This window comes from Oncorhynchus kisutch, linkage group LG21, assembly GCF_002021735.2.
Source record: "Oncorhynchus kisutch isolate 150728-3 linkage group LG21, Okis_V2, whole genome shotgun sequence".
In the NCBI taxonomy this organism is placed as follows: domain Eukaryota; kingdom Metazoa; phylum Chordata; class Actinopteri; order Salmoniformes; family Salmonidae; genus Oncorhynchus; species Oncorhynchus kisutch.
In genome coordinates this window covers 21628897-21700626 of record NC_034194.2, presented here as the reverse complement: position 1 = coordinate 21700626, position 71730 = coordinate 21628897, and the positions used below count along the sequence as shown (strand labels likewise).

Below are 71730 nucleotides of genomic sequence, written 5' to 3'. Positions count from 1 at the left end.
ACCTGTATATCATAGGATGTCAAATGATAATGTCCTCAAAATAATCTAGCACCCAGAATGAAAATGAATGTCTGAACTCTGTAGTATGGTCACGATGCCCCAAAACTGTCTTCTTGGACAAAAGCTGCATTGACGGAGCAGCCAGTATGGCAGTAGCTATGTTCAGTGAGGGAGCAACTGCTATAACAAATCTGATGAACAAATTGTGTCTTGACAGCACTTTGGTGACACTGGTGCAATCAGAGAGGAGTTGTGAGAGCTGATGCTGCTTCAACAGAGTATGCCAAGCGTAGGCGCAGGTCCCATGACACAGTCAAGAAAGTAAAGCGTCACCAACAACAACTCAGAGGGCCTTACATATGGGCCAGGCATAGCTGATTTAATGTTCTGCACATTTCAACAGCCATACAAAATCCTTGTATGTGACAAATTGAGCAAAGTGATATGAGAATTTGCCCAAAAGAAGGCAGGCAATGGAACAGAGAGCTTTCAGGAAAAACAGCACTGCCGGGTTGGATTTTCCTCAGGTTTTCGCCTGCAATATCAGTTCTGTTATAGTCACAGACAATATTTTGACCGTTTTTGAAACTTTAGAGTTTTTCTATCCTAATCTGACAATTATATGCATATTCTAGATTCTGGGCCTGAGAAATAGGCAGTTTCATTTGGGTATGTTTTTCATCCAAACATCAACATACTGCCCCCTACACTCAACAGGTTAATAGTGTTTAAAAAATATATAATTCCATGAAATTACAATATTTTGATAAACAAATCTGTAAAGTCTGACCATTGAGTGTCTTATCACAACAAAACAAAAATAATTCTGCCTTGAAGAAATGTTTGGATAAACAGATTCTCAAAATATGCAAATTAGCACATATTTAAGGACGGTTTGCCACATTTGCATATTCAATTGTTTTAATAAATTGAACTTGTAAAACAATAATATCTTGTATTTATGCATACTTTTAACTGGTAAAGTTTCAGTCTAATGAGAGTAAAGGAAAAAAAATCCCTGTTAGCCTCTGTCAAGCTCTTGATTTTGTTGAGATTGACGTATTGGTAGTCATGATGCATACAGTAGTTATAATTCCTTCCATATTACTAAAGTCTATAATCAACTTGACCATCAATTAATTTAAGTGAATTTTCATAACCAAAACGAGCTTAGGGTTTTTGGATCCCCTCCAGACCATGATGAATTATGAGAGTGAAGCTGTTGATGTTCAGTAACCTTGGCTGGTCTGGTAACCTTGGCTGGTCTGGAAAGATTTCCTAGAACCTCTCCACAGCAGCCGCTGGCCTACCACGCTAGTGTTGTGTTCTCACACAAGCCATGCATGTTCTGTAGAAGCTGGTGTTTCCTCAACAGGGCCAGATGCTTCCTTCAGGAATCCTCCATCATCTGTCTCCTGATTTGCTGTTGAAACATTTGGCAAAATATCAATCCCAGGAAAGAGCAATGAGTTTACCTTCGCATCCCATTAACTCAAAGTAAACTCTGTTGAAGTGCGCCATGTGATGACACTTCACGAATTTACTGAGAATTTGTATGTTTGTGCATTTGGTTCCTCAGGCCAACTGCAAGGAGAAATCACAAACACTTAATTCATAATGTATCCATAAAGGACACTTCTCTATATAAGGAAATAGGACACTATCTCAGGGTTAAAAGGTGGCCGGTCTCAAGATTTTACTGTCTGGCACAGAGTGGTAGAAGCTGTAACTAACTATACATCGGCCAGGCCTATGTAGTGAAGCTCTCCCACATACATACTGTATCTTAAAGGACCATTGCATGATTCATTGTAGCTACCTCAGTTCCTCCCTCTTTATCTAAAATGTTGGCTAGATGGATGCAGAAAAAAAGTCCCCCAAAACATACAATAGCCTGTCAAAAGGAGACAAATTGACAAGTGGTCTATGAGGTGTTTTAAATCTGGTTAGTTTGAACTTTTCTGTTATGTAATGTGACAGGTTGCTACACTCTTTGGAAAGTCTGTTTGCTTGCCTACCCGTTGTGAGAGCAACATTGCAAGATTATATTACAATGCTGTAATTGCATCAAATGGTTGTTTTCTGCCACATAATAGAGGGTTCTTATAACTCTATTGTGTCTGTGTGAACTGAAAGTGGGCCTCTGGGAGATTTAACATGGACAGGAGATTTACGATATCTTTGGGTGATAACGCATTCCAGAGCACGAGTTAATGTTTCTGTACTGGGGTACAAGGGGGAGATGGCTGGGGGGGGGTTTACAGCAGATACTGTCTGCTGTGAATTATAAGTATATTTCATACAACTCTTGACCTTGTGACCCATTCCATACATCAGTTTTTTTTGTCATGTAGACTGAAGTAGGATGGACTTTGCTATAAAATGCTGTGGCTCAAACCAGCAGGTTGAGTTCTCAGTGATCACCTCCAGGGGTGATTACCGACCAGCTCCATTACTGCACTAATTGAATAATAAAGTTTGATTGTTTTGAAGAAATCTAAAAGTTTCTCATTTTGATTACAATAATTCCACCACACCATCCACATCGCTCTGGCCAAACTGATGTTTCTTCTCCACAATGGGTCTGGATTTGCCTCCCTCCCCTTTTTACGCACATTGGCCAGAAGATCATGGCAGAGGTGTTGCATTTGAGACTGACAAAGTTTGAACACAGATAGTCTGCTCGCCACAAGACTATGTTATCCCACTCCCACACAGAAGTAAAGCTTAAAGTTTCCAGGTCCAGACAAAAGTGACCTATCACATGCGGTTTACTGAACCAAAATGCTAATGTATTCATCATATTCAATATGTTCAACATGTTAATTGAATTGAATGTACTTAATACATCTCTAAAACCTCCACAGTTCTTATTGGTCCTTCATTATGCCATCTCTAGAGTCTAGACAAATACTCAGTATTTGTACAGTACACCTGGATGAAGCTGTATAAACACACAACAAACAAACTACACTTTTGTTTAGCTGTTACCAAGGAGTGTAACGGTTTTCGTCTTCCTCTGACGAGGAGTATGAAGGATCGGACCAATATGCAGCGTGGTACGTGTCCATGTTGATAATTTATTAACATTGAACACCAAAAACAAAATAACAAGGAGAAAGACAGAAACGAAAACGAAACAGTTCTGTATGGTGAAGACACAGAAAACAATCACCCACAACTAAAAAGGGTAAAACAGGCTTCCTAACTATGATTCTCAATCAGAGACAACGAACGACACCTGCCTCTGATTGAGAACCATACCAGGCCAAACACCTAAACACAACATATAAAAAAGAACATAGACTACCCACCCCAACTCACGCCCTGACCAAACTAACACAAATACATAATAAAGGAACTAAGGTCAGAAAGTGACAAGGAGAGTCACCATGGTCAACATTTGTCTTCTGTGACATCCGTAAGTGGATCTTCTTCTCTCAAGAACTGCTGCTCTCAATCCTCAAAATGTAATGTTCTTGTTTTCTTCACATTAGTCACACTACTCCTATCTGCTGGCTTTTAAACATTCCTCCCCCTCTGTGACTCATAAGACTGGGTAACAGTTCAACATTGCTGTCTCACAGCTGTAGTAGTTTTAGTGCACCAAAGAAGACCCATCTTGACAACAAGCCTACATGGCCTCATGTAGAGAGAGGGAGCAAATTCAAACTACATGTACCATCTCCATAACTCAGTACTCAGTTCTCTCTCTCTTTGTCTCTCTCTCTCACCCCAATTATACCTGGTTCTAACATGCGTCCTTTGTCTTGATCTTGTCCACATTCAGAATTTTCATTAAATAGCTTGTTAAATATGCATATATTTGTATATAGCACAACTACTTTGTTCTGAACACTGGATGAAGTCAACAAAATATTTATGCTAAGACCCGCAAGGACTGGATTTGTCCAGATCAGATTGTGGATTAATACTTTTTCATTTTTCTATCTGTAAAATACTAAAGAAGTAGGTCAAATGCAATTTTGGTGATTTTTTTCAAATAGAATATTATCTAGAATACACAATTGACAACATTAACATTTCTCTCTGGGCAAGTCTGTAAATGTATTTAAGGATAACCACACAACAGTTGATGAATGCAGATGCTGTCACACCCTGATCTGTTTCACCTGTCCTTGTGATTGTCTCCACCCACTCCAGGTGTCGCTTAATTTCCCTGGTATTTATCCCTGTGTTTCCTGTCTCTCTGTGCCAGTTCATCTTGTATGTTTTCAAGTCAACCAGCGTGTTTTCCCGTACTCCTTTTCTATTCTCTTTTTTCTAGTCCTCCCGGTTTTGACCCTTGCCTGTTTTCTGGACTCCATTCCCGCCTGCCTGACCATTCTGCCTGCCCTGACCTCGAGCCTGTGTCACGTTCTGACCATAGTTCTGTTATTTTATTATTTGGTACTGGTATGAGGAGGCAGCAATGCAGCGCGGCTGGAAGTCCGAGAGGCAGCCCCAAAAATGTATTGGGGGGGCACACAGGGAGTGTGGCGAAGTCCGGTAGGAGACCTGCACCAACTCCCCGTGCTTACCGTGGAGAGAGAGGGCGTCGTACTGGTCAGGCACTGTGTTATGCGGTGGAGCGCATGGTGTCCCCAGTACGCGTGCTTAGCCCGGTGCGCTACATCCCGGCTCCCCGCATCTGCCGGCTAAGGTGAGGATCCAGCCAGGGCGGATAGTGCCAGCCCTGCTCTCCAGACAGCCAGTGCATCTCCTCGGGCCAGGATATCCTGCGCCGGCGCTGCGCACTGTGTCTCCCATGTGTCTGCACAGCCCAGTGCGTCCTGTGCCTGCACCCCGCACGTGCCGGGCTAGAGTCACCATCCAGCCAGGACTGGTTGTGCAGGCCATTAGTTTGAGACCTCCAGTGTGCCTCCATGGCCCTGTGTATCCGGTGCCTCCTCCACGCACCAGCACTCCGGTGGCAGCCCCCCGCACCAGGCTGTCTCTCTGTCTCCTCCCTACAGGTGCTCCCGCCTGTCCAGCGCTGCCAGAGCCTTCCTCCTGCCCAGTGCTGTCAGAGTCTCCCGTCTGTCCTGAGCCGCCAGAGTCTCCCGTCTGTCCTGAGCCACCAGAGTCTCCCGTCTGTCCTGAGCCGCCAGAGTCTCCCATCTGTCCTGAGCCGCCAGAGTCTCCCGTCTGTCCTGAGCCGCCAGAGTCTCCCGTCTGTCCTGAGCCGCCAGAGTCTCCCGTCTGTCCTGAGCCGCCAGAGTCTCCCGTCTGTCCTGAGCCGCCAGAGTCTCCCGTCTGTCCTGAGCCGCCAGAGTCTCCCGTCTGTCCTGAGCCGCCAGAGTCTCCCGTCTGTCCTGAGCCGCCAGAGTGTCTCTCCCCTATAGGTTCAGGTTTTGCGTCTGGAGTCCGCACCTTTGGGGGGGGGGGGGGTACTGTCACGTTCTGACCATAGTTCTGTTATTTTATTCTTTGTTTTAGTATGGTCAGGGCGTGAGTTGGGGTGGGCAGTCTATGTTTGTTTTTCTATGTTGGTTTTTGTGTTCGGCCTAGTATGGTTCTCAATCAGAGGCAGGTGTCGTTCATTGTCTCTGATTGAGAATCATACTTAGGTAGCCTGGGTTTCACTTTTGGTTTGTGGGTGTTTGTTTTCCGTGTGAGTGTTTGGTTCGTTCGTTCACTTTATTGTTTTGTATTTAAGTGTTCAGTTCGTTTCATTAAATATTACATCATGAACACTTACCACGCTGCGCTTTGGTCCAATCCTTCTTCCACCTCTGAATGCTGTTACAGCCTGTCTACCCTTCGGTTCCTCCTGGACTCTGAACTGGTACACATTTTAAAATACAGAAGACTACAATGTGTGAAGAATTTTTGAGTAACCTGTATTGGCTGGTTGACTTCCCCTGGGCCGGCTCTAGAGGGTGGAAAAGCCGGGCATGGACCTCCCAGATAGAATTTGTGCCACCCAGTTTTGTTTCCCGATAACCATAACAAATGGTATATGAGTTACCCTGCCCCGTTTTGCCAATGTAACGCTGCCTGGCCTGCTAGTAACACAGACAAGGACAAAGGCTATTTGCCAGGTGTGTGTTCATGATCTGAGGAAGGGTGAGGGAGGGGGGATGTAATAATTTAATATTTAGTAGTTAAAATCCAAAAATATATTTTGATTGGGCACCTAGCCATGCAATGACATAAGGTACCGCCTTCATTACCTTGTTTAGGAAGTTCATTGGATTCCTAACTACAGGGGGTTTTCCTCACAGAGAGGGATTTTTTTTCTTCCCTTTTGCAGACAGCTACAGCTAGCAATAGGCTAGCTAGTATCTACTTGCTTCGTTAAGTTTTGGTAGCGACGCGCTGAATAATTATAGTTAGTTGGCTAACTTTGATCAGCATGGATATCCGAAAATGGCTGGCCACTGTCAAGATAAAAAAAAAACTGAGGACCACCATGTCAAGAGCTACCTGCAGCAGGCCTGACCACCGAGGTTGAGGAGCCTAGCATCAAATGTAATACCCGCCCACCCCCCTCACTGCCTGCTGACCAACAAGATGGAAAAGAGCCAGAGCCTAGCATCAGCAGCATGAGGGTAACATCACAACAAGCACCTGCACCTCCGTTACCCCAGCAACTAGCAACTAACGAACTGAACCAGTGGAAGCAGAGTTTATTGTGGCTCGCACATTCTTGCGAAGTGAAGCCAGCAACAACCACAGCCAGCAACAACCAGAGCCAGCAACAACAACAGCCAGCAACAACCACAGCCAGCAACAACCACAGCCAGCAACAACCACAGCCAACAAAGCCAGCGACAACAAAAGAACCCCACTCAGTGTTCATCAAAGATACAACGGGCGTTTGTCAGCAATGCCAACTGTTCTATTGGCACTGAAACATGATTAACATTTTTTGGGCACCTACAGCAATGTGTGAAATTAATTACTTAAAAATCATACAATGTGATTTTCTGGATTTTTGTTTTAGATTCATTCTCTCACAGTTGAAGTGTACCTATGATAAAAATGACAGACCTCTACATGCTTTGTAAGTAGGAAAACCTGCAAAATCGTCAGTGTATCAAATACAGTGCCTTGCGAAAGTATTTGGCCCCCTTGAACTTTGCGACCTTTTGCCACATTTCAGGCTTCAAACATAAAGATATAAAACTGTATTTTTTTGTGAAGAATCAACAACAAGTGGGACACAATCATGAAGTGGAACGACATTTATTGGATATTTCAAACTTTTTTAACAAATCCAAAACAGAAAAATTGGGCGTGCAAAATTATTCAGCCCCTTTACTTTCAGTGCAGCAAACTCTCTCCAGAAGTTCAGTGAGGATCTCTGAATGATCCAATGTTGACCTAAATGACTAATGATGATAAATACAATCCGCCTGTGTGTAATCAAGTCTCCGTATAAATGCACCTGCACTGTGATAGTCTCAGAGGTCCGTTAAAAGCGCAGAGAGCATCATGAAGAACAAGGAACACACCAGGCAGGTCCGAGATACTGTTGTGAAGAAGTTTAAAGCCGGATTTGGATACAAAAAGATTTCCCAAGCTTTAAACATCCCATGGAGCACTGTGCAAGCGATAATATTGAAATGGAAGGAGTATCAGACCACTGCAAATCTACCAAGACCTGGCCGTCCCTCTAAACTTTCAGCTCATACAAGGAGAAGACTGATCAGAGATGCAGCCAAGAGGCCCATGATCACTCTGGATGAACTGCAGAGATCTACAGCTGAGGTGGGAGACTCTGTCCATAGGACAACAATCAGTCATATATTGCACAAATCTGGCCTTTATGGAAGAGTGCAGAGAAGAAAGCCATTTCTTAAAGATATCCATAAAAAGTGTCGTTTAAAGTTTGCCACAAGCCACCTGGGAGACACACCAAACATGTGGAAGAAGGTGCTCTGGTCAGATGAAACCAAAATTGAATTTTTTGGCAGCAATGCAAAACGTTATGTTTGGCATAAAAGCAACACAGCTCATCACCCTGAACACCCCATCCCCACTGTCAAACATAGTGGTGGCAGCATCATGGTTTGGGCCTGCTTTTCTTCAGCAGGGACAGGGAAGATGGTTAAAATTGATGGGAAGATGGATGGAGCCAAATACAGGACCATTCTGGAAGAAAACCTGATGGAGTCTGCAAAAGACCTGAGACTGGGACGGAGATTTGTCTTCCAACAAGACAATGATCCAAAACATAAAGCAAAATCTACAATGGAATGGTTCAAAAATAAACATATCCAGGTGTTAGAATGGCCAAGTCAAAGTCCAGACCTGAATCCAATCGAGAATCTGTGGAAAGAACTGAAAACTGCTGTTCACAAATGCTCTCCATCCAACCTCACTGAGCTCGAGCTGTTTTGCAAGGAGGAATGGGAAAAAATGTCAGTCTCTCGATGTGCAAAACTGATAGAGACATACCCCAAGCGACTTACAGCTGTAATCGCAGCAAAAGGTGGCGCTACAAAGTATTAACTTAAGGGGGCTGAATAATTTTGCACGCCCAATTTTTCCGTTTTTGATTTGTTAAAAAAGTTTGAAATATCCAATAAATGTCGTTCCACTTCATGATTGTGTCCCACTTGTTGTTGATTCTTCACAAAAAAATACAGTTTTATATCTTTATGTTTGAAGCCTGAAATGTGGCAAAAGGTCTCAAAGTTCAAGGGGGCCGAATACTTTCGCACGGCACTGTACTTGTTCTCCCCACTGTAAGTACTACTAGTAGAGAGAAGATCATATATACAGTGCCTTGCGAAAGTATTCGGCCTCCTTGAACTTTGCGACCTTTTGCCATATTTCAGGCTTCAAACAAAGATATAAAACTGATTTTTTTTTGTGAAGAATCAACAACAAGTGGGACACAATCATGAAGTGGAACGACATTTATTGGATTTTTCAAACTTTTTTAACAAATCAAAAACAGAAAAATTGTGCGTGCAAAATTATTCAGCCCCCTTAAGTTAATACTTTGTAGCGCCACCTTTTGCTGCGATTACAGCTGTAAGTTGCTTGGGGTATGTCTCTATCAGTTTTGCACATTGAGAGACTGACATTTTTTCCCATTCCTCCTTGCAAAACAGCTTGAGCTCAGTGAGGTTGGATGGAGAGCATTTGTGAACAGCCGTTTTCAGTTCTTTCCACAGATTCTCGATTGGATTCAGGTCTGGACTTTGACTTGGCCATTCTAACACCTGGATATGTTTATTTTTGAACCATTCCATTGTAGATTTTGCTTTATGTTTTGGATCATTGTCTTGTTGGAAGACAAATCTCCGTCCCAGTCTCAGGTCTTTTGCAGACTCCATCAGGTTTTCTTCCAGAATGGTCCTGTATTTGGCTCCATCCATCTTCCCATCAATTTTAACCATCTTACCTGTCCCTGCTGAAGAAAAGCAGGCCCAAACCATGATGCTGCCACCACCATGTTTGACAGTGGGGATGGTGTGTTCAGGGTGATAAGCTGTGTTGCTTTTACGCCAAACATAACGTTTTGCATTGTTGCCAAAAAGTTCAATTTTGGTTTAATCTGACCAGAGCACCTTCTTCCACATGTTTGGTGTGTCTCCCAGGTGGCTTGAGGCAAACTTTAAACGACACTTTTTATGGATATCTTTAAGAAATGGCTTTCTTCTTGCCACTCTTCCATAAAGGCCAGATTTGTGCAATATACGACTGATTGTTGTCCTATGGACAGAGTCTCCCACCTCAGCTGTAGATCTCTGCAGTTCATCCAGAGTGATCATGGGCCTCTTGGCTGCATCTCTGATCAGTCTTCTCGTATGAGCTGAAAGTTTAGAGGGACGGCCAGGTCTTGGTAGATTTGCAGTGGTCTGATACTCCTTCCATTTCAATATTATCGCTTGCACAGTGCTCCTTGGGATGTTTAAAGCTTGGGAAATCTTTTTGTATCCAAATCCGGCTTTAAACTTCTTCACAACAGTATATCGGACCTGCCTGGTGTGTTCCTTGTTCTTCATGATGCTCTCTGCGCTTTTAACGGACCTCTGAGACTATCACAGAGCAGGTGCATTTATACGGAGACTTGATTACACACAGGTGGATTGTATTTATCATCATTAGTCATTTAGGTCAACATTGGATCATTCAGAGATCCTCACTGAACTTCTGGAGAGAGTTTGCTGCACTGAAAGTAAAGGGGCTGAATAATTTTGCACGCCCAATCTTTCAGTTTTTGATTTGTTAAAAAAGTTTGAAATATCCAATAAATGTCGTTCCACTTCATGATTGTGTCCCACTTGTTGTTGATTCTTCACAAAAAAATACAGTTTTATATCTTTATGTTTGAAGCCTGAAATGTGGCAAAAGGTCGCAAAGTTCAAGGGGGCCGAATACTTTCGCAAGGCACTGTATATATGAATATTGCTAATCTGTTTGACTTGTTTCAGTCCATGCATATCTGGAAACAAAAGAAAGACAGAAACATTTTGGGATAAAAGGCCTTCATTTGTTACCTTCAAATTGGGGTTTGGTTCAACTAAAAACAAAATGATCAAGAGAGCCTTTATACACAATAAAATGATTAATGGTCATTAAGTATGACCTGTTTCATCTCTTGTCCGCACATTAGCAGAATGTGGCATTAATATAGGCATACAAGTGTTAAGATGTATTTGGTTTGGAAAGACTAGCATAAAGAATTCTGGTGCCTCTGAGGATATCATGACACAAGGCGACACCCAGATGCAGACACGGGGCAGATGGTTGGAGTCTAAGATGTTTAATAATACAAAAAGGAGTAGGCAAGAGAATGGTCATGGACAGGCAAAAGGTCAAAACCAGTTCAGAGTCCAGGAGGTACAAAGTGGCAGACAGGCTTGAGTTCAAGGCAGGAGGGTACAGAGTCCAGAAACAGGCAAGGGTCAAAACCGTGAGGACTAGAAAAAGGAGAATAGCAAAGGCAGGAGAATGGGAAAAAATGTTGCTTGACTTGAAACATACAAAACGAACTGGGACAGAGAGACAGGAAACACAGGGATGAATACACTGGGGAAATCAAGCGACACCTGAAGGGGGTGGAGACAATAACAGGTGAAACAGATCAGGATGTGACAGAGGAAAAAAATGCATTTGCAATTTGGCCCCAGAGTCAATGAAACGATTGCTTCATACCCATGTAAATAGAGCTACAGGATTACATAATTGGGAGAAAAAAATCCAACATAGGTTTTCTCTTGATTAATGCTATGTTTACTTGCTTTGGGAGTTAGGAGGTGAAATCACATTTTTTTGGGCAGAAGGAAGTCGTGCATGATTGTGGTGATTGTTCGATGTGTTTTCTCAAAAAGCCACGGGATAGAACTGCCTTTTGAACAATGAAAACAGTTAAGCTGTTTCCAAAACAAAAACTCAGAGAGAGGTAGAGAGAGAGAGATGGAGAGGTAGAGAGAGAGAGACGTGGAGAGACAGAGTTTCCAGCTTGTTCATATTTACAATGTGTAGCCAAACTGCAAGTCACTTATCTGAACCCCCTTACTACAAGTGCTTGCAGAATTTGGCTTGAAGGAAAGCCATAAACCATCCATCATCATTTGTTTGAATGTATTTTAAGCAAGCACATGATTAACAGATTACACAAATTATTTTTACAGTAGCAGTAGAAACTAAACTAAAACAAATCAAATGTTATAATATGTGAAGCCTATAACATGCCTAAGTAGAAATATATGAATGACCTTAATCCCCAATCTGCTTTAAAGCACAGCCATGTTCTTCATTGATTAGTTCCACCTTCCTCCTGTTAATAGTCAGGGGACATTGTGTACTTATACATTTAGATGTTTTTTTTATGTAATGTCTTCCTGCTGCGTATATATACGGATATCCAATCTGATGTGAGAGGTTATTGTCCTTGCACCTATTGTACCAAGAAAAACATGACATGTATCATGCTTGATTGGTTATTTGTTTCAGTTCCTTATTTCATAATCGACATAATCCCAATCATTACACACAAAGCTTACTGTCTATGAGATACATTTGCTACCTTTTCACCACTCTCCAAATTTTTTATTTCACCTTTATTTAACCAGGTAAGCTAGTTGAGAAGAAGTTCTCATTTACAACTGCGACCTGGCCAAGATAAAGCAAAGCAGTGCGACAGAAACAACAACACAGAGTTACATGGAATAAACAAGCGTACAGTCACTAACACAATAGAAAAAATAAAGTCTATATACAGTGTGTGCAAATGGCATGAGGAGGTAAGGCAATAAACAGGCCATAGTAGGCCAATTATAGGCCAATTTAGCCAATAGCCAATAGGCCAATAGGCCAATTTAGCGGATTAACACTGGAGTGATAGATGAGCAGATGATGGTGTGTAAAGTAGTGATACTGGTATGCAAAAGAGCAGCAAAGTAAATAAAAACAATATGGGGATGAGGTAGGTAGATTGGGTGGGCTATTTACAGATGGACTATGTACAGCTGCAGCGATCGGTTAGCTGCTCAGATAGGTGAAGTTTAAAGTTAGTGAGGGAAATGTAAGTCTCCATTTTCAGCAATTTTTGCTATTAGTTCCAGTCACTGGCAGCAGAGAACTTGAACGAAAGGCGGCTAAAGGAGATGTTGGCTTTGGGGATGACCAGTGAGATATACCTGCTGGAGGGCGTGCGACGGGTGGGTGTTGTTATTGTGACCAGTGAGCTGAGATAAGGTGGAGCTTAGACTTGTAGATGACCTGGAGCCAGTGGGTCTGGCGACGAATATGTCGAGGGCCAGCCGACCAGAGAATACAGGTCGCAGTGGTGGGTGGTATAAGGCGCTTTGGTAACAAACGGATGGCACTGTGATAGACTGCATCCAATTAGCTGAGTAGAGTATTGGAAGCTATTTTGTAGATGACATCGCAGAAGTCGAGGATCAGTAGGATAGTCAGTTTTTACTAGGGTAAGTTTGGAGGCGTGAGTGAAGGAGGCTTTGTTGCGAAATAGAAAGCCGATTCTAGATTTGATTTTGGATTGGAGATGTTTGATATGAGTCTGGAAGGAGAGTTTACAGTCTAGCCAGACACCTAGGTATTTGTAGTTGTCCACGTATTCTAGGTCAGAACCGTCCAGAGTTGTGAGGCTAGTCAGGCGGGCGGGTGTGGGCAGCGAACGGTTGAAAAGCATGCATTTGGTTTTGCTAGCGTTTAAGAGCAGTTGGAGGCCACGGAAGGAGTGTTGCATGGCATTGAAGCTTGTTTGGAGATTAGTTAACACAGTGTCCAAAGAAGGGCCAGATGTATACAGAATGGTGTCGTCTGCTAGAAGTCGATCCCCAATGAATCACCTGCAGCAAGAGCGACATCGTTGATATGTACAGAGAAAAGAGTCGGCCTGATAATTGAACCCTGTGGTACCCCCATAGAGACAGCCAGAGATCCATACAACAAGGCCCCCCGATTTGACACACTGAACTCTGTCTGCGAAGTAGTTGGTGAACCAGGCGAGGCAGTCATTTGAGAAACCAAGGCTATTGAGTCTGCCAATAAGAATACGGTGATTGACAGAGTCGAAAGCCTTGGCCAGGTCGATGAAGACGGCTGCACAGTACTGTCTTTTATCAATGGCGGTTATCATATCGTTTAGTAGCTTGAGCACCTTTCCAATCTTTAGGGATCTCGGACGAAATGAAAGAGAGGTTGAACAGACTGGTAATAAGGGTTGCAACAATGGTGGTGGATCATTTTAGAAAGAGAGGGTCCAGATTGTCTAGCCCAACTGATTTGTACGGGTCCAGGTTTTGCAGCTCTTTCAGAACATCTGCAATCTGGATTTGGGTGAAGGAGAAGCTGGGGATGCAAGTAGCTGCGAGGGGTGCGGTGCTGTTGGCCGGGGTTGTGGTAGCCAGGAGGAAAGCATGGCCAGCCGCAGAGAAATGCTTATTGAAATGTTTGATTATCATGGATTTATCGGTGGTGACCGTGTCGCCTAGCCTCAGTGTAGTGGGCAGCTGGGAGGAGGTGCTCTTGTTCTCCATGGACTTTACAGTGTCCCAAAACTTTTTGGAGTTAGAGCTACAAGATGCAAATTTCTGTTTGAAAAAGCTAGCCTTTGCTTTCCTGACTGACTGTGTATATTGGTTCCTGACTTCCCTGAACAGTTGCATATCACGGGGACTATTTGATGCTATTGCAGTCCGCCACAGGATGTTTTTGTGCTGGTCAACGGCAGTCAGGTCTGGAGTGAACCAAGGCTATATCTGTTCTTAGTTCTACATGTTTTGAAAGGGGCATGCTTATTTAAGATTGTGAGGAAATTACTTTTAAAGAACGACCAGGTTAGATGATTAGAAAGGCCTCCTCGCAGAAGTCTTTTAAGGAGCGTTTGACAGTGATGAGGGGCGGTCTTTCTGACCATGGACCCATACCGGATGCAGGCAATGAGGCAGTGATCGCTGAGATCCTGATTGAAAACAGCAGAGGTGTATTTGAAGGGCAAGTTGGTCAGGATAATATCTACGAGGATGCCCATGTTTACGGTTTAGGGTTGTACCTGGTGGTTTCCTTGATCATTTGTGTGAGATTGAGGGCATCTAGCTTAGCTTGTAGGACTGCTGGGGTGTTAAGCATATCCCAGTTTAGGTCACCTAACAGAACGAATTCTGAAGATAGATGGGGTGCAATCAATTCACATATGGTGTCCAGGGCACAGCAGGGAAATCTCAGAATTTTTGGTGGCCTTCCTAAGCCAGGATTCAGACACGGCAAGGACATCGGGGTTTGCGGAGTGTGCTAAAGCAGTGAGTAAAACAAACTTAGGGAGGAGGCTTCTGATGTTAACATGCATGAAACCAAGGCTTTTTCAATTACAGAAGTCAACAAATGAGAGTGCCTGGGGACACGCAGGGCCTGGGTTAACCTCCACATCACCCGAGGAACAGAGGAGGAGTAGGATGAGGGTACGGCTAAAGGCTAGCAAAACTGGTCGTCTGGTGCGTTGGGGACAGAGAATAAAAGGAGCAGATTTCTGGGCGTGGTAGAATAGATTCAGGGCATAATGTGCAGACAGGGTGGGGTGCGGGTACAGTGGAGGTAAGCCCAGGCACTGAGTGATGATAAGAGAGGTTGCATCTCTGGACCTGCTGGTTATACTGGGTAAGGTCACCGCATGTGTGGGAGGTGGTAAAAAGGAGGTATCTAAGGCATGTACAGTGGGACTGGGGGCTCCCCAGTAAACTAAAACAATGATTATTATCCTAAACAACAGTATACAAGGCATGTTGACATTTGAGAGAGACATAAAGCGATGCATAAACCAATCACAGGTGTTGATTGGGAGAGCCAGCTAAGTCAACAACGAGTAAGACAACAACATCTAATCAGCTAAGTCAACAGCAAGGTAAAATGGCGATTAATGGGCAGATGAAGCAATAGATGAAACAGGGAAGAAGCTAGGTAGTCGTTACTAGGCTAGCACGCGGGAGACATGGCGTTTAACGTTAGCAGTCCGGGGTAAGTAGAAGTGTCTGCTCCGTCGTCCGGAAAAAGCCGGTTGAAGGCACAGCTGATGGAATTATATCTGCGGACCAGTCGTGGTGGTACAGCGGGGCTCAGGGCTAGCTTCTGGGCTGGGTCACTCAGTTGAAGATAGCTAGCTGTGATGATCAATGGTCGGCAGGAATCTGGCGTTGTAGTGGAGAAAAAAAGTCAGAAGCTGGCAGGCATTATAAAGGCTAAAAAAACGGCTGGTGCCTGAGCAGAGGGTAAAGGCTGCTAGCAGTGGCTAACAATGACTAAATGGCTAGTAACTTAGATAATTAGCTGGCTACCTTCTGATGAAAGTTATGGCTATAAGGTCTAAAAAAATAGCGGCTCCGTGTCACATTGAGTGAGGCGGGTTACTGGAAGGTATATTTAATTTAAAAATTAAATTGGAATATATACAAAAAAGACGAAAAATATAAAAAGTAAACGAGAGGACAACAAACCACGTCTGCACTGCTACTCCATCTTGGATGTTTTTTTAAATAAAGACTATAAGTAGGTTCCTTGAAACATGATGCACATATTTGGTAAAACAAACATAAAACTACAACATTGTGAGATGTTGTGTCTGATCCCATGCTGTGTGTAGCTCCGAGAATGTATGTGATCATCCAACTTTTCAGTGACTGAGACCACAAATTAGCCTGAAACACTGGTCCAACCTTTAGATTAAAAACACCAGCATCATGTCTCATATGGTTAAAGTTACAGGCACAGAGGAATTGTGAGCTTGTTTCATGTGAAGTACACACAATACCCCTAATAACAAAGCAAAAACAGGTTTTTAGAAATGTTTGCAAAATCCCCCCGGAAATATAACATTTACATAAGTATTCAGACAAAGGGTACTTTGGCAGCGATTACAGCTTTAAGTCTTCTTGGGTATGACGCTACAAGCTTGGCACACCTGTATTTGGGGAGTTTCTCCGATTCTTCTCTGCAGATCCTCTCAAGCTCTGTCAGGTTGGAGGGGGATCGTTGCTGCACAGCTATTTTCAGGTCTCTCCAGAGATGTTCAAACGGGTTCAGGTCTGGGCTCTGGCTGGTCCACTCAAGGACATTCAGAGACTTTTCCAGAAGCCACTGTTGCATTGTCTTGGCTGTGTGCTTAGGGTCATTGTGATGTTGGAAGGTAAACTTGAACCCCGTCGAGGTCCTGAGGGCTCTGGAGCAGGTCTTCATCAAGGATCACTCTGTACTTTGCTCTGTTGATCTTTCCCTCGATCTTGACTAGTCTCCCAGTCACTGCCGTTGAAAAACATCCCAACAGCATGATGCTGCCACCACAATGTTTCACCGTAGGGATGGTGCCAGGTTTCCCCCAGATGTGGGGGTTTCCCCCCCGTGCTTCTACACCTGCATTGCTTGCTGTTTGGGGTTTTAGGCTGGGTTTCTGTACAGCACTTTGAGATATCAGCTGATGTACGAAGGGCTATATAAATACATTTGATTTGATTTTGATTTTGATTTTTGATTTGATTTGATGTGACGCTTGGAATTCATGCCAAAGAGTTCAATCTTGGTTTCTCATCGGACACGAGAATCTTGTTTTTAATGGTCTGAGTCCTTTAGGTGCCTTTTGGCAAACTCCAAGCGGGCTGTCATGTGCCTTTTACTGAGGAGTGGCTTCTGTCTGGTCACTCTACTATAAAGGCCTGATTGGCAGAGATGGTTGTCCTTCTGGAAGGCTCTCCCATCTCCACAGAGGAACTCTGGAGTTCTTTCAGAGTGACCATCAGGTTCTTGGTCACCTCCCTGAACAAGGCCCTTCTCCCCCGATTTCTCAGTTTGGCGGGCGGCCAGCTGTAAGAAGAGTCTTGGTGTTTTCAAACTTGAAGGTCACTGTGTTCTTGTCAACCTTCAATGCTGCAGACATTTCTTGGTACCCTTCCCTAGATCTGTGCTTCGACACAATCCTGTCTCGGCGCTCTAGGGACAATTCCTTCGACCTCATTGTTTGGTTTTTGCCCTGACATGCACTGTCAACTGTGGGACCTTATATAGACAGGTGTGTGCCTTTCCAAATCATGTCCAATCAATTGAATGTACCACAGCTGGACTCCAATTATCTCAAGGATGATAAAGGGAAACAGGATGCAACTGAGCTCAATTTCGAGTTTCATAGCAAAGGGTCTGAATACTTATGTAAGTAAGGTATTTCTGTTTTTAATTTTTAATACATTTGCAAAAATGTCAAAAAACCTGTCTTCGCTTTGTCATTATAGGATATTGTGTGTAGATTAAGGCTGTAACGTAACAAAAGTCAAGGGGTCTGAAAACTTTCTGACTGTATTGTATGTCAAATCATTACATTTTTATTGCAGAGTCAATTCCTTACTGCTGTTTAACCAGCTAGGTTATAACCATTTGTTTCTGTTGGCTATGATAACCAACGCAGTTGATTCATGCACATGAATTAATGCTTATAATGAGATCAATAAGTCATAGTACAGAACACAAGGAGCTGGATCCCTGGTTAGAAACAAAAAGTAGAGTAATGGGGGAAGTGGATAACAAAATGTGATACAGCAGTGCATAACGGGTCTAGGTACTGTATTTGTTGTCTACTGTTGCCATCTACAGGTGAAAGTTATGAACAACTTTACTTAGCAACTTGTGATTCATGTAAATGTTTTAGGCTTTTATCTGACCCAGAAAGTTGGTTATATGGGCGAGGACTGGTACCTCTGGTGTGTGACCATGCTGATTTGGTCTGGGTGGGGGAAAGAGACAAATGACAGTGGTGCCAGGTGGGGTTAGGCGTTAACAGATCCATCCCAGATCCCCTTTCTGTTATGGGACCCAAAACAAAACTCCATGTAAATGTTTGTGTGGTTATTATCATATGGATATGGGTGTTTCTCTGCCCTCTGGAATGTCATCAAACTGTGGAGAGAATTTCACAGCCTCCTGGTGGAATACCCTATGTAATAGACTATGTAATAGACTATTGTGTAAGGCTACAAGGGCACAACAGCATACATATACCATGACATAGTTGAACGTTGGATTGAATAGTTAAAGGCGATTCTAGTTTGACGAGAGAAGCGTTTGTCTTTGGAACATTTCGTGACAGCTTAAACAGTTGTGTTTTCATTTTGGAACCCTAACAAGTATGTTTCGGCACCTAACTACTGTAATCAACAACCCCTAACACATACATTCCATGTGAGTGTGGCACGTCTCATTCATACCAGCCAGGCAGCTTTAACCAGTCCAACCTGATTGAAGAGATCCTTGCACAAGCCATAGCCTGGACCAGTGGCGACCTGTCATTTAGAGCATCACATATAAAAAAGAGGTGGGGAAGAGCCTGTTTTGAGCCCCACCTCTTTGGTTTGTTGTTGCCTATTTTGCATATTGTTTTGGCATTAATATGTGTCACATATCAGTTTGCAAACAATGTAATATATATATATCATTGAGTTAATAAAGCTGCATACAAACATGGTCTCTTATTCGTTTTCTTGAGTAAGTAAGCTCCACAATGCTGGTGTTTCAGCCATGTTCAGTGCTTTCTTTGGTGGTGCCAGAAGAAAATACGGAGCATTGCGCTGTGATTGTCTCAGTGTTCTGTCACTCATGGGGACACTATGTCACCGCCTAAGGGTAGACCTTTAAAAGATTCTAGCCCCTTGGGGGCTGCCATAGAGTTACAGTAGAAGTGTCCATCCAAGAAGGCTCAAGGTCATTGGCCACAGATAAATCATCTAATCACGTTATATCTACAGTAGCTTTGATTGGACTGATCATGTCAACATCATACTTTCAAAATCTTAGCTATCAGTCATCATCATGAATCAAGTCGACAATCTACTGGCAAATCCTTTTTAATCCTTGTCATATGAAGAGGAATAATCAAGAGAAATTATAGATAAACCGTATCATCGGCCATTCAACATAAACATTACACAACAAGTTGGAAATCGCAAATTCAACAATGAGTGGTTTGGAAGGAATCAGTGGCTAACTGCAAGCATAGCAAAGCAATCATTAGCCTGCTATTCAGTGGAGTGGCTGTGTGGTCCAAAATCTAAGATTAAGGGTCTCTTTTCCTAGTTTAAAATTCAAGTTTAACATTCAAGATTGACCATGCTGTCAATGAAGCATGATTTGTGCCGTGCTCAAAACAACTGTTAACACAGAACTGAAAAATCAAATTTTTGTGAGTTCAAGACAACTGAGAACTAGGGAAAAGTGAGCTATGACTGGGAAAATAAGTTTTGAACTCGGAATTGTAAATTGGGAACTCGGGCCTCTTTCTAGAGCTAGAGCTACGACCTGAAGATCACTGACGTCATCATGATTCAACCTTCTGTTTTTCGAGTTCCCAATTGTCTTGAAAGCACCAGAGAGCATCCAGAGAATGCCAGACTTCGATGACAATGTTTGATGACAAAATATACCCACAAATGACTGCCTTCCTGTTCAAGTGGCAACAGCACAACAAGGTCTTGTATGTCCAAAAATGTCTTGTATTGTAACGATCGTTGTCCTCCTTGGATGAGGAATAGGAAGGATCAGACCAAAACGCAGCATGGTAAGTGTCCATGTTGATTTTAATAAATAAACTAAACACTGCAATAACCAAAAAAACAACAGCAAAAGAGTGAACGAAACAGTTCTGTAAGGTGAAGACACACAAAACAGAAAACAACTACCCATCACCCATAGTGGGAAAACAGGCTGCCTAAGTTTGGTTCTCAATCAGAGACAATGATTGACAGCTGCCTCTGATTGGGAACCATACCAGGCCAAACACATAGAAATCTAACACACAGAACAAAACATAGAATGCCCACCCCAACTCACGCCCTGACCAAACTAAAATAGAGAAATAAAAAAGGAAATAAGGGCAGGACGTGACATGTATGCTGCTGCATAAATTATGTAATATGCCAGAGAGAGATGTATATGGTAGCTAAGAAAGTAAAACTAGGTGTATATTGTGTAGTAAGTTGTTAGTAGTCCATGTGCCTCACCCTAATCATTTGGTCTATTTTCTCCTCTTAATTTCCCTTCATGTTCTGACATTTTGAGAAATGTAATCATCGGATATTGTAAGAGCTTTCATTGTCTGCTTATATGCCCCTTTTATTTATCCTACGGTTCTGACTTGGTGTACAGTGAGAACACTATAGGAACAGCCCGTGTTCTGAATTGTGTCGATGTACATTTCAAAAGTGCTGAACAAATAGTTATATTGACTATGTCCGTCCTAACTTGCTCATGAAGGATTTAATCGAAATGACGGATTGATTGTCTCTTATCCGCTTGTCGTCCCCTTATGCCATAGTTTGTACATCTCAATTGTCAGTAGAAACCATATTTGTTTAAGCAAGTCAGCCATATCAGCTATGTTTTTTTTAAAGGCAATAAATTAGGCTGAATGAACTGTTTTGCTGCCAGACAAGGCTCCGCTGATAGCCAAGTGTAGCAGTGGGATAGTGCAATTCATGTATTGTTTAGTGTTGTGTTGTGGCTTTGCTGGCATGGATCCCACATATTTTTGGGGGGGACCCCACCAAGATGTACATGCTAAAATCGCCAGTGGCCTGGACATAAGAAAGAACATGCCCGAATTATACAAAATGTAATATTCTGATTACTGGAAACTCATTCTTAATTGAATTAATATAACACTGAATAGCATAAACTATACCATTACTCTCAACAGATCTTCTCAAAAGTCATGGATGTAGCCTATAGTTTAGGTCCCGGAATACATAAGCATAGATAGGCCACTGATTCGTTCACCAAGAATTCTGCCTGTTCCTGTTGGCTGAATAGGACACGTCAGCACTCAATTCTGTTACACGTTCATTATATCGCAGTCCAAAGACCTAAAACACTCTTCCGGATAGCCTTGTAGTGATACATGACACCTCGCTCTTGGTAAGTCAACTCAACCACTGTAAATTAACTTAATGAATGGAAACACATCTAAAATGTCTGACATAGAGAATACTACATTCTTTCATAATCTTGTTACTTTTCACAGGCGATACACCCGATCGCTAAACTTCTAAACAGCAATAGCAACAGATGATATCGATCAACCGAACTGACAGATCCGTGTCAGCAAAAAGAGTCATCATCCACGAACGATTTCTTCGCGTACCAGTTTGTAACGTTCTGTGGAAACTGCTGCATTTGGGTTCCATCGAAAATGGCAAATGCAAACAAGATGAGGACGCTTTCAATAGTCAGGTGATTCAAACCATCATTATTTTATCCAACGTCTGCCTTTAACTTTACGAAAATGAGGTTACGATTTCTCAAAAAGAACCTGCTCATTATCCTTGGTGTTTCTTTTATTATTGCCACTGTCATGATCACAACACGTGTATTCATTTCTGATGAAGTCACGGGTGTTGTCGCTCAGGAAAACATGTTGCTTGATGACAAGGCAAAGTTTCATTACAGTTCTGTTCCAGAATTGATAAAGTCTATTTACAATGCCAATTACAAGCAATACGTTCAGAATGCGAACAAGTATCCCGGGGAGACTAAATTGGTCCTGGTTATTCAGGTTCACAACAGACCAGACTACCTCAAAATACTCATCAAGTCATTGGAAAATGCAGCTGAGGTCCACAACTTACTGCTGATTTTCAGCCACGACTATTTTTCAGAGGAAATCAATTACATAGTGCAAGGGATAACTTTCTGCAAGGTCTTGCAAATATACTTCCCCTACAGCACACAGCTCTATCCCAGTGAGTTTCCTGGGCAGGATTCACGGGACTGTCCACGAGACATATCCAAGGACGATGCTTTAAAAACAGGATGCCTCAACGCTGAGCATCCAGATTCATATGGCCACTATAGGGACGCCTCCATCACACAGACCAAACACCACTGGTGGTGGAAACTTCACTTTGTGTGGGAGCGAGTGCAAGCTCTGCAAGGTTACAGTGGCTTTGTTGTCTTCCTCGAGGAGGATAACTTCATCTTGCCCGACCTCTACCACCTCTTCAAGGAGATGGTTAAATACAGGAAGAGCAGCTGCCCTGACTGTGACATGTTGGCACTAGGCAACTACAACGGCCTGGCAGAATTTGATAAGCTCAGCAACAAGGTGCAGACTGCCGGGTGGATGTCTACTAAGCACAACATTGGCATGGGCATTTCCAGAGAGGTGTACTACAAGCTAATGGGGTGCAACAATGACTTCTGCTCCTACGATGACTACAACTGGGACTGGACCCTCCAGCACCTGTCAGGGACTTGCATCTCCAAGCCACTCAAAGTGCTGGTGGCCCAGGGGTCCAGGGTTTTCCATACTGGTAACTGTGGGCTGCACCAGAACAAGGAGGCCTGTCGCCCTGAGCTGGCCCTAAAGAAAGCACAGGTGTCCCTTAAGCTTGCCAAAGCTTCCCTCTTCCCTCAGTCCCTGGCCCTAACAAATGCAGATTCAGTGGAGCACAAGGCTCATATGAAAAACGGCGGGTGGGGTGATATCCGTGACCATGTCCTTTGTAATAACTATGCCAAACGTCTATGAACAATGGACTTCTCATTCTCATCTTTTTGATGTACTGAGAGGGTTGAGGAAATAAGTGCCATTTAAAATGTTCAGGGTTCCAAAGGCTGCAGTGTGTTATTTAAAAAAATATTTTTTAATGAGGTCTTCCAAGGGGTTAGCAAAACATTTTGGGGGTTTGTTATGGTGTGTATGCAGCAGTGTGATTTATAGCATGGTTGTTATTACTCTTATTACCAAAAGTAACATGATCGCCAAATATATTTCTTTATTTTTCAAAACAGATTATAAACAAGCTGATTTATTTTTGTTTTCTCTTTTTATGTAACTGGGTTTTCTTTTTATTTCTTAAAAATGAAGACACTTTTTATTTAAAGTAAAGCATTACGATGTTATACTTCATTAAAAAAAGGCAATGTTTCAGCACCAGCAGCTAATTATTATGGTGCACATAAATTACTTTACATAGAAAATAAAACTGAATCAGCGTTATACATCCTTGACTTCTATTACATGTTAGATCGTTGCCATTTGTATACATTCTTCAGAACAGATAAGAGAGTTGAGCCGTTTGCCCAAATGGGGTGACGCTTGTCCAGCTTCAGAATCCCTTACCCATCCACAGTTATAATCATTGTGCTTTAAATGATATGTGGTGCATACAGTATAAATAGAAAAACAACAGCAAAAGTCATTGTTTGATATCTAATGCACACAGCTATAGGTTATATTGTATATAGAAAGTGACAATCATGAAATGTCTTGTTATATATATGCCACTAAACCAATGATCACTTTGTAGCTGACAATTGGTTTTACTGGGGAATTACTTACTGTACATAAACTACAGTATGACATTTGTTTGACTGAAATGTGTGGTTTAAATAAAAAAAATCAATAAAAATTACATTGGAACAACAGGAATTGACTGATATTGGTGTGTTTTAATTTCTGATCATTATGACCTTACAAGGATTACCTATTTTTGCTTTAGCAAATATTTTCATAGCCTTGCACGATATTCCTCTTCCCTCCCCCACACACAATTTGCCTAAAAGGGAAATCTGTTTATTTCCTTCTCCTATGCCTTTGCATTTGACGATTTGCACCGATTTTCTTTTTTAAACCAGCTGACATCCTTGGATCTGTTTTAAAATACAGGTATAAATGTAACCTATTGAAGAGTTTCCCTTCAGTAGTGAAAATGTATAGGATGCAGTTGCTGCTTTTATTTTTAACATTTTTATTAATCAGTGCCTTGTAGACATTCCCCTTTCTGCTGGTTATACCATGTGTAGTTTAAGATTTCATATGCAATATACACTGAGTATACCAAACATTAGGAACAACTTCTTAATATTGAGTTGCCCCTCTACCCCCCCACTCCCCCTTTGGCCTCAGAACACCCTCAGTTTGTTGGGGCATGGACTCCACAAGGTGTCGAAAGTATTTCACAGGGAGGCTGGCCCATGTTGACTCCAATGCTTCCCACAGATGTGTCAAGTTGGCTGAATGTCCTTTGGGTGGTGGGCCATTCTTGATACACCCGGCAAACTGTTGTGTGAAACCCAGCAGCGTTGCAGTTCTTGACAACTTCTGCACCAGGCACCTACTACCATACCCCTTTCAACGGCACTTCAATCTTTTGTCTTGCCCATTCTCCCTCTGAATGGCACATACACAATCCATGTCTCAATTGTCTAAGGCTTAAAAATACTTCTTTAACCTGTCTATTCTCCTTGATGTGGATTTAACAAGTGACATCAATAAGTGATCATAGCTTTCTCCTGGATTCATCTGGTCAGTCTATGGAAAGAGCATGTGTTGTTGATGTTTTGTATACTCATTGTATATTTATATGACAAATGAATGCTGAATATCATTGAATGGTTACTCCAATGGTTATTCCAATCTGGATTTCAATTGCCATGTACTCTTATAGTCCAGCTGGCACAGCCAGAAGAGGACTGGCCACCCGTCAGAGCCTGGTTCCTATCTAGGTTTCATACATGGTTCCTGCCTTTCTAGGGAGTGTTTCCTAGCTACCGTGCTTCTACATCTGCATTGTTTGGGGTTTTAGGCTGTGGTTCTGTATAGCATTGTGTGACATCTGCTGATGTAAAAATAGCTTCATAAATACATTAGATTGATACTCCCCCACCTTTTATTCTAAACCACAATCTTTTGCAGGTATTTTTGTTAAAACTGTTTCATGTTCGTTAACTGATCCAAATGACGCATCACAACATGGAACTAGGAAACTCTGAAATGTCCGAATTGCTAACTGATTGAACGTGGCACCCGTATAACTACAACCAGGTAGCAAGTTGGCCATTTCTGAGTTTCCTAGTTCCGACTTGCACGTGAACGTGGCAATATTCCTATTGGGAAATGTTCATTTGATTTGTGAAATTATGTTCAGACAAAAGCTTGAAATAGTGTTTCTGCCCATGTTTTACTTTCAATTACAATAGCCATACATAAGCATTTGGATAGCATATCTGTCTATTTGCTCTAGCGTTGGTTTTTATTCTCCAAAGAAATTGAACTACAGTATGAGATGGTAAGGCCAAATGTAGGCTGTGATGCCAATCTTCAGAAGTGATGGTTTGTAAATGGGATGGTTATGAATGTGAAATGTTCATGTGAGGAAATTAAATGCCCAAAGCTCTCCAATCAGTGGGTTTATTTGGTACAGTCAATAGTTTTAACTGGTCTGTGATCAGTTATACAATTTTAATTCAAATGTATTAACATTACAGTTAAAGCAGAAAAGCGGATCCTAGACCTGTCCCAACAAGCAGCAAGTGGTCACATGAGTCAATACGCTTTTTCCACTGGTCAAGATCCATTCTGTGCCTTTATTTCCGGAAGTGCATCTTCAGATTGTCAGATCCAAGGTTCGTAAATATAATTTCCATAATATTGTACAAACTAGACTTGTGTTTATAGATTTTCTTATTTGTCCATTAGGTAATTCGAAAGCTAGGTCACTAACGTTAGCTACAGTACATTAGCTAGCTAGTTGGGTGTTGCTGCTGTCACATTTGGGTGGGTATTCATTAGTCGTATTCCGTTGCAAAACGTCTTTGCAAACGGAACCGTTTACTCCAAACGTGGAACGTTTGCAACGAAAACGAGAGTTTCTATGGGACATTTTCAGTAAAGACTGTCCTCGTCTCGTTCTGTTTGATTCCTAGAGTAAACCAACGGAATCCGACTAACCCCATCCGACTAGCTATCTAGTAACATTATACGAACAATGTAGTGTGGAAGAGGTTTTACAATACGTCTTCTAGCAATATGCCCACCCGTCTAGCCTACATAGTGAGAAGCTTAGCCAAGCAGTTGTGCTAGCTGCTAGGCTATCAGTGTGTACACGTCAAGGCAAGACCGTCATTGATTGTTGTCATCAAGCCACAGCCAACAAGTAAGATACGTTTACTATCATATCACCAGTCTTTTATTTGTAGATAATCAGGCCAATTTATATGCAATTATGTATGTTTGAATATTGTTAATTGATGTCCCTTTCCCCTTGCTTCATCTATCAGACATCCAGCTTTTACCATCCAAGCCACAGAATGACTCATTGGTTCCACCGAAACCCATTGAAAGCAACTGCACCTGTTTCCTTCAACTTCTATGGAGTTGCTGGTAGCCCATCAGCAAATAAGATATGCAAGTATGTACATGTGTACACTTTGCAATTGATATCCATTCTATGACAATTGACCCTTCGCTATGCCCTGCCCCCCTCGGTTACTCTTACAACATTTTCCCCAGGAAGCCCAATAGAGCTTGCCAGCTTCCAGGAAATTAGTTGCCTCAGGTTCGTTCAGCCTATCCTAAGGTGGACTCGGGTTTTGGGATAAATGCAGAAAATAAGTGAGGTTAACACGGGCTTAGGAGATCTTATACGTTTTGTCCTATGAGATAATATCAATCAGTTAACCTGGCCTTTATGAATTATGAAGCCTTTATGTGCTTTTTTTTTTATTACTTAAATTCTTAGCTGATTTAGATTATCTCATGGAACATCACGTATAAGATCTCCTAAGCCTGTGTTTAGCACAGACCTTATTTTCTGCGTTTATCCAAAAGTCCCTAAAAAAATGGCATTAATTTCCAAATAGGCTTTGTCCAACGAGCCATGGCGGAGATTAGTGCCCACAAAAAGATGCCATTACTATTTCTCTCTATTCCTGAGTCAACCGCTGGCGAAATCCCCTGACAATGATCTCAAACTGTATTTCTAATACACAATGAAATTGAACTCGGACTACCCCTTACTAATCAGGAAACATTTGGGTATGTTGTGTTGGACTGGTATTACAAGTGGTTCACGGAACCTGGTAAAATTGTTTGTTTTATACAACAGGTGGGTCTAATCCTCAATGCTGATTTGGTTAAAAACGCATTCCAGCAGGTGTCTATTCCACAAGTTACCACCGGCTAATTTTTTTACTTTAAATTGCCTATTTACTCTGTTCCATTTGACACTGCAATCCACTCTCTCATCAGCCCAGCCAGGCAATTTATAAACTTGATCTCCACTATAAAAAGCCTCTAGACATTATCTTACATTTATTTTAGACTAACATTTAGTTTTCAACAGCGGAGGTTTGTACAAACCTCCGCTGAAAGAAACATACAGGAACTCAAATCCTTCTGTTCACCTGATTTAGAATTCCTCACAATCAAATGTAGACCGCATTATCTACCAAGAGAATTCTCTTCGATTATAATCACAGCCGTATATATCCCCCCCCAAGCAGACACATCGATGGCTCTGAACGAACTTTATTTAACTCTCTGCAAACTGGAAACGATTTATCCGGAGGCTGCATTCATTGTAGCTGGGGATTTTAACAAGGCTAATCTGAAAACAAGACTCCCTCAATTTTATCAGCATATCGATTGCGCAACCAGGGGTGGAAAGACCTTGGATCATTGTTACTCTAACTTCCGCGACGCATATAAGGCCCTGCCCCGCCCCCCTTTCGGAAAAGCTGACCACGACTCCATTTTGTTGATCCCTGCCTACAGACAGAAACTAAAACAAGAGGCTCCCACGCTGAGGTCTGTCCAACGCTGGTCCGACCAAGCTGACTCCACACTCCAAGACTGCTTCCATCACGTGGACTGGGACATGTTTCGTATTGCGTCAGATAACAATATTGACGAATACGCTGATTCGGTGTGCGAGTTCATTAGAACGTGCGTTGAAGATGTCGTTCCCATAGCAACGATTAAAACATTCCCTAATCAGAAACCGTGGATTGATGGCAGCATTCGTGTGGAACTGAAGGCGCGAACCACTGCTTTTAATCAGGGCAAGGTGTCTGGTAACATGACCGAATACAAACAGTGCAGCTATTCCCTCCGCAAGACTATCAAACAAGCTAAGCGGCAGTACAGAGACAAAGTAGAATCTCAATTCAACGGCTCAGACACAAGAGGCATGTGGCAGGGTCTACAGTCAATCACGGACTACAGGAAGAAATCCAGCCCAGTCATGGACCAGGATGTCTTGCTCCCAGGCAGACTAAATAACTTTTTTGCCCGCTTTGAGGACAATACAGTGGCACTGACACGGCCTGCAACGAAAACATGCGGTCTCTCCTTCACTGCAGCCGAGCTGAGTAAAACATTTAAACGTGTTAACCCTCGCAAGGCTGCAGGCCCAGACGGCATCCCCAGCCGCGCCCTCAGAGCATGCGCAGACCAGCTGGCCGGTGTGTTTACGGACATATTCAATCAATCCCTATACCAGTCTGCTGTTCCCACATGCTTCAAGAGGGCCACCATTGTTCCTGTTCCCAAGAAAGCTAAGGTAACTGAGCTAAACGACTACCGCCCCGTAGCACTCACATCCGTCATCATGAAGTGCTTTGAGAGACTAGTCAAGGACCATATCACCTCCACCCTACCTGACACCCTAGACCCACTCCAATTTGCTTACCGCCCAAATAGGTCCACAGACGATGCAATCTCAACCACACTGCACACTGCCCTAACCCATCTGGACAAGAGGAATACCTATGTGAGAATGCTGTTCATCTACTACAGCTCGGCATTCAACACCATAGTACCCTCCAAGCTCGTCACCCCGCCCTGTGCAACTGGGTACTGGACTTCCTGACGGGCCGCCCCCAGGTGGTGAGGGTAGGCAACAACATCTCCTCCCCGCTGATCCTCAACACTGGGGCCCCACAAGGGTGCGTTCTGAGCCCTCTCCTGTACTCCCTGTTCACCCACGACTGCGTGGCCACGCACGCCTCCAACTCAATCATCAAGTTTGCGGACGACACAACAGTGGTAGGCTTGATTACCAACAATGACGAGACGGCCTACAGGGAGGAGGTGAGGGCCCTCGGAGTGAGGTGTCAGGAAAATAACCTCACACTCAACATCAACAAAACTAAGGAGATGATTGTGAACTTCAGGAAACAGCAGAGGGAACACCCCCCTATCCACATCGATGGAACAGTAGTGGAGAGGGTAGCAAGTTTTAAGTTCCTCGGCATACACATCACCTAAACTGAATTGGTCCACTCACACAGACAGCATCGTGAAGAAGGCGCAGCAGCGCCTCTTCAACCTCAGGAGGCTGAAGAAATTCGGCTTGTCACCAAAAGCACTCACAAACTTCTACAGATGCACAATCGAGAGCATCCTGTCGGGCTGTATCACCGCCTGGTACGGCAACTGCTCCGCCCACAACCGTAAGGCTCTCCAGAGGGTAGTGAGGTCTGCACAACGCATCACCGGGGGCAAACTACCTGCCCTCCAGGACACCTACACCACCCGATGTTACAGGAAGGCCATAAAAATCATCAAGGACATCAACCACCCGAGCCACTGCCTGTTCACCCCGCTATCATCCAGAAGGCGAGGTCAGTACAGGTGCATCAAAGCTGGGACCGAGAGACTGAAAAACAGCTTCTATCTCAAGGCCATCAGACTGTTAAACAGCCACCACTAACATTGAGTGGCTGCTGCCAACACACTGACAATGACACTGACTCAACTCCAGCCACTTTAATAATGGGAATTGATAGGAAATGATGTAAATATATCACTAGTCACTTTAAACAATGCTACCTTATATAATGTTACTTACCCTACATTATTCATCTCATATGCATACGTATATACTGTACTCTATATCATCGACTGCATCCTTATGTAATACATGTATCACTAGCCACTGTAACTATGCCACTTTGTTTACATACTCATCTCATATGTATATACTGTACTCGATATCATCTACTGTATCTTGCCTATGCTGCTCTGTACCATCACTCATTCATATATCCTTATGTAGATATTCTTTATCCCCTTACACTGTGTATAAGACAGTCGTTTTGGAATTGTTAGTTAGATTACTTGTTGGTTATTACTGCATTGTCGGAACTAGAAGCACAAGCATTTCGCTACACTCGCATTAACATCTGCTAACCATGTGTATGTGACAAATACAATTTGATTTGATTTGACCTTGCTGTCTGTGTCTCCGACATTTACACGTTTCAATATTCAAATTCGATCTCCAGCTGTCCCGTAAGTAATGAACGTGTCGGGAGGAGACAGACCGACAGACAGGTAGGCAGCGTTAGTCAGCCAGTCGAAACCATGAATCATCATAATTTTATGGGTACATACAAAGAACTATCAATAGAAAACAGGTAAAACGAAACAAAGTGCAGGTAGTTTAAAGTCTTTCCAGCTTTAGTTTGATTGTGTTAGCTGTGTTGTAGGCTAGCTCTCGGTAAATACCCATTAAATTGCTGGGAGATTACACATGGGGTGTGCGACTTTCTTTATTTTGATACTTTATAGTTTATTTGCCGTTAGTCACCACCTCCACACAAACAATTTTCTGGGTGTGTGCCAGCTCATGTTTTGTTTTTTTTGTAGGCTAGCTCTCGAACAAAAGTGTCCGGACGAGAGAGCACATTTTATATGCCGGGAAAATCGTGCATCATTAGCTCATTGTTATGGATGTATCCAAATAAATGTCACTTGGAAACTGCTCATGCAAATGCAGCTACTTTGTTGTTGTTCTGGCTGCACTGTTTGATGTGACTAAGTTAGCCATAGTTGGCTAGCTAGCAAGCAAGGGATAGGAACGTTAGCAGCCAGTATGGCAATGGATAATTTCGAATGAACAACTGGGTCACGTCCATTGATACAGAACAAAAACACTGAACGACTGGGTCACGTCTCTGGAATCGATTGAACAAACTACCAGCCGGCTTGGGTAGCATCCCTAGATTTGTGTCGGGACTACAGTACCAGTTAAAAGTTTGGACACACCTACTCATTCAAGGTTGTTTTTTAAATGTGTACTATTTTCTGTATTGTAGAATAATAGTGAAGACATCAAAACTATGAAATAACACATGGAATCATGTAGTAACCAAAAAACTGTTTTAAACAAATCAAAATATATTTTATATTTGAGATTCTTCAAATATCCACACTTTGCCTTGATGACATCTTTGCACACTCTTGGCATTCTCTCAACCAGCTTCATGAGGTAGTGACCTGGAATGCATGTCAATTAACATGTGTGCCTTGTTGTCTGTCCTTCTTAATGCGTTTGAGCCAATCAGTTGTGTTGTGATAAGGTAGGGGTGGTATACAGACGATGCCCCTTTTCTACAATGTAGAAAATAGTAAAAATAAACAAAAACCCTTGACTGAGTAGGTGTACAAACTTTTGACTGGTACTGTATATCTTGTGGAAGGATTAAATAGTATGAATACATTCATAAAAATAACGTTTTTAATAGAAAATATATCAATCATTATTATTTTGAATAAAAGTGATAATGCCCTCGAAGCCGGTGTTTGGAGGATATATTGGCACGGTTTGTCGGCCCTCAACTTCGCCTCGAGCCTGACAACACCCGTGCCAATATATCCTCCAAGCAATGGCTTCTCTGGCATTATCACTTAAGTGGAGCTAGTAGAGGTCGACCAATTATGATTTTTCAGTACCGATTATTGGAGGACCAAAAAAAGCAGATTTTGTTTTTATTTATTTTAAATGTATTTTTTTATTTTCTTTTCTTTATATATATATAATAATGGAAACTATCATTTCGAAAACAAAATGTTTATTCTTTCATTAAAATATGGAACCATTCCATATTTTATCTAACGGATGGCATCCATAAGTCTAAATATTGCTCTTAATTTGCACAACCTTCAATGTAATGTCATAATTAATTACGTTCTTTGTTTGAAAGAAATGGTCTTCACACAGTTCGCAACGAGCCAGGTGGCACAAACTGCTGCATATACCCTGACTCTGCTTGCACAGAACGAAAGAGAAGTGACACAATTTCCCTAGTTAAAATAAATTCATGTTAGCAGGCAATATTAACTAAATATGCAGGTTTTAAAAAATATACTTGTGTATTGATTTTAAGAAACGCATTGATGTTCATGGTTAGGTACTAGAGGTTGACAGATTTAATCGGAATGGCCGATTTAATTAGGGCCGATTTCAAGTTTTCATAACAATCGGAAATCAGTAATTTTGGATGCCGATTTCAAAAAATATTTGTTATTTATTTATTATTATTTTTTACACCTTTTTATTTCATCTTTATTTAACTAGGCAAGTCAGTTAAGAACACATTCTTATTTTCAATGACGGCCTAGGAACGGTGGGTTAACTGCCTTGTTCAGGGGCAGAACGACAGATTTTTACCTTGTCAGCTCAGGGATTCAATCTTGCAACCTTACGGTTAACTAGTCTAGTTAACTAGTAATGCTCTAACCACCTGCCTCACGAGGAGCCCGCCTGTTAAGCGAATGCAGTAAGAAGCCAAGGTAAGTTGCTAGCTAACATTAAACTTAATTAATCATAATCACTAGTTATTACGACACATGGTTGATGATATTACTAGTTTATCTAGCGTGTCCTGCGTTGAATATAATCGATGCAGTGCGCATTCGCGAAAAAGGACTCGTTGCTCCAACGTGTACCTAACCATAAACAACAATGCCTTTCTTAAAATCAACACATAAAAGTATATTTTTAAACCTGCATATTTAGATAAAAGAAATCCAGGTTAGCAGGCAATATTAACCAGGTGAAATTGTGTCACTTCTATTGCGTTCATTGCACACAGAGTCAGGGTATATGCAACAGTTTGGGCAGCCTGGCTCATTGCAAACTAATTTGCCAGAATTTTATGTCATTATAACATAACATTGAAGGTTGTGCAATGTAACAGGAATATTTAGACTGATGGATGCCACCTGTTAGATAAATACGGAACGGTTCCGTATTTCACTGAAAGAATAAACGTCTTGTTTTCGAGATGATAGTTTCTGGATTCGACCATATTAATGACCTAAGGCTCGCATTTCTGTGTGTTTTTATGTTATAATTAAGTCTATGATTTGGTAGAGCAGTCTGACTGAGCGAGGGTAGGCACCAGCAGGCTCGTAAGCATTCATTCAAACAGAACTTTCGGTGCATTTTTCCAGCAGCACTGCTGTTTAACTTCAAGCCTATCAACTCCTGAGATTAGGCTGGTGTAACGATGTGATGTGAAATGGCTAGCTAGTTAGCAGGGTGCGCACTAATAGCGTTTCAAACATCACTGGCTCTGAGACTTGGAGTAGTTGTTCCCCTTGCTCTGCATGGTTAACACTGCTTCGAGGGTGGCTGTTGTCGTTGTGTTCCTGGTTCAAGCCCAGGTCGGAGCGAGGAGAGGTACGGAAGCTATACTGTTACATTGGCAATACTAAAGTGCCTATAAGAACATCCAATAGTCAAAGGTATATAAAATACAAATGGTATAGAGATAAATAGTCCTATTATTCCTATAACTACAACCTAAAACTTCTTACCTGGGAATATTTAAGACTCATGTTAAAAGGAACCACCAGCTTTCATATGTTATGTTCTGAGCAAGGAACTTAATCTTTAGCTTTCTTACATGGCACATATTGCACTTTTACTTTCTTCTCCAACACTTTTTTTGCATTATTTAAACCAAATTGAACGTTTCATTTTATTTGAGGCTAAATTGATTTTATTTATGTATTTTATTAAGTTAAAATAAGTGGTCATTCAGTATTGTTGTAATTGTCATTATTACAAATACACGCCAAAAAATCGTCCGATTAATCGGCAGCGGGTTTTTTTGTCCTCCAATAATCGGTATCGGTGTTGAAAAATCATAATCGGTCGACCTCTATTAGGTACACATTGGTGCAACTTGCACTTGTTAAATCATTACCCGTTTGGCGAAGTAGGCTGTGATTCAATGATAAATTAACAGGCACCGCATCGATTATTTGCAACGCAAGACAAGCTAGATAAACTAGTAATATCATAAACCATGTGTAGTTAACTAGTGATTATGTTAAGATTGATATTTTTTTTAAAGATACGTTTAATGCTTGCTAGCAACTTACCTTGGCTCCTTGCTGCACTCGTGTAATAGGTGGTCAGCCTGCCACGCCGTCTCCTCGTGGATTGCAATGTAATCGGCCATAATCGGCTTCCAAAAATGCCGATTACTGATTGTTACGAAAACTTGAAATCGGCCATGCCGATTAATCGGTCGCCTTCTAGTAGCTAGCCATTGCTCTGAATTCACTGTCAGCATACAGTCAAAGCTAGCCACTGTCATGTCTTTGACATCATTATAGTGAAGACTGTTATTTTTATCAAATCAATTTTCTGTAATTATTGTTACGTGATTAAACTAATCATGTAATTGTAATTAACTAGGAAGTCCGGGCACCAAGGAAAATCTTCAGATTACAGTTATAATTTTCCTAATATAACTTTTTAGATATTTTAATATCTGATCAATTAGTCTTCTAATTAATTAATTATTCTTTACCTCACGTTAGTCTCATTCCAAACGTCGTAAATTGTTGGTTATCTGCACGAACCCAGCCTTCACTGAATCATCCATACATCAATTTTCTTAATCATTTATTTACTAACTAACTAAATAATCACAAAAATGCATAAACAAGCAAACAAAGTAGATATGGTTACAAGGAAATGATAGGGGATGTGCCCTAGTGGGCTAAACTGATATGACGCTTGGTAGACAAAGCGGCTGAGAAGGGCGTGAAAGACAAAAGACACAGTTGATAATTATAATTGAAATGCTAATCCTTTGCACATGAACGCTCACTCATTCGGGAATAATTGCAATCAATAAATTATATATTTACACTCAGTGTGTCGTCATGATCTCTGTTGGAATCATCCTTCTTTCTGTTGGAAAGTTAATCTGAACTTCTCTCTCCCATGAATTCTTTTGGATACTTCAGAGTCCCATTCAGAAATCTTCTTATAGTATAGATGTTTTGTCGGTCTTCGCATTCAGTCAACATAAATTCTAGCTGCAGACTAGTAATTCGTATCGAAGATTTGCTCTTATTCTGTCAGGATCGATAGTCTCAGAGTTGTACCATTCCCACCAGTGTAGCCAATGTTCCACGTGGTTTGGTTAGGAATTCAAAAACCGAGGAATGCATGGTCTCTACTCAAACCTTAGCCCTCTCGGTAATCGAGGTACGCTTGGTCTGAAGTGGGCTTTTCCAGTTGGGGTTTATATTCGGAACAGCAGAAATGGGCTGACCCATGACGCCAGATCAATGTCTGTGTTCATGGGGCGGGCCAATGACTTGGAATCCAATTCCCTTTCAAATTTAACTCTTTCATTAAACAGTTTAAAATCGCATTACATCATTTCGCAAATAGTTTAATCTTTACTCATTCATTTTATACAATAATTAGATGCAAATCTCATAACGGAGACTCTTGTATAAACAGAGTTATGGTATTGTGGCTGTATTGTCTATCATTAGACAAAATGTACCGGTTGTAGCTGGATTCTCCACCGACTGTTTACACATTCTCCAAAACATGGATTTTGTTCAGTTCTCAAGTTCTGTGAGGTAGAAGAAGTTCCTTTGTTCTACTGTGAACCCTCGCTCTATACTGCATGGCCGGGAGGGAAGAGGGTCTCCTCCAGGAATTTACGACCTGAGATAACAGAGCCTGGGTGTAGGGGGAAGAGAGAGGTGGTGAGAGAGAGGGGGATGGTACTCGCTATACCCAAAGAAAGCCACGTCATGACACCACTTTTGGAGCTAACTAGTGCTCTCAAATTGTATTATGATGTCGACAACATGGGAGTTGTATTCATAACATTTAACTTAGCTAGCTAACATACATTTTGAGAAAACAAGTTATATTAAGTGGCTATCTAGCTAGCATTAGCAATGTTTGGCAGTCAATGAGACAGCTAGCTAACCAGCTGAGGTGGCAATCAATGTAGCAAGTATAATTTTGGATTTAAAAAAAAACTCCAACCACAGGCTCTGCATTTCAGGAATCAGAGTAGCAAGTACTCCTGGTGCACTGTTCAACTATTTAGCCATTTAAACATTTATTTTTAAAGAAAACTCTCCGGTTTTGCCATACCCCTCACTGGCTTTCATGCGATTTAAACATGAGCGCATCCAAGGTGTCTGACTCGACAACAGTTGCTATCCATTGGAGCACTGCGATTGGTTGCCCAAAATTCTGCTGCGGGGCTTAGCGAAGGGTCAGTTGAGAACACATAATTGCTTGACCGTTTATATATTTCTCTCCTCAATAGTGACTTGAGGACATCGAGGGCCAGACTCTTGGAGATGTTCACAGATACCACCTGTGATCCCGAGATCATGAAAAATGCCACAGATACTTATTTCTCACTCTTACAAGGTGAACTTGTGCTGTTTGTTTATGCCTTTTCTCCTCTGTCTTTAGCAGTGCTCACTGTTTTTATAGTGTTATATAGTGTCTCTACACGCTGCTCATCATGCATCACTATTCCTTTTTTTTCTATTAATAATCTGTTTCTGGTCTTTTGATTGCTTGACATGACATAGGATTCATTGCATCTCTGGATGGCACCAAACAAGAGAACAAGCTTCGGTTCATGCAGAACTTCAAGTGGACTGACACTTTGCAAGGAAACACCCCAAGGTAAAGCCTTCTAGCCCATAGGTGGTTTCACAGATGTGGTTAGTTACCCCCATCAGCCCCACAGTCAGAGCTCTACACATACAACATACAGTAAATGTCAGTCAAGGTGTTAGTTACAGTACAATAGTTCGTTATCAATAAAACGCCACAATACGGTGCAGAGTGTTCAATTTGCCTGCTGCAGGGAAAGGAGACTCCCAGCTCTGCTAAAAACATTGACAACTGCGTGTCATTTAAGGGATTGTTTAATAAATGTTCACTATTTTGTTGTAATATCACCTCTTGAAGAGCATAGTCAGAACTACACATTTCCGATTATTCCATGCAAAACAACTGTGCAAATTTTGCTCTGTCATCAGAGTTATACAACAAGTAACCGCATGCTTTTCATGGTCAGTAAACATGAAATGATCAAGTAATTTCAGATACATCAGTGTAGCCTCACGATATACAGTACCAGTCAAAATTACGGCCTTTGTTAGGAATAAATGGACTTTACACAGTTCGCAATGAGCCAGGCAGCCCAAACTGCTGCATATACCCTGACTGCTTGCACGGAACTCAAGAGAAGTAACAATTTCCCTAGTTAAAAGAAATTCATGTTAGCAGGCAATATTAACTAAATATGCAGGTTTAAAAATATATACTTGTGTATTGTTTTTAAAGAAAGGTATTGATGTTTATAGTTAGGTACATTGGTGCAACGACGGTGCTTTTTTCCGCAAATGTGCTTGTTAAATCATCACCCATTTGTCGAAGTAGGCTGTGATTCAATGAGAAATTAACAGGCACCGCATCGATTATATGCTATGCAGGATATGCTAGATAAACTAGTAATATCATCAACCATGTACATTATGATAAGATAAGTTTAATGCTTAGCTAGCAACTTACCTTGGCTTCTTGCTGCCCTCGTGTAACAGGTAGTCAGCCTGCCACGCAGGCTCCTCGTGGAGTGCAATGTAAGGCAGGTGGTTAGAGCGTTGGACATTTAACCGGAAGGTTGCAAAAACGAATCCCCGAGCTGACAAGGTAAAAATCTGTCGTTCTGCCCCTGAACAAGGCAGTTAACCCACCATTCCTAGGCCGTCATTGAAAATAACAATGTGTTCTTAACTGACTTGCCTAGTTAAATAAAGGTGTAAAAAAAAATGTCAGAGCAAAAACCAAGCGATGAGGTTGAAGAATTGTCTGTAGAGCTCCGAGACAGGATTGTGTCGAGACACAGATCTGGGGAAGAGTACCAACAAATGTAGCATGGTGGTGGCATCATGCTGTGTGGATGTTTTTCAGCGGCAGGAACTGGGAGACTAGTCAGGATCGAGGGAAAGCTGAACAAGAGATCCTTGATGAAAACCTGCTCCAGAGTGCTCAGGACCTCAGACTGGGGCATAGGTTCACCTTCCAACAGGACAACGACTCTAAGCACACAGCCAAGATAACGCAGGGTTTCTGATTGACCTTGAGTGGCCCAGCCAGAGCCTTGATTTGAACCTGATCTAACATCTATGGAGAGACCTGAAAATAGCTGTGCAGCGACCTTCCCCATCCAACCTGACAGAGCTTGAGAGGATCTGCAGAGAAAAGTGGGAGAAACTCCCCAAATACAGGTGTGTCAAGCTTGTAGCGTCATACCCAAGAAGACTCGGCTTTAATCGCTGCCGAAGGTTCTTCAACAAAGTAGTAAAGGGTCTGAGTACTTATGTAAATGTGATATTTAACTTTTTTATTTGTATTACAATAGCAAAAATGTCTAAACCTGTTTTTGCTTTGTCATTATGAGGTATTGTGTGTAGATTGGGGGGGAATTATTTAGCATTTTTTTAGAATAAGACTAACGTAACAAAGTGGAAAAAGTCAAGGGGTCTGAATACTTTCCGAATGCAATGGATAGGCTATCCTCACAAATCAAAGTTTACAAGATCAATTAATGTTTACTGAACATGAAAAGCAGGCAGTTGCATGCTCTGATAGAGCTAAATGTAGAATAATTGTAAATGTGTAGTTCTGACAATGCTGGGGTTCTCCTTGCCACCCAGCAACTAAGTCAAATGCTCTGCACTGTATTGTGACGTTTACTTGAGAACTACCTATAGCCTTGTCTTGGTTCTTTTGTATTTCCAGCTGACATTTTATAAATGTGTTATTACTTCATTACTCAGGCTCAATATTTTATTTAGTTCTCTCACCTCAAACAGATGTTTCCGTCCATTATTGAAATACACGGTCTCTCTCCAATACTATTATTGTTATTAACATCCTGTCCCTTTAGTGCCCAACAAGATGCTATTTTTGAACTGGTCTCCATGGCCTTCAATGTTGCAATTTGGCACGCCAAGTTTGCCTCAAGACTTGCAGGAAAGGAAAAGTATGTTTATTTTCTGCTTTACTAATTTATTCTCATACAATATATCTCATTATGCAAGAAAGGTAATTTATGACCTTGATGTCATTTCACACTTGTTCCATTGACATATCAATATTGTAAAGGGAACATATTAACATTCTAATTTTCACCCCTTTTCAGTGTAACTGAGGTAGAAGCAAAAGATGTCCACAGGAGCCTGAAATTTGCTGCTGGGATTTTCAAGCACCTCAAGGTGATTAGCTTATTTTGTCTCTGTATAATGACAATAATTATATTCATATGTTTTATTTTAAATGCTTTTCAAGACACCTTTGCATAGTGAGATAATCAGCAAGTAAAAAATAAAAAACACTGATAAACCCATCAACTATGGTTCCCATATTGCCCACTTTACATTAACCTCAACACATGGTGAACAATGTGAATACATTACAGTATCATCAACCTGAACACAAGTTGCTGGTTGTTGGTGCATGGTTGTGTCTGGCAGCAGACCCGTCCTCCTCTCTGGTCTCTCTCCTGTAGGAGGTCTACATCCCCCACCTCATCACCCCAGCGGAGAAGGGCCGGGACCTAGACCCCAGAGTCATGGACACCTACATGGTCCAGTGCAAAGCAGAGGCACAGGAAGGTAGCTACACTGGACTCAGTCCACTTCTCTGCATAATTATTAGGGTCAGGAGCTGACAACGTGTCTTTGCAGGGAAAACACTGGAGTCTTATGACAATCTCATGGCAGTGTGGCTGTGGGATTACACTGAGTGAGAACAGGACTTACGATATCATAATGCTGTAAAATTATATCAGCAGTTGTTAACTTAATTTTTGATGTTTGCAGTGACGATTGCCAGAGCGATTGAACTCAAGCATAACGCCACTCTCATTGCAACCTTGGCCTTCGAGACCGCAAACTTCTACCAGAAAGCTGGTAAGTATTTAGGGGTTTCCTGTCACATCCTGACTTTGTTTCATTTTTTGTAATGATCTTATATAGGAATGTCTTGATCTAACCACTGTTTGTCCTGCTGATCACTCAAAATAATGTTATCCTCTCGGTCTTCACAGACCACACACTGAACACCCTGGAACCAGAGTGCAGCAGTAAGTGGAGGAATTACCTCCAGCTGAAACAGCACTTCTACATGGCCTATGTATGTCCTTGAGCAGTCTAGACAGTTGAGTTTGTTTGTTTTGATTGTTCTGTAAATGCTAAGATACTAATTCTAATGATGCTATTATTTGTCACTTCCAGGCATATTGCTACCATGGACAAACTCTGCTCGCGATTGACAAGTGTGGCGAATCAATAAAATCTCTCCAAGAAGCAGAAAAGTGTTGGTATTTCTGTGCTAGATTGTGTTTTGCATTTTTGAAGCACTACACAGATGTCTCTTCATCTTAACAATTGTAAACACTTATACCGCATGCTTGCTGTGTTTAGGCTACTCCAGAGCCGAGGCTCTGTGCAAAGAGTACCGTCAGACCAAAGGGCCGGGTAGCACAGCCAAGCCCTCTGAGCAGCTCTTCTTCACCACGCTGGGTGGCCTGATCAAAAATACACTGCAAAAGTGCGAGAGAGAAAATGGATTCATGTGAGTCACACACACATCCAGAATAACATTTATTTGTGTATAGTAAATAACAGTAAGTAGTTGTAGCATTTATACACAAATTTCATTGCTCCAGATACTTTCACAAGGTTCCAGCCGAGGTGCCCCAGCTAGAGCTGAAGGCTAGCTATGGCCTGGCCGAGCCAATATCCTTTGAGTTCCCAGCCGTCAGCGAGCAGTGTACCCCTGAAGTCTACACCACTTTTGACCTCACCAAGGGGGCCAAAGCTGAGAAGGTAATGCTGCTCACACATTTGGCACTGCAACAGATAATTTAGTTACTATAGCTTTGTCTTCACATATTTTGTCATGTTACTGATAATAATCATGTAAAAACACAAAGGATTTTGTTAATTTGCTTGTCTGTTTCTGGAACAAATGGTTTCACATTTTTCCCTCTGGCCATTTTGATTGCAGGCCAAACCCAAGCAGGAAGAAGAGGTTAAGCCAATGAAGGAACCAGATTTGAAGCCTCAGAAAGATAAAGGCTGCGTCATATCATAAACAGAGGGAGGGGGGAGGTGACAAGAAAAACATTGGTTTGTTTTATCTGTAGTGTTTTATGATCAGTGGTTTACAGTAGCATGACCATCTGTTGTAGTTCATTTTATACATAGTTGTTTTCTATTTTTTTATGTTCATGATCAAATATTATTGGGTCAGACTTTATATTTGAAATGTTCTCTCACTAGTCCTTTTGAGGATTTTGGATCTTTATTTTTTGCTGTCATTTAAGAAACGGACAATTTAATATAGTAAGAACTTATAACACTCCACGATGATTATCCAATCATTTGTATGTTTTCAATTTTATTTTTCAATCGCTGAGATTCTCTAATTGAATCAGTTTTTTTGCAACTGAAAGGACACTGTACACACAGGATCACATTATTCATACCCAAGGCTAGTCATTGCTGGGTATGGCCTGTATTTATGATAATAACCATTGTTTAACATTCCCCTCTTTATTGGAGACTTGAGGAATAGGCGGTGCTTGTATTGGGTCAAAATAACCTGAACAAGGCTGGCTGTTCAGTAGGAACATGGAATATCATCTGGGAAGTTCTCAGGAAAGCTCGATGTTCTGAACATTCTAAATATAAATGTCACGCATGACGACTCTGCATGAGAGAGGAGCAGGCCTGTTTTACACGAAACCTTTGAACGTTCCATAACATTGTGCCCTATGGAAGGTGATGTAGGTCTTCCTGACGCTCAGATATGTGTTGTAAAAAAAGAGAACTCTGACTAGTGGCCATGGTTGCTGGTCTAAAGGATCAACTTCCGGTGAAACTGGAGGGCGCGCAAATCTAAATATTTTTCCACCGGCACAGGTTTCATATGTTCACATATAACGATTAAATATTCACTTACTTTTTGAAAATCATCCTCTGATTTGTCATCTAAAGGGTCCCAGCTATAACATGTAGTGTCTTTTTGTTAGATAATATCCTTCTTTATATCCCAAAAAGTCAGTTTAGTTGGCGCCATCGATTTGAGTAATCCACTCGTTCAACTTGCAGAGAAAATAATCTGAAAATCTACCCCTAAACTTTGTTTCAACAAGTCAAAATATGTTTCTATTTACTCCTCAGATACCGTAAAATGTAATCAAACTATAATATTTATTTCGGAAAGAAGTATGTTCAATAGGAAACCGGTTTTAGCAGGTGTGTAATGTCGTCATGGTGCGCCCAAACACAAATTTCCAAGACGTGTCCTTCTAAAACTGATATTTCTCATTCGTTTTTAGTTACAAGCCTGAAACCTTGAACATAAACTGCTGACACCCTGTGGAAGCCATAGGAATTGCATCCAGGGAGCAAATTTTCAATATGAACTTTCTCTTGCAATCCTAAGATGGTCTCTCAAAAAAAAATCTGTTTGGTTTTTCTTTGGATTTTCTCCTACCATATCTTTTGTTATATTCTCCTACATTATTTTAACATTTCTACAGACTTCAAATGTTTTCTTTCCAATGGTACCAAGTATATGCATATCCTGGCTTCAGGGCCTGAGCTACAGGCAGTTAACTTTGGGCATGTCATTCAGACAGGAAGTGGAGAAAAAATGGGCCTATCCCTAATTAAGACTGGATTTATTAGTGATCGACAAGTGCAGGAACACTAGAGTAATGGTTAATGAAGAAAGAAATGGACTTGACAATCTGATGTCATTCAAATATGATGTCAATCATAACCCGCTTAAACCATTTCAGTGAAGGGAGTAATGTTGTACTATGGCACATTATTTTACATATGGAAAATTGTTGAAGTAGCCTACTATGTATGTAAATTAATCAAATGAATTACAAATGTTTGTTTTATCTGTAAATGACAATGATATACATATTACTGTAGTTTTTAGAGTACTGATTCGCTGTAATTGCATAAGAGTTGTTTTTGAAAATATGTTAATGACAGCTAGCATCTACAGAGGAGGTACAATAGGGGAACACGTAACCTCCAGTATGGTATACTAACTTGCCAATCAATTAAGCACATTATACACACATCAACCTCAAAGCACATTATAATGCCTTTGCACTTTAAATCTTAATAGTCACACAGAAATTAAGTACTTTTTATTATTGGAACAATTCATTTTCACATTTAAGGACCAATTAGATTTATTTTTAATTAACACATTTAAGAAAACAATTTGCTGTATCATAACAATGTTTACACAAGTCAACCTGAAGGTCATTACTCTTCATCTAATGGTGCCCTTCATGGAAAATGTTTAAAATAAAATGTCAAGAAACCTTGGGTTACTATTTTATGTCACAATCAAACGCTTATTTTCCTGATGTAAGAACAGGGTGTGTGTGTGTGTGCTGCACTCAAGTATCATTAGCCAGAGGAACAACATCACTGCATATAGCAGTTAACAATAAACCTTGAAATTCTACACAGTGGAACAAGCCCAACCCTCAGCCTTACAAGAAAACTGAAATTAGTAGCCTGTCATCCAATGACCGCAGTCTCTGACTGGTGAACACAGTAAGCATGACTAAAACGTGTTTCTGGTGTGTTGAGTAATCAGGTTTCAAACTAATGTAGGACCGAGTATCTTGCTTTTTTTCTGTTGCCTTGATTGACCATTCCAGTGCCATCAGAGTGGAGGAAATGTATGTATTCTGAGCTGAGAAAACATTTTTTGCTCTACAGGCAGCAGCACAAGGAAAGGAAAATCATTTATTCAGTGTGAAGAATGAGCGACAGTTTCAAGGAAGTAAGTGCTGTTCATATGTAGGCTAAAGGGTTTACCTGTCATAAGGTTACAGACATTTCTTTATAAATACGTCTTCAGTATCCCAATTCAGAGCTACTTTTATGATTGCTTCCTGTATGGAACATACTAATAGCCCTTTAAGACTATCCCTTGGCAAATAGATGGCGTCAGTAGAAATTGCTTATCATAAGCTAACGTAGTGCGTACACACACCATTATCAAGCACAACCACAGACCTTATGTTTTATGAATTGTTTATGCAGGACAGGTATGAGAGGATATGGGGTCATTAACAGTGTGTGTCTCTCGGGGTCCTGACGTTCAGGAGAGACAGTTCAGAGGTCTTTCACTGTCCCTGCAGAGGAGGGTCATCCATTTCGCCAGTGGTGAGACTCTGGAGGAAGATGACAGTGAGGAGGAGGATACATTACAAGAGGAGGTGTTTAGGGAGCCTGAAGACATGGTAGGGAAGTGTTCAAACAGTTAAGATTTTGATTCTTAGTATAAATTATGTTTAGTCCATGAACACAGTTGGAATGCAGCACTAATCTGTGTGTGTATTTTAGCCCAAACTCCCATGGAGAGCTTTTACTTGGTCTCTGGGCAGGAAGTCATTGCGCAGTAAGTTGCATTCCATTCATGTGTGCTCTTGAAACAATTTTTTTGAAAGCATTGTCTTACATAACATGTTTTTTCCTTCAGCTTGTGATTTTCTTGGGGAAAAACTGGCTGGTCTACTTGGTCTCAACACTGCCAAATACCAGTATGCTGTAGATGAACATCAGCGTGATAATAAGGTAAGGTACATAAAACATTACACACACATACGGCCAGGAGTCTTTCTTGATCACATAAGAGTCATGAGTTTTTCCTGACCATGTGAGTTGCCTAGGTACAACCTGGTGATAGGCACTAAGCCCCGGAGTTGTTTTCTGGTGAGGCAAAGTGGTCAGGAAAAGTTTCTGGACCGACACATAAAGCCTGCACAACATAGTCAGAAATGTAGACCACATATGCATTTGTTTCCAATCTTCGTCAAATTCTTGGTTAAACATACACTAACTTTAATAATTTAGCAGTCACACTCAAACAGAACACTTTTTCTGAACCGAATTGAAAAATGTTTAAGCTAGCGGTTTTGTTCCCTTCTAGAACACAGGCAGTAAAGACACTGAATGCTCCTATGAGAAAAGAAGGGAGGGAAGTCACCTTTCTTTGAGGATGAGCAGTGAATATGGTGCCACAAGCTCCCAAGGAGTCCCAGCTGGTTCTCAAGCCACTGAGCACAGAACGACAGGATCCCACAACATGGGTTATCAAGATGATAATGAGCACTGAAAAATAACTATGCTAATAAACAAATCAAATGTTATTTGTCATATGCGCTGAATTACCGTGAAATGCTTACTTACAACTCAACAAACAATGCAAAAAAAATGTAAGTAAAAAAAAAGCTAAATAAACTAAAGGAAAAATAGTAAAACAATAGTATGCATTGAACTTGTTGTGGTAACAAACTAAGAGAGCAAATATTTATATTGCTGTGTGTATTTGTTGGTGTTCCTCTGTGATTTCTACTGTATTGCACTTTATCTGACTATATTAATACAATTCTGAAATGTTAATTAAAAACATGCAGTATACATGTTTCATGCATGCCTTCAATTTAAATGAATTTCTGACTAAATGTGTTTTGTACATTATGCGTGCAAATATCGACAAAATATTCTGGATAGCACAGAACATCCATAATTGCTGTGTATTACTGATGACTGTACACTTTGGCTAAGGATAAAAATAATCGACGAGGATGGGATTCGAACCCACGCGTGCAGAGCACAATGGATTAGCAGTCCATCGCCTTAACCACTCGGCCACCTCGTCGTAGTGTTTCCTGTCGTAAAACAGTTAGCTTTATCAAACCACATGAACTACATAATTTTATCCGGCTGCAAATGCTACTGCATGTTTGTTTGTTTTGTATTTTTCGCAACATTTAACGTTGCATTTTAGAATGGTTCTGTTTTGACTTTCATAAATAAAATCTATTTGTTTTAGCTAGTTAGTTACATCTGTCTCAAGCATTGTGGTAGCTAATTTAAAGTCAATTCATGCTTGATCTGAAATGTGGTGGAGGCACCGTGTGGATGGTGTGACGCAATTATAGAGCCTCTGGAGGAATGCAGAGGCCAAATTGAGTCTGTACCGCAACGCTGTGCGCCTCTCAAATGTTGTAACAAGGTGGAGGGCTACGTATAGCTCTGCATTGACATGATTGGTTGACGGTAGGTGAGTGCGGGAGGTCCTGTATAAACACAAACTCAGTTCCTTGTCAACTTCCTTCACGGCTGCCCAGCGGAACGCAAGAAGTGTGAGTGCTCTGACTTCAGCAGAGGCCATATCTTTGTAAATGCTGCACAGCCAATACAGAGATCAGACAGACCATGTAAAGGCTTTTAGCCAGCAAGCAAGCGTTTCAAGTTTAACCTATCAGCGTTTGGAAAACATTTGATACGCATGCGCACTGTCTTTGAATTCAAAGCGAGTAGTAGCAGCAGCGAGTGCTTTGAAAGCTAACATGCAAATGGCTGACAGAATCATTTCGGCTGTTTCGGATTACCCTGAGTTGTATAACGTAACTTTAAACTCATACAGGGACTCACAGAGAAAGGCAAGGGCATGGAGGGCTGTAAGTCTGCAAGTGGAAATGCCTGGTAAGGTCAGCTTGCTGCTAGCAATAGCTTGCTATCTACCCAGTTAACGTTAGCTAGTTGGCTAGCTTACTAGCTAACTATCGCTACCTAGCTACTTGAACTGTTGTTGACCAAACTTTCTCTCACTTATGTAGCTACGTACCTAGCTACACCCTTAGCTAGCTAGCTACCTGCCAATTGTTATCCCTCATAAAACAACAATGTGATCCCTGCAATAAGGTAAATTAGGAATAAATACATGTTTACATAACATTCAAGAAATGTCATGTGTGTATTTTAATCATGATCAGACTATCCATAGGTCAGATTGAGATTGCTCTTTGTGTTCGATGCAGATATCCTGACCCCACTCCCCTCTTCTTTTTGTGTTACGTGTCATTTGGGGTGTTTAGTGGATGACTGTCGGAATAAATGGAAGAACCTGAGGGACACTTTTGTCAAATTCAAGCGGGCTGAGCAGCAGAGGAGAGCATCTGGGGAGCTGGACATTCACAAGAAGACCTGGATGCACAGCAGAAGCATGTCCTTCCTTACCCCCTTCATCCAGCCCAAGGGCTTGCAAGGAGACACCACAGATGACTTGGAGGAGGAGGAAAGGGAGAGGAACAGGGAAAGTGCCACAGAAGGTGTGGACGATAAATCAGCCTACATTATCCATGAGATCGAGGGGGGCCAGGCAGACGATGAGGATGCTCCCTCTCCTGACACTGTGTCGGGATCCAATGGGCCCAGCCGGAAGAGGAGGTGGCAGATGGATGGGATGGACGGACTGGAGGACATAGAGGATGAGATGTTCTTCTTTAGTTTGCTCCCGTATCTTAGGAAGCTCCCCCATAGAAAGAAGAGTGCTGTAAAATTGAAAATACACCAACTTCTACATGAAGCAGCATTCCAATAACCCACTACCCAGCCTCCGCCCTCAATTCTGTTTCCAAGGTTTTGTAAAGCACAAGCCTTAATTTTGTCCTGTTATCAACTATTGTTCTATATTCAGTTTGATACTATGCCTGTTTATGGTTATTGCAAAGTCAATTGTTAACAAATAAACACTTTCAACATTTGAGGGGCTGAATTGCTTACTTTGTCTGTGAGCAATTCTCCCACATGTTCAAAATAATAAAACAAACTCTTCACCCTGGGCTGATGCGATTGGAAACCGTTAGCAAATGTGATGCTACCAGTTGAGCAAGGTTAAACATAAGAATCATTGAAAATCCAGGAGGTGAGGGAAGAAGCGCCAACACAAGTCGTATTTGTTTTGAATGCAGAGAGGGGTACTTTTCAATACTTACCAGGTGGGGGCAGTCACTGTCAAAGAAAAAAAGTTATTTCTCCAGCCAAGGAGTGTTGTCCACCATCAGTTTCCTTTTTGGACTGAGCTTAACCTGTTATTGTTAACTAACACTGGTTTGCATGGGAAGGCACTCTGAACTGGTTATGTAACATCCCACGTGTCAGCAGCACTGTAATCTACACCATAGCAGAAAAACTATCAAGTGCTAAAGGACCTCTCTGGTTCACTTGGACACTTAAACCAATTTACGGCACTGCTTCGGTATGTACCAGCTCAATCCCAATGCCTCTCTATAGCCCCGTTTATACCTGGTGCTAACATGGGTTCTCTGTCCTGATATTGTCTACATTCTGATTATCCATCCACTGTCTGCATTGTGACCAGATTTCCTGGTCCCTTCTTTATGCAAATTATTTCACAGCTATTCTTTCAAAATATGATTTATTTAATGTAAGACAAATATTGATGTAACCAATCAATGGTGCCACCTGTCAATGAGTGTGGAATAATTTTGATTTAAATGGCTTCTCTTTCCAGATCAGTCTACACTTGTAAGATATTCAGACACAATGTGTGTCTGACTACCTCTGGAGGTGGGCAGGATGATCTGATCACAATCAGATCGCAGTGTGTCTTTTGATTGTGGCCACATTTTTAGACAGTTGTAGACAATCAGAATGTGGACTTTTCAGACAGACCATTTCACTCTCCAAAATTCTAGCAACCAGGGCCGGATTACGGATTGGCTAAGCTGGGCATGGACGCGCCCAGATAGAATTAAACACCACCCTCCTTTTGAAGTTTCCAGTCTTATTTGAACTCAATCAGCATGACAGAGTGATCGCCAGCCGTGTCCCCATCAACACTCACACCTCTGTTTACGAGAGAATCACTGACATGATGTCAGCTGGTCCTTTTGTGGCAGGGAAAAATTAAATGCAGTGGAAATGTTTTTTGGGGATTCAGCTCATTTGCATGCAGAGGGACTTTTCAATAAATTGCAATTCATCTGATCACTCTTCCTAACATTCTGGAGTATATGCATATTGCCATCATACAAACTGAGGCAGCAGACTTTGTGAAAATTAATATTTGTGTCATTCTCAAAACTTTTGGCCATGACTGTATTTGGGTTGTATGAGATTCCCTCTGAGAGCCTTCATGCCCAAACCAATGCAGTGTGATAAATGTTAATGTAGACGGGAGGAGTTTTATATGCCAGCTGAGCCTAAATGATGCTTGTTGTTGTGGTGAACATGCACCCAAATTACTGAAGTGTCCTGTTAGGGTGAAGGAGACGGAGGTGGCAAGAATAAGGGCTGTCCAGAATGTCTCCTATCCTGAGGCGTTCAGAACAGTGGAAGAAAGTAGTGAAGTTGAATAAGTAATGGTAGTCCAAGATGGCGTAGCAGTCAGACGTCTTTGTCCTGTTGTGTCCCTTGTATATATCGTTTTGCATATTTTTCGTTGCATATTCTTTAAAATATTTTGCTAAACCTCATCATCTAAATACTCTCCTGCAACCCGCCTCACCCAATGTGGCGTGGATCTGCTTTTTTCCCCCTAAAGTATTTATATTTAATTTGGATCTGGAATCCCTCAACTGAAGCTAGCCAGCTAACCACCAGATATCAGTCAGCAAACCATTGCCAGCGGTCATCAGCTAACCTTCAGCTCGGAAAGCTCTCGCCAGTTCGAACAACGTGACTCTAACCAGAGCATAACGGACCTGTTATTTTTATCCCCGGATTCCTACCGCAAACTGAACATTTTCATCTGGATCTTCACAACTAGCTAACATGGCTAGCGTTTCGATCCCAGAGCAAGCATCAATTTAGCTTGAAGCTAGCCCGGCCAGGGCTCCTGTGATACCACCGAAGCATACACCAGGGCTACAATATCGGCCTGCTAGCTACCTAGAGCTACTTGGAACCCTACTAATTCCACGGCTGGTCTATCGACGTCACCGCACGAAGAGGCAAAAACAGACTTACCCCCATCGCGAGGTCCCCCCCCCAAAGGCTAACTTTCTAGCCCCTGCTATCTGCTTGCTTGCTAACCCGGTCTGCTAACTGCTAAACTGCCGGGCCCTGGTCTGCTAACGGCTAGCTTGCCTGCCCTGTCTGCTAACTGCTAGCCCTTGCTAACTGCTTGCTTGCTAACCCGGTCTGCTAACTGCTAGCTTGCCTGCCCGGTCTGCTAACTGCTAGCCCTTGCTAACTGCTTGCTTGCTAACCCGGCCTGCTAACTGCTAGCTTGCCCTGGTCTACTAGCTGCTAGCTTGTTTAGCTCCGGCCTACTAACTGTTAGCTTGTTAGCCTGCTAACTGTCTGAATCACTGGACCCATATGTTCACTTGGCTACGCATGCCTCTCTCTAATATCAATTTGCCTTGTCCATTACTGTCCTGGTTAGTGATTACTGTCTAATTTCACTGTAGAGCCTCTAGCCCTGCTCAATATGCCTTAACCAACCATGTTGTTCCACCTCCTACATATGCAATGACATCACCTTGTTTAAACATGTCTAGAGACTATATCTCTCTCTTCATTACTCAAGGCCTAGGTTTACCTCCAATGTACTCACATCCTACCATACCTTTGTCTGTACACTATGCCTTGAATCTATGCTATCGTGCCCAGAAACCTGCTCCTTTTACTCTCTGTTCTGAACGTGCTAGACGGCCAGTTCGTATAGTCTTTAGCCGTACCCTTATCCTACTTCTCCTCTGTTCCTCTGGTGGTGTGGAGGTTAATCCAGGTCCTGCAGTGCCTAGCTCCACTCCCACCTCCCAGGTGCTCTCATTTGTTGACTTCTGTAAACGTAAAAGCCTTGGTTTCATGCATGTTAACATTAGAAGCCTACTCCCTAAGTTTGTTTTACTCACTGCTTTAGCACATTCTGCCAACCCAGATGTCTTAGCCATGCCTGAATCCTGGCTTAGGAAAACCACCAAAAACCCTGAAATCTCCATTGCTAACTATAACGTTTTCCGCCAAGATAGAACTGCCAAAGGGGGCGGTGTTGCAATCTACTGCAAAGATAGAAAGTAATACAGAACTCTGCAGGCTAAGTCTGTACCCAAACCATTTGAGCTTCTACTTCTAAAAATTCACCTTTCCAGAAACAAGTCTCTCACTGTTGCCGCTTGCTATAGACCGCCCTCTGCCCCCAGCTGTGCCCTCGATACTATATGTGAACTGATTGCCCCCCCATCTATCTTCTGAGATCGTGTTACTAGGTGACCTAAACTGGGACATGCTTAACACCCCGGCCATCCTACAAACTAAGCTTGATGCCCTCAATCTCACAAATTATCAATGAACCTACCAGGTACAACCCCAAATCAGTAAACACGGGCACCCTCATAGATGTCATCCAAACTAATTCGCCCTCCAAATACACCTCTGCTGTTGTCAATCAAGATCTCAGCGATCACTGCCTCATTGCCTGCCTCCGTAATGGGTCTGCGACGAAACGACCACCCCTCATCACTGTCAAACGCTGCCTGAAACACTTCTGCGAGCAGGCTTTTCTAATCGACCTGGCCGGGGTATCCTGGAATGACATTGACCTCATCCTGTCAGTAGATGATGCCTGGCTATTCTTTAAAAGTGCCTTCTTGCCATCTTAAATAAGCATGCCCCTCTCAAAAGATTTTGAACTAGGAATAGATATAGTCCTTGGTTCACGCCAGACCTGTCTGCCCTTGACCAGCACAAAAACATCCTGTGGCGTTCTGCATTAGCATCGAATAGCCCCCGTGATATGCAACTTTTCAGGGAAGTTAGGAACAAATATACACAGGCAGTTAGAAAAGCTAAGGCAAGCTCGTTCAAACAGAAATTTGCATTCTGTAGTACTAACTCAAAAAAGTTCTGGGACACTGTAAAGTCCATGGAGAATAAGAGCACCTCCTCCCAGCTGCCCACTGCTCTGAGGCTAGGAAACACTGTCACCACCGATAAATCCACTATAATTGAGAATTTCAATAAGCATTTCTCTACGGCTGGCCATGCTTTCCACATGGCTACCCCTACCCTGGTCAACTGCCCGACACCCTCCACAGCAACCCGCCAAAGCCCCCACCATTTCTCCCTTTACCCAAATCCAGATAGCCGATGTTCTGAAAGAGCTGCAAAATCTGGACCCCTACAAATCAGCCGGGCTAGACAATCTGGACCCTCTCTTTCTAAAATGATCTGCCGAAATTGTTGCAACCCCCATTACTAGCCTGTTCAACCTCTCTTTCGTATCGTCTGAGATTCCCAAAGATTGGTAAGCTGCCGTGGTCATCCCCCTCTTCAGAGGGGTGATACTCTAGACCCAAACTGCTACAGACCTATATCTATCCTACCCTGTCTTTCTAAGGTCTTCGAAAGCCAAGTTAACAAACATATTACTGACCATTTCGAATCCCACCATACCTTCTCCGCTATGCAATCTGGTTTCAGAGCTGGTCATGGGTGCACCTCAGCCACGCTCAAGGTTCTAAACGACATCATAACCGCCATCGATAAGAGACATTACTGTGCAGCCGTATTCATCGACCTGGCCAAGGCTTTCGACTCTGTCAATCACAACATTCTTATTGGCAGACTCGACAGCCTTGGTTTCTCAAATGATTGCCTCGCCTGGTTTACCAACTACTTCTCTGATAGAGTTCAGTGTGTCAAATCGGAGGGCCTGTTGTCTGGACCTCTGACAGTCTCTATGGGTGTGTAACAGGGTTCAATTCTCGGGCCGACTCTCTTTTCTCTATACATCAATGATGTTGCTCTTGCTGCTGGTGATTCTCTGATTCACCTCTACGCAGACGACACCATTCTGTATACTTCTGGCCCCTCCTTGGACACTGTGTTAACTAACTTCCAGACAAGCTTCAATGCAATACAACTATCCCTCTGTGGCCTCCAACTGCTCTTAAACGCAAGTAAAACTAAATGCATGCTTTTCAATCGATCGCTGCCCGCACCTGCTCGCCCGTCCAGCATCACTACTCTGGACAGTTCTGACTTAGAATACGTGGACAACTACAAATACCTGGGTGTCTGGTTGGACTGTAAACTCTCCTTCCAGACTCACATTAAGCATCTCCAATCCAAAATTAAATCTAGAATCCTATATCGCAACAAAGCATCCTTCACTCATGCTGCCAAACATACCCTCGTAAAACTGACCATCCTACCGATACTCGACTACGGTGATGTCATCTATAAAATAGCCTCCAACACTCTACTCAACAAACTGGATGCAGTCTATCACAGTGCCATCTGTTTTGTCACCAAAGCCCCAAACACTACCCACCATTGCGACCTGTACACTCTCGTTGGTTGGCCCTCGTTTCATACTTGTCGCCAAACCCACTGGCTACAGGTTATCGTCAAGTCTCTGCTAGGTAAAGCCCCGCCTTATCTCAGCTCACTGGTCACCATAGCAGCACCCACTCGTAGCACGCGCTCCAGCAGGTATATCTCACTGGTCGCCCCCAAAGCCAATTCCTCCTTTGGTTGTCTTTCCTTCCAGTTCTCTGCTGCCCATGACTGGAACAAATTGCAAAAATCTCTGAAGCTGGAGACTAGATTTAAGCTAGCTTTAAGCACCAGCTGTCAGAGTAGTTTACAGATCACTGCACCTGTACTTAGCCTATCTGTAAACAGCCCATCTATCTACCTACCTCATCCCCATTCTGGTGTTTATTTATTTATTTATTTTGCTCCTTTGCACCCCAGTATCTCTACCTGCACATTCATCTTCTGCCGATCTACCATTCCAGTGTTTAATTGCTATTTTGTAATTACTTCGCCACCATGGCCTATTTATTTCCTTAACTTACCTCATTTGCACTCACTTTATATAGACTTTTTGTTTTCTTTTGTTCTACTGTATTATTGACTGTATGTTTTGTTTATTCCTATGTGTAACTCTGTGTTGTAGTATGTGTCGAATTGCTACGCTTTATCTTGGCCATGTTGCAGTTGCAAATGAGAACTTGTTCACAACTAGCCTGCCTGGTTCAATAAAAAGTGAAAAAAAAGGAGTAGAGACACAATTATATTCCTTGTCAATAGAGGGATCCTGACATGTTGCATGTTACGAAGGTGGACTTTGGAGCGTTTATCACTTTGGTTATCAACTGGACAGCGCAAACAGAGAGGAAATCTGAGAAAATAGGCATTGTGAGTGCGGCTGAGCTGACTCAGGAATATTTCTATAGAGGCATTTCAAGGAATCCTGTCGATGAATGCTCTGTCCTCACAGGCACCTGAGCCTGTGTAAGGATTTGATTTCAATGTGACTGAAGGAGTGAGATGGTTGTTTGATTCATTTTTGTATTATGTCGCCCCCCCCTTCCCACAATGGAATATTTTTGTTTCAATACCCCGTAGAGTAGATAGCGGCAATACACCAATAGGTGTCGTCTGCCATAAAACTTTAAAGAAGACGAATAGGCTAGCTAGTAGCTACTAGCTTCGTTGAATTTTGGTGGTGATCTGAATAATTATAGTTAGTTGGCTAAGCTTTGATCAGCATGGGATATCATATGATATGATAATGGCGCAGGAGGAAATGGCTTCTGTTTTACGGGCTCTTAACTAATTGTGCTATTGTGTGTGTTTTTTTGCGTCATTTGTAACTTATTTTGTGCAAAATGTTTCTGCCACCGTCTCTTATGACGGAAAAGAGCTTCTTGATATGAGGACAGCAATTACTCACCTCGTACAGGATGAAGATTTTTTCTTTAACGAGTTGGACTCAAAGGATTTACTTTAGACACCCAACAAGGCCCAAATCACCATCATTTGCATGAAGAAGAGACAAGGGACGTAGGTTTGGGTGCCTTGTAAGGATCCAATAGCGAGTGGTTAATCTGCCTCTACCATCAGTCCTATGAGCCAACGTAAAATTATTGGATGACAAAATGGACGAGCTTCGGTCATGAATATCCTACTAACGGGACATTAAAAACTGTAATATCTTATGTTTCAGCTAGTCATGGATAACATACAGCTGGTGGGGTTTTCACTGCATCAGCAAGATAGAACAGCTGCCTCCGGTAAGACAAGGGGTGGCGGTCTGTGTATATTTGTAAACAACAGCTGGTGCACGAAATCTAGTCTCAAGGTTTTGCACACCTGAGGTAGAGTATCTCATGATAAACTGTAGACTACACTATTTACCAAGAGAGTATTCATCTATATTTTTCATAGCTGTCTATTTACCACCACAAACCAATGCTGACAGTAAGACCGCACTCAATGAGCTGTATAAGGCCATGAACAAACAGGAAAACGCTCATCCAGAGGCGGCACTCCTAGTGACTTTAATGCAGGGAACAAATCTGTTTAACCTAATTTCTACCAGCATGTTAAATGTGCAATCAGAGTGAAAAAAAACTCTATACCAGCTTTACTCCACACACAGAGACACGTACAAAGCTCTCCCTTGCCCTCCATTTGGCAAATCTGACTATAATTATATCCTCCTGATTCCTGCTTACAAGCAGGAATCACCAGTGACTCGCTCAATACAGAAGTGGTCAGATGATGCAGATGCTAAGCTACAGAACTGTTGTGCTCGCACAGACTGGAATATGTTCCGGGATTCTTCTGATGGAGTTGAGGAGTACACCACATCAGTCACTGGCTTCATCAATAAGTGCATCGATGACATCATCCCCACAGTACGTACGTACCCCAACCAGAAGCCATGGATTGCAGGCAACATCTGCACTGAGCTAAAGGGTAGAGCTGCAGCTTTCAAGGAGTAGGACTCTAACCCGGACGCTTATAAGAAATCCCTCTATGCCCTCTGACGAACAATCAAACAGGCAAAGCGTCAATGCATGACAAAGATTGAATCGTACTACACCGGCTCCAACGCTCATCGGATGTAGCAGGGCTTGCAAACTATTACAGATTACAAAAGGGAAGCACAGATGCAAGCTGCCCAGTGACACGAGCCTGCCAGACAAGCTAAATTACAACTATGCTCACTTCGAGGCAAGCAACACTGAAGCATGCATGAGAGCATGAGCTGTTCCGGACAACTGTGTGATCACGTTCTCCGTAGCCGATATGAGTAAGACTTTAAACAGGTCAACATTCACAAGGCCGCACGGCCAGACGGATTACCAGGATATGTACTCCGAGCATGCGCTGACCAACTGTCAAATGTCTTCACTGACATTTTCAACCCGTCTCTAACCAAGTCTGTAATACCAACATGTATTTAAATGTTTAAACACCATAGTCCCTGTTCCCATGAACACCAAGGAAACCTGCCTAAATGACTACCGACCCGTAGCACTCACATTTGTAGTCATGAAGTGGTTTGAAATGCTGGCTCACATCAACACCATTATCCCAGAAACCATAGACCCACTCCAATTTGAATACCGCCCCAACAGATCCACAGACTTCGCAATCTCTATTGCACTCAAAACTGCCCTTTCCCACCTGGACAAAAGGAACACCTGTGTGAGAATGTTGTTCATTGACTAGAGCTCAGCGTTCAACAGCATAGTGCTCTCAAAGCTCATCACTAAGCTAAAGACCCTGGGACTAAACACCTCCCTCTGCAACTGAATCCTGGACTTCCTGACGGGCCGCCCCCAGGTGGGCAACAACACATCTGCCACTCTGATTCTCCTAACGGGGGTCCCTCAGGGGTGTGTGCTTAGTCCCCTCCTGTACTCCCTGTTCACCCATGACTGCTTAGCCAAGCATGACTACAACACCATCATAAAGTGTGCAGACGACAGGCCTGATCACCGACAACGAAGAGAAAGTCTATAACGAGGAGGTCGACAATAACCTCTCCCTCAAAGTGATCAAGACAAAGGAGATGACCGTGGACTACAGGAAAAGGAGGGCCAAGCACACAAGCATTCTCATCTACGGGGCTGTAGTGGAACAGGTTGAGCGCTTCAAGTTTCTTGGTGTCCACATCACCAACAAACTATCAGTTAACGTACGAAGTCAGGTGCAGGAGAGCAGTGACTTGTGATCAGGCACACTTTTATTTGGCACAAGACAGACGCAACTGCGTCAAAAATCCTCCAGCCTAAGGTAAAAGTCAATACGTGTGAAAAACACACAAATATACAAAATGTATGACAAATACATACAACGGGTCAAAATACGATACCCGGGGGAAAAACCAGTCTGGCGCATCACACTAAACGCATAACAAAACAATTTCACACAAAGACATGGGGGGGAGCCGACTTTTGCGTAAGTCGTGACAGCGTTTAATGTTTTTGTTCAGTATAGTTTGATAATTCCTGATGTCAAATGACGCTGGAGGCAGTTTATGGTAGAGAAATTAACATTCAATTCTCTGGCAACAGCTCTGGTAGACATTCCTGCAGTCTGCATGCCAATTACACGCTCCATCAAAACTTTAGACATCTATGGCATTGTGTTGTGACAAAACTGCCCATTCTGCCCAAGAGGCCTTTTATTGTCCTCAGCAGAAGGAGCACCTGTGTATTGATCATGCTGTTTAATCATCTTCTTCATATGCCACACCTGTTAGATGGATTATCATGGCAAAGGAGAAATGCTAACAGGGATAAAAAAAACAATTTGTGCACCAAATTTGAGAGAAATATGCTTTTTGTGCATAAGGAAAATCTTTGGAATCTTTTATTTCAGCTCATGACGCATGGGACTAACACTTTACATGTTGCGTTTATATTTTTGTTCAGTTTATTTCCATTAACTAGGCACTACAACATTTCGATTCAGTAGTCACCAGTTTTGAGCAGTTTGATTAAGTTATAGCTAATTGTATTGTTAACATAACAAGAGAATCATATTAAAAAAATGAAGTGAATACTGAAAAGCAGATACTTAGAATGGATATGTATCCAAATCGAAATAGTGGTTTGGTGCAGTGAACAAATGATGTTCTGAATTTGTTTGTTGTACTCAGTCAATTGAAAATATCCTTGAGAGTTTTGAAACATGAGCCGTTTTGATTAGCTCTTGATTTTGTGCTTTGAACTATGAAAATGTACCACACACACACACTTGTGAAAATTGCACAAAAATAATTGAAAAAGAAATGTGACTTCCAAGACCCCTAACCTGTTTGAATACACTGAGGATCCCATCAAACATCACCAGCCAATTAAGTATGCTAAGTTGAGAGCCTTTGTGAAGGTCTGTGATATAGATTTCTGCCTACAGGAACAGTCATGTAATATACAGTGCAGTTGGAAAGTATTCAGACACATTTACAGTGCATTTGGAAAGTATTCAGACACTTTCCAAGTTACAGCCCCTAAAATAGATTCAATTGTTTTTCCCCTCATCAATCTACACACAATACCCTATGATGAAAAGGAAAAACAGGTTCAGACATTATTTTTTTTTAATTTGAAATATTACATTTACATAAGTATTCAGACGATTTACTCAGTACGTCAGCACCTTTGTCAGCGATTACACCCTAAAGTCTTCTAGGGTATGACAGACTCCAAGTGGGCTGCCATGTGCCTTTTACTGAGAAGTGGCGTCTGTCTGGCTACTCGACCATAAAGGTCTGATTGGTGGAGTGCTGCAGAGATGGTTGTCCTTCTAGAAGGTTCTCCTATCTCCACAGAGGATCTCTGGAGCTCTGTCAGAGTAACCATTGGGTTCTTGGTCACTGCTGACCAAGGCCCTTCTCCCCTGATTGCTCAGTTTGGCTGGGCAGCCAGCTCTAGGAAGAGTCTTGGGGATTCCAAACGTATTTTATGTTAGAATGATGGAGGCAACTGTGTTCATGGGAACATTCAACACAGTAGAAATGTTTTTGTCCCCTTCTCCAGATCTGTGCTTCGACACAATCCTGTCTCTGAGCTCTAAGGACAATTCCTTCGACCTCACGGCTTGGTATTTTCTCTGACATGCATTGTCAACTGTGGGACCTTATATAGACAGGTGTGTGCCTTTCCAAATCATGTCCAATCAATAGAATGTATAAAAGGTGGGCTCCAATCAAGTTGTAGAAACATCTCAAGGATGATCAATGGAAACAGGATGCACCTGAGCTCAATTTCAAGAATCAAGGTAAGGTATTTCTGTTTTTTATTTTTAATACATTTGCAAATATTGCTAAAATCCTGTTTTCACGTTCTCATTATAGAATATTGTGTGTAGAGTGATTAGGGGGAAAAACTATTGAATACATTTTAGAATAAGGCTGTAATACAACAAAATGTGGAAAATGGTCTGAATTAATGTTAACCATCTTTGTCCCACCATTAAAGTGGTCTGAATACTTTCTGAATGCACTGTATACTGTAGGTTAACAGCATAGATAAACTGAAATCATAATACACCTTGCTCTTATCGACAAAAAGATATCAACATTATATTGAAATAGCTATACTGGTGCCCGTACCTAAAATGTGCACATTGAGAAGTAATTCTATTTATCATCACATGCTTGTATGTTTAGCTTTGTGTTTAGCTTGAGTGCTTGTTTTTCAAACAACAGTATTGAATGGGGAATTGTAGCAGATAAATATCCTTCTATGTTTAAATTACCAATGCTGTATTTAGATCAGAGAATTTCCAGATAACAATATGCCTGGTTCATATTGATATTGAAATAGCATTATTGGGTCCCACCACTAATATCTGGGATGTAAAATGTCATCCTTAACTTCAGAAAACTGATGTCTGCAGCATAAGTGAATATAATTGTGTGTGTGTGTGTGTGTGTGTGTGTGTGTGTGTGTGTGTGTGTGTGTGTGTGTGTGTGTGTGTGTGTGTGTGTGTGTGTGTGTGTGTGTGTGTGTGTGTGTGTGTGTGTGTGTGAGAGAGAGAGAGATCCTTATTGATCTTAACAATCAAATGTAATAATTACATCTGATGTGTTCATAGTAATCAAAACCAGGCTACATCTACAAGTCCAGACTCACCACCCCCCAATTACAAAGGCTATAGAGAGGGGCCGTCTTGTTTTAGGGTGAAAGAGAATCACTAATGTTTATGCAGGTTTAACACTTGCAAAGGCTTCTGGGGGTAATGTACGGTACCCTGTGATTCCAAATGTGCACTTCACATTTCCATATCATAAAACTCATTTCATGTACAGTGTAAAGTTTTAATGCCTGGGTTTGATGTACTCAGTCAATTGAACATGTACGTACAGTTTTGAAGCATTTCAATGATCTGATTTTATTTATGTGCTTAGAGTTGTGAAAATGTTCCACATACTTTTAAAGATTACACCAAAGGGATACAAAAATAACTGCAACTTCCAAGCCTCTGTGAAGTCCAGACAATTGCTTGTTGATTCCCAATTGGGCCAGGAGTGAATGCTCTGGGAGACCTAATTCTATTCCCACACAGTTTGTTTACGTTGTTGGATTTCTACCCAGACCCCCAAAACACACCCCATTCAAAACACTTTCAACAGGCCCCCAAACAAACCCTACCCTCAAAACCAAAAGGTTTCAACATGCCCAACCAAACCTCCCTCTTCTCCACCCACAAACTTGATCAAAAGTCACAATAGACCTTTGGCTCCCCAAATAGCCTCATACACTACCACTGATCAAGGGCATAAAAACATCTTTGTCCCACAATTGACCAAGGACTTTAATGAATGAAAATCACCAAGTCTTCTGTCTTACATTTAGTCCAATACACTACCCCCAGGATCACAAGAAGTCCCCCACACACACACACGTCAGCATGGAAAAAGTAAAAACACAGATACTCGCCCGTCTGAATTTTTCCACTCGTGCCCCAACATGTCTGGATGTATCTGAGGAACTCGTGGCAAATTTGGAACTGGTTTCTTGGGCGCTGACACGTTCATCGTGTCTTCATCATTCGGTTGTACACCCTTTATGGTACTAGGTAGGCCAGACCTTTTGATACATTTTTCAGGTGCTTCAACCTCAATAACAAATGATTGTCTGACCTCCATGGCTGCTGTTTGACTGGGTACACATAGGTTCAGTCCGAAAGTTCTAAACTACAGTGCATTCGGAAAGTATTCAGACCCCTTGACTGTTTACACATTTTGCTACGTTAGACTTATTCTAAAATGCATTAAATCGTTTTTCCCCCTCATCAGTATACACACAATACCCTATAATGAAAAAGCAAAAACTGTTTTTCAGAGTTTTTTTCAAATTTAGTCAAAGAAAAAACATACATTATTTACATAAGTATTCAGACCCTTTGCTATGAGACTCGAAATTGAGCTTAGGTACATCCTGCTTCCACTGATCACCCTTGAGATGTTTCTACAACTTTATTGGCGCCCACCTGTTGTAAATTCTATTGATTGGACATGATTTGGAAAGGCACACACCTGTCTATATAAGGTCCCACAGTTGACAGTGCATGTCACAGCAAAAACTAAGCCATGAAGTCAAAATTAATTGTCTGTAGAGCTCCGAGACGGGATTGTGTCGAGGCATAGATCTGGGGAAGGGGACAAAAATATTTATGCAGCATCCCCATGAACAGTGGCCTCCATCATTCTTAAATGGAAGACGTTTGGAACCACCTAGACTCTTCCTAGAGCTGGCCGCCCATCCAAACTGAGCAAGCGGGGGAGAAGGGCCTTGGTCAGGGAGGTGAGCACTCTGGTCACTCTGACAGAGCTCCAGAGTTCCTCTGTGGAGATGGGAGAACAACCATCTCTGTAGCACAACATTAATCAGGCCTTTATGGTAGAGTGGCCAGACGGAAGCCACTCCTCAGTAAAAGGAACATGACAACACACTTGGAGCTTGCCATAATCCACCTAAAGACTCTCAGACCATGAGAAACATGATTATCTGGTCTGATGAAACCATGTTTGAACTCTTTAGCCTGAATGCCAAGTGTCATGTCTGGAGGAAACCTGGCACCATCCCTACGTTGAAGCATGGTGGTGGCAGCATCATGCTTTGGGCATGTTTTTCAGCAGCAGGAACATGGGAGAAACAAATACAGGTGTGCCAAGGTTGTAGCGTCACACCCAAGAAGACTTCAGGCTGTAATCGCTGCCAACGATGCGTCAACAAAGTACTCAATGAAGGGTCTGAATGCTTATGTCAAGGTCATGTTACATATTTTCATTTTTATACATTTGCGCTATGATGAAACTGGCTCTCATGAGGACCGCCACAGGAAACGAAGACCCAGAGTTACCTCTGCTGCTTAGGATAAGTTCATTAAAGTTAACTGCAGCCCAAAAAAAGGCTTCACAGAGTGCAAGTAACAGACACATCTCAACATCAACTGTTCAGAGGAGACCACGTGAATCAGGCCTTCATGGTCAAATTGCTGCAAAGAAACCACTACTGAAGGACACCAATAATAAGAAGAGACTTGGTTGGGCCAAGAAACACAATAAATGGACATTAGACCGGTGGAAATCTGTCCTTGGTCTGATGAGTCCGAATTTGAGATTTTTGGCTCCAACAGCGGTGTCTTTGTGAAATGCAGAGTAGGTGAACGGATGATCTCCGCATGTGTGGTTCCCATCATGAAGCATGAAGGAGGAGGTGTGATGGTGCTATCCTGGTGACACTGTCTGTGATTTATTTAGAATTCAAGGCACACTTAACCAGCATGGCTACCACCGCATTCTGCAGTGATACGCCATCCCATCTGGTTTGCGCTTAGTGGAACTATCATTTATTTTTCAACAGGACAGTGACCCAAAACACAACTCCAGGCTGTGTAAGGGTTATTTGACCAAGGAGAGTGATGGAGTGCTGCATCAGATGACCTGGGATCCACAATCACCTGACCTCAACCCAATAGAGATGATTTGGGACGTGTTGGACCGCATAGTGAAGGAAAAGCATCCAACAAGTGCTCAGCATATGTGGGAACTCTTTCAAGACTGTTGGAAAAGCATTCCAGGTGAAGCTGGTTGAGAGAATGCCAAGAGTATGCAAAGCTGTCATCAAGTAAAAAGGTGGCTGCTTTGAGGAATCTCAAACATAAAATCTATTTTGATTTGTTTAACACTTTTTTGGTCACTTCATGATGCCCTATGTGCAATTTCATAGTTTTCATGTCCTCACTATTATTCTACAATGCAGAAAAATTTAAAATAAAGAAAAACCCTGGAATGAGTAGGTGTGTCCAAACTTTTGACTTGTACTGTGTATACAGTATATATATATTTTAAATATATTTAACTTTTTTATTTTCCCCTAACCCTTCCCTCTCTTCCCATAATTGGAGTAAACTAATGGACAACAACACTAAGGCTTCTACTTCCATTTTATTCTGTACATACTATCTACATTTTCAGGACACAGTATATTTGACAATAGTTATCTTTTATTTGTTTTTAGTCCCATCGTTCAACTACCCTCAAGCCCTCCCATCTATCTCATAAACCATCCAGTTCTTTTTGCAATATATATTTTTTTAACTTCGCTGTGATGTTTCACACAAGTTTAGACCCTTTCTATTCTCATAGTTTCTACAGAATATAAATTAAAGATAAACATTTTTGCTAAGTATTATTATATTTTTGATCGATTGACTATGACTTTCAGATCAACCAGCAGTGCCATTTGCAGAGTTAACTCCAGGTAAATGTTTTGTGTTATTCTATAAAGCATTGGTTGTTGATGTGTACGGCTACATTTCAGATACATTTATGTACATTTGAATAGTAGTAGGACCAATCTACCTTGTTTTATTGGAGCTCTAAAGCAATACTATGGATGCCCCCTCGGGGATGTCATCCTGGAGCCAGCCCTTGTATCAACTGTATGTAAAAATATATATATGTTTTTGTTTGGTTTGGACACTTGTAATTGTACATACATGCACTAAAACAACATTGTTGCAAGTTGCTCAAGAATAAAATAATTGTTTGTGAGATTTCTGTTGCTTTATTTAATTGATTATGAGATGATTGAAAGAACACACACATACAGATAACAATGTAATTAATCATTATTAACATAGGGCTAGATTCAATCCAGACCGCAGAAGATCTGTGTTACAGCACGATTGACATTTATAGGTAACTTCTGATTGAACCACTATATGCAGCGTCTTAGTGTGAATTCAGTCTCCACGAACGTGGAAACATTGCCTTAAGATGTCAATCGCACTCTAACAATGATCTTCCACGTTCCAGATTGAATCTAGTCCATAGACTAATTGAGAAACTACCCTTCCCTAGTAAAGCTAGTTAATCGTAGTTTCAGTCTATTACCTACATGCATTTGCTCTACAGCCTGTATTCAATCTAGTCAATCTGTATTACTGAAGCGTTACAGATTGCGCAATATAAATGTAATGGTAATTTGAGCCGACATATGCAGCCTTTTCTGTAACGATGCGAGCTGAGAGTCGGGAAGCAAGTACAGGGAGTGAATATTTAATAAATAGACGGAACATAATACGGATCAGGAGCGGTCCGATCGCGGAAACCTGACAAACCTGCTGAGGCGTGAGAGCCTGACAACTAGCGACGAGCTGGCTGAGGCGTGAGAGTCAGAGTCAGGAAGCAAGTACAGGGAGTGAATATTTAATAAATAAACTGAACATAATACAAAACAAGAAACACTAGCAGCACACAGACATGAAATTGAAACAGAAAATATAACGCCTTGGGAAGGAACCAAAGGGAGTGACATAAATAGGGCATGTAATCAAGGAGGTGAGTGTCAATAAGCACTGGTACGCGTGACGATGGTGACAGGTGTGCGTAATAATCAACAGTCTGGTGACCTAAAGGCCAAAGAGGGAGAATACTTGACAGTACACCCTCCCTGGTGTGCGGCCCCTGCCGCAGGACGCCGACCAAGGGGTCGATCCCGTGGTTCAGGAGCGGACCGGTCGGGGAAACCTGACGAACCAGCTGAGGCGTGAGCCTGACCACTGGCCGAGTCGTGAGATTCCGACGAGTGAGCCTGCTGACACCCAGACCAGACACACCAACACAAAAAAATAAACACTCCGTGATGCTTCCCTTAGGTGAGGCGTTATTCTGTAACGATGTGCGCTAAGAGTCTGGAAGCAAGTTCAGGGAGTGAATATTTAAACAAATAAACGGAACATAATACAAAACAAGAAACACTAACAGCACACAGACAGGAAACTGAAACAGAAAAAATAGCGCCTGGGAGGAACCAAAGGGAGTGACATAAATAGGCCAGGTGAGTGTCAATAAGCGCAGGTGCGCGTGACGATGGTGTCAGGTGTAAGTAATAACCAGCAGTCTGGTGACCTAGACGCCTGAGAGGGAGTATACCTGACATTTATCGTGAATGCAGTCTCCGGCTAATCACACTGTAACTCTGAACTTCCGTGATACGGATTTAATAGAGCCCTTAGTCTCATTGAGATTAAAAATGTACTTTGCAAGAGAGACCTGGTTCAAAAAGCATAACGCAAACATTTAAAAGATAAAACACAAAGCACAAAAAACTTCAGGTTACACATTGAACAGGCACATTGGTTTTGGGAGGAGGGGTAAAACTATGGACAGGTCCTAAATCATTTTTCACCATAGATTTTACTCTAGCGTTAAATTAAATAACAATTAGGCCAGGATTCAATCAAAGGTGCGTTGTTTACAAGTGCTCAGCAATTTAAGTGCATTTGAGGCTAATTTCCCGCTTGAGACGATATCTGCAGTGTTTACAATGAATGAAATCTCCTCAAATGTTGCAGAAATAGCCTTTAAAAGACACCTTGTCGCTAGGCAATGTGCTTTTCTACAACAGTGTTTCCCAAATTCGGTCCAGTGGTTTCAAGTTTGTATCCATAATTTTTTGACGAGCAAAAAAGAAACATACTTCCACATTTCCCGCTGTGTAAACTCATTGATTCTCATTGCAAATAGGCTCAGGATAACTCCTGATGTAGTTGGGTAGCTGATATTCAGAGCTTAAATAGCCAAATTGATTAGTCATAGGAATCAGAACTAATAAAGGCAATGCAACTGCCTGTTTTTTCAAACGGTAGGCCTATCACATGGATGGGCATTCATAAGATTCCATTGTGTGCTGACATGGTAGGCCACACCCCAATAAGCACGGCCTTACGCCGACACGTTTTACAAACGGTAAGCATACCACGTAGATGGACCAAATCTGAACCAATCATGGGCATCAATGTTTGGTTCCGATTTTTCTAGTCTGGACCAGACTTGATTTGGCCCAAAAATAGACGTCTATGTTTGGTTCAGATTTGGTCCGGTCTGAACCGGCCTTGATTTGGTCCAAACATAGACATCTATAAATGACTTATTTTCAACTTTCTTTCAGACCTGAAAATGTACCTGATTTCAACTTCTGGAAAATACGTATTGTAAAAGTGTTTTGAACGTCATTTTTCTTCCTGGGACTTTTCTAGTTTTGCAGGGGAAACAATTTTTTTGTCTCGCCTAGGGTGGCAGAACAGCCAAGACCGGGCCTGGTCTACAGCACCCCTCTGATTGAATCCCGGCCTTATTGTTTATTACAATAACTTTGATTTACACATTTCATCTACAGTCATAACGCAAGTACAGGTCAACTCAATTAATAAATCATATAACGAAATGTCATTGACCAAATTAGCAGTAATATTATGACATCTCTTCTGACGTCAAAGTATGCTACAGTACTGTTTGTAGAAAATAGGAATACAAATGTTTCCAGGAAATCACAAAGATGTGTTTAGCAATTGATGAATGTGTATGAGTTTAGTAATTAACATGAAACGTAATATGTTATTGACATAATATAATGAAATCATGATAAGACCTGTCTAAACACCACCTAAACCCCAGCCATCACTGTCTTTGAGGAACCAACCAGGTGGATGTTTCCCTCTGGGTGAGAGTAGTAGCAGATGGGTGGGTTGGTCCTGATCCAGTATATAGCTTGATCCAGTATATAGCTAGTTCTCTGAGGTAGAAAACATATGATGAGTACAGTGTTCTTCAATCCCCAATCCTGCAGACCCTTAAGGTGTACAGGCTTTTATTACAGCCCAGTACTAACACGTCTGATTTAACTTATAAGGGCTTGAAGAGTAAAACATTGTGTAATAGTTAAGAGTTAATTGCATTCATTAAATTACATGTGTTTGTCAGCTGCAGATGTGTTCGTCCTTTATCAAGACTGTACAAACCTTGATGTTCATCACTTATTTGAAGGGGACTTTCATATTCTCACTTTTCTCTTTGGGAGTAGGTGCCTGGTAAGAGAGGTGATCTGAGCTTTCAGTAACACTTGACATTAAGTTGCTTTTCTGTGTAGTAACACTGTTCGTCCTATAATAACTCCATTGGTATTACAATGTTGGTATATTGTACTTTAATTGGCTTTGCGTTCTAATTACAAAGGAATGGAGCTGAGAGTGTTTTGTTACTACACACTCCATATTCCATTTGTGTATAACAAAAGCCATTCAGTTCCATTACAGAACAATTGCCATAGTACTATGTAATTACAATGTCGTAACTAGCATAAGTATAGCATTACTACACAGGTATAAGAGCAACTTAAAGAAAATGTAAACACATGTTCCTGCTCTATAAATGAATGGGAAGACAAAAGCAACTATAAGAGCAGAACTCACCCCAGCCAAGATGACTTTCAACACTTCATCTCGCACCTGGTATTAACATGACAAAAAGCAGTAGTGGTAGTACATAGTATACAGAGTTCACTGTTGAAACACACTATTAAATCACATAAGATCCCTAATGATTGACAAATACCTTCTTCTCTGCAAAACATCCAGTCAGTAAAATGAAGAAGCCCTGAAAAAATTGACACAATAAATAAATACAATGGTATTTTTTCACTCAATAGTTTCAGACAAGAATATTTGTGATGGAAAATGGATGAAAAAGTACCTGTAAGGAGTTTATGATGGTGAAAGCATAATGCATCACAACACCCATCATTCCCTTGATATCAATGAGCACAACAAATCCCAAAACCCATGTTATCCCAAAGATTGGTGTTAAAAAGATGACCACTTTCAGGATGCTTTTGGCTGTCTCTTTATCGTCGGCTTTACTTCCATCAGGGACATTGGACTTTAGGAGAGTCATGATGACAACACACATGGAGAACAGATTCATCAAAACGATCGTCCCGATGGGCAGAAGAAATGCGTAAATGGACCCTTTCAGAAGTCCATCGTAAATGAGCCAGCAGGTTGTTGTGTTGTGGTAGGGGTTTCCTGTGTATTTGTAGTACACATAGGTAGCTGCAACGATCACTGCGGGACAGACGTACCCGAGGACAGTGGACAAGAGCAGATACACCCTCTTCCTCAGCGGGTGGAAGACGAAGATGAGCTGGTGTATTAGCATGACGCTGAGGCATAGCATCCAGCAGAACATAGCCAGAAAGAAGAAATGCTTGGTCACGGTCAGTATGAGGCACCAGGTATCAGAGATGCTGGGGATGGAGGAGGCCAGGAAACTGCAGTCGGCCAATAAAAGGCATAGAGAGATGTTGACCAGGGCTGTGTGGCGGAAGTGTGAGAGGTTGGACTTCACAACAGCCGACCACACCAGCGCCTCGATGAAGAGGAAGACAATAAGGGAGCAGATGGACATGCCCAGGCCTACGTAGGTAATCTCATCCAGAAAGGGCAGGTTCACCGGGGTCTTGGACATGAGCACTGAGAAGGAGGTCAGGTGGGTGCACTCGCAGTAGCTTTTGTTGTTGACCATTTCCTTCCACTTGCAGCCTTCTTCAGACCATTCCTTTAATGTGGTGTTCCAGAACACACAGAGGATTGTAGAGTCTCGAGACATTGACTGGTTGATGGGAAAGTCCAATTTGATGTCTATTTTGGAGTCGTTACTGTTTTGCAGTGTGGCTGACACCACAATGCTAGGGAACTCACTGTCTGGGAATTTTGAATTGTTTAATTTGTCAGCCAGGTTTTTTACTCCCACAGTTTTTACTATTCCTGAGGACTGGGCCAATTTGACCTCAACGCCAAACACAGTTCGATTGCAAGATGAGTTATTTTGAGCTCGGCAGAGTTTGAATTGTAGATTTGGGGTGTCATTTCCGTTACTGATATTCATTTTGATGTTCTTCACTAGACCCTCGACAGACTTGAGGTATTTTGAAGACATTCCATATTCAATGGTTTTGTTGACTGCCTTCCAAGGGTTATTCAACATGTTGCTTGCTGCATCAAGAAAAACCTGTGAATTGTATTTTACAAATGAATGTTTCTGTATGAGATGTATTGTACACAGCAGTATAACTCTTGACTGGGGTATGTGCAAGTCACCCAATATTTGGCAACACTTTAAAGGTGCAATCTGCGGTTCAAACAATAACAAAGTGCAACTGTTTTGGACAATATCTCAGGGATGGAGCTGGAGGAATGTAGCCACTCTCAAATCCAAAGAGAGAGCTATGGATGCAGAGACTGAAATGATAGTTTTAACCATTCTCCAGATGTACAGTGTTTGTTTACAATTACATTGTTTACAAACATTGGAGTAAACAAGCTTATATTTTGGGTTATGATGGGGTAAGACAGTTGAAGTTACGTAAGCATTTATAAGTTATATTTTTCGAGAATCAATGGCTATATATCATTACTTTAGTATATCATGACTTTAGTCAAATGGACGTATCAACAGCAGATTGCTCCTATAAAGAGTAATCTATCTCAAATAAAAAACAGAGTGGCTCACATCTAAAATGGACTCATCCAGGGTGATAGTTTCTGATGCTTCAGACATGACATCCAGAATACTGATGGATGCATTCAAATCAGCAACTGAGCTGTTCATGTCAGCAACTGTGTTGTTCTTCAACCCAGAAAATATTTCACGAGCAATGTCTTGTGTGGCCCCAAGTCCCTCTCTAAAGTTCTGGAATGGTACAACACACATGGAATAGTACATTTCTTTGCAATACCAACACATTCTACAGGCCTAAAACATTTTAATGATAGTCACATTATTCCAGTGGTTGGATATGTAGTTGAAGAATGTGATTCATCACCAACCCGTGAGTAATGTTATCATATTACTGTAATGCAAGAATGCAAGCGCTTTCACTCAAAACATAGACATTCACCAAAACACTACCCATGTTCCATATCAACTTGAAAGTGTGAGAGTTATATGACTGCAGGAGGTTTAAGACCATACTCACTGCTGCTGAAATGAGAATTTGATTAAGTTCCTCATTGACACAGTTATCCAGTACATCCATCCATGCAGGCCCCTTGCATGTCCTCTCGTTATACCCCACTCTCCTCGGCTCACATTGTCGGATGACAATAGTGTCACCTTTTGGGGTTTTTGGCCAAAGATAGTCTACTAAACAAGCCATCTCCTTTTCCTCAGCTGATAAAAACAAGCATTGGTCAGTGAGGAGTATTAATAAGAACTAAACATCCACTTCATTTTTGTACATGTTGTATAAATAAACCATACAAGTTTAGTACTGTCACTCAAATGTGTTTAAGTGAATTGTTAAAATGGCGTTATGTCCAAAAAGGTTGAAGAGGATTAAGCAAATTCATTCAAAGGACTCATACAACCTAAACATACCATAAATCACTGGTATAGTTATGCTTGCACTTTCAGTCTCGTTCTCCTGGTTTGTAAATTTGACTGTGAAAACATGCGGTAATTCTGTTTGCTCGCAATTTATCTTTGGAGTTATGCTGTAGCTGGTCCCCGCTGGCGAGACTAGAAAAGAATGTTGACATTTTTCTCAAGTTACTGCAACTTTATACATTTTGAGCACAAACAGAAATAAGGTGATACAAGGTTCAAGACACAGTTCATAAAGAGTACCTGAGGATGGATTTGGGGGTTCCATTTGAGCTTGGTATGACCAAGTAACATTGTACATCTCCGTGCTGTTCTCGATGGTTGCGCTGACCATCACTCTTTGAGGGTTTATATCATGGCATTCTACAGTCAGTGGGATACTCGTCATGGTGATCTGATCTGGTAGCAGGGCTACCTTCAACTCTGCAGAGGCTGTGTGCACAATGGATCCTTTGGAAAATCCACACTTATACATTCCTTTAGAAGCAATAAAAAAAGCAATTAACAGGATCATATCAATAGGTCTATTTCAGTATCGAACAGATGCACTGTTTACAATAACCACATCAACCGGAAATATAATCCTACTCCCTCGATTTATATTGGTAAGCATCATAGGTCTCTCAGACACACCTGCCCAGTTCCCTGACAACTTTTTAATTTGGACTGTGGTACAGTTAGGTGATGCCTCTGGGAATGTCACCGTTATGCTGGTTCCAGTGTTCAGACCAAATGTCTCACTTCCCTTTATCAAGTTCCAGTTCCAAGAGCCATCTGTTTCATCAAATGTTGTTTCTTTAAATGTGCAACTCAGTGTCGGTGTTGAGCGGTATGGCACTTTGTTCATTGGATACTTAATGCTTACAAATCCTGTGGAAAAGTAGAGACATACAATATCAATACAATAAATAATACAATAGATCTTTACACGTTTTACATAATCATTACCAACATAACCTAATCAATTTCATACCGTAATTCTTGCTACATTTCT

The 71730-nt window shown here is 41.7% G+C and overlaps 4 protein-coding genes and 1 non-coding gene across 11 annotated transcripts in view; 3 read left to right on the top strand and 2 right to left on the bottom strand.

Annotated features, from left to right (window-relative positions):
- Window positions 1–21240: 21240 nt before the first annotated feature.
- Window positions 21241–23887, top strand: LOC109866558 (alpha-1,6-mannosyl-glycoprotein 2-beta-N-acetylglucosaminyltransferase-like). Its single transcript, XM_020455280.2, has 2 exons — window positions 21241–21372; window positions 21479–23887. The coding sequence occupies exon 2, from the start codon at window positions 21740–21742 to the stop codon at window positions 22982–22984; it is 1245 nt and encodes a 414-aa protein (XP_020310869.1). The 5' UTR covers window positions 21241–21372; window positions 21479–21739; the 3' UTR covers window positions 22985–23887.
- A 1843-nt stretch (window positions 23888–25730) lies between these two features.
- LOC109866570 (BRO1 domain-containing protein BROX) lies at window positions 25731–45853 on the top strand. Of its 7 annotated transcripts, none has more exons than XM_020455298.2 (18): window positions 25731–25863; window positions 26283–26393; window positions 26518–26648; window positions 36628–36734; window positions 36902–36998; window positions 39271–39366; window positions 39526–39598; window positions 39892–39997; window positions 40205–40294; window positions 40432–40517; window positions 40619–40700; window positions 40808–40958; window positions 41053–41212; window positions 41394–44210; window positions 44572–44673; window positions 44777–44831; window positions 44913–45007; window positions 45363–45853. In XM_020455298.2, exons 3-14 carry the CDS (start codon window positions 26548–26550, stop codon window positions 41478–41480), a joined length of 1236 nt encoding a protein of 411 aa, XP_020310887.1. In that variant the 5' UTR covers window positions 25731–25863; window positions 26283–26393; window positions 26518–26547; the 3' UTR covers window positions 41481–44210; window positions 44572–44673; window positions 44777–44831; window positions 44913–45007; window positions 45363–45853. The 7 variants fall into 7 exon arrangements, with proteins under 7 accessions (XP_020310887.1, XP_031656249.1, XP_031656248.1 ...); XM_031800389.1 differs by having other exon boundaries at window positions 25731–26393; window positions 41394–43978; window positions 44147–44210; XM_031800388.1 differs by having other exon boundaries at window positions 25731–26393; window positions 41394–43978; window positions 44147–44210; window positions 44474–44673.
- A 159-nt stretch (window positions 45854–46012) lies between these two features.
- trnas-gcu (transfer RNA serine (anticodon GCU)) lies at window positions 46013–46094 on the bottom strand. The gene has a single exon. It is a non-coding gene; the product is annotated as a tRNA-Ser (tRNA).
- A 460-nt stretch (window positions 46095–46554) lies between these two features.
- On the top strand, window positions 46555–47985 carry LOC109866700 (uncharacterized). Its single transcript, XM_020455490.2, has 2 exons — window positions 46555–46924; window positions 47317–47985. The coding sequence occupies exons 1-2, from the start codon at window positions 46789–46791 to the stop codon at window positions 47820–47822; spliced, it is 642 nt and encodes a 213-aa protein (XP_020311079.1). The 5' UTR covers window positions 46555–46788; the 3' UTR covers window positions 47823–47985.
- A 16722-nt stretch (window positions 47986–64707) lies between these two features.
- LOC116356144 (adhesion G-protein coupled receptor F2-like) overlaps window positions 64708–71730 on the bottom strand; it is an 11430-nt gene continuing 4407 nt past the window's right edge. The window contains exons 8-17 of the mRNA XM_031800092.1: window positions 71370–71606; window positions 70980–71213; window positions 70731–70871; window positions 70330–70523; window positions 69864–70043; window positions 68046–69362; window positions 67908–67949; window positions 67766–67801; window positions 67316–67381; window positions 64708–67089 (exon numbers count right to left, since the gene is read on the bottom strand). Coding sequence (XP_031655952.1) covers window positions 67331–67381; window positions 67766–67801; window positions 67908–67949; window positions 68046–69362; window positions 69864–70043; window positions 70330–70523; window positions 70731–70871; window positions 70980–71213; window positions 71370–71606 — 2432 coding nt within the window. The 3' untranslated portion in view covers window positions 64708–67089; window positions 67316–67330. The remainder of the gene's footprint in view (window positions 67090–67315; window positions 67382–67765; window positions 67802–67907; window positions 67950–68045; window positions 69363–69863; window positions 70044–70329; window positions 70524–70730; window positions 70872–70979; window positions 71214–71369; window positions 71607–71730) is intronic.

What these genes read in the sequence shown, in the direction of transcription:
- LOC109866558 (XM_020455280.2), top strand. Translation starts at nt 21,740, where the DNA reads ATGAGGTTACGATTTCTCAAAAAGAACCTGCTCATTATCCTTGGTGTT.
- LOC109866700 (XM_020455490.2), top strand. Translation starts at nt 46,789, where the DNA reads ATGCAAATGGCTGACAGAATCATTTCGGCTGTTTCGGATTACCCTGAG. An exon ending in TCTGCAAGTGGAAATGCCTG is followed by an intron (nt 46,925 to 47,316) that starts GTAAGGTCAGCT and finishes TGGGGTGTTTAG; the next exon opens with TGGATGACTGTCGGAATAAA.
- LOC109866570 (XM_020455299.2), top strand. Translation starts at nt 26,548, where the DNA reads ATGACTCATTGGTTCCACCGAAACCCATTGAAAGCAACTGCACCTGTT. An exon ending in CAAAGCAGAGGCACAGGAAG is followed by an intron (nt 39,998 to 40,204) that starts GTAGCTACACTG and finishes TGATGTTTGCAG; the next exon opens with TGACGATTGCCAGAGCGATT. An exon ending in AAACTTCTACCAGAAAGCTG is followed by an intron (nt 40,295 to 40,431) that starts GTAAGTATTTAG and finishes CGGTCTTCACAG; the next exon opens with ACCACACACTGAACACCCTG.